The 63,296-nt window shown below is 45.9% G+C and overlaps 3 protein-coding genes across 9 annotated transcripts in view; all 3 read right to left on the bottom strand.

Annotated features, from left to right (window-relative positions):
- Positions 1-3,002: 3,002 nt before the first annotated feature.
- LOC144153351 (uncharacterized) lies at positions 3,003-28,518 on the bottom strand. 6 transcript variants are annotated; one of them, XM_077685005.1, is made up of 10 exons: positions 28,362-28,518; positions 27,993-28,185; positions 26,932-27,000; positions 16,022-16,173; positions 14,430-14,490; positions 12,596-12,650; positions 12,292-12,389; positions 8,282-8,544; positions 5,783-5,905; positions 3,003-4,581 (listed from the first exon to the last, which is right to left on the bottom strand). In XM_077685005.1, the coding sequence occupies exons 2-10, from the start codon at positions 28,167-28,169 to the stop codon at positions 4,101-4,103; spliced, it is 1,479 nt and encodes a 492-aa protein (XP_077541131.1). In that variant the 5' UTR covers positions 28,170-28,185; positions 28,362-28,518; the 3' UTR covers positions 3,003-4,100. The 6 variants fall into 6 exon arrangements, 5 of the variants coding, with proteins under 5 accessions (XP_077541131.1, XP_077541137.1, XP_077541157.1 ...); XM_077685011.1 differs by having other exon boundaries at positions 28,430-28,517; XM_077685031.1 differs by having other exon boundaries at positions 28,358-28,495.
- Positions 28,519-31,957: 3,439 nt separating this feature from the next.
- LOC144153386 (uncharacterized) lies at positions 31,958-44,937 on the bottom strand. The gene is made up of 4 exons (XM_077685040.1): positions 44,658-44,937; positions 40,898-40,966; positions 35,142-35,259; positions 31,958-33,199 (listed from the first exon to the last, which is right to left on the bottom strand). The coding sequence occupies exons 1-4, from the start codon at positions 44,812-44,814 to the stop codon at positions 33,103-33,105; spliced, it is 441 nt and encodes a 146-aa protein (XP_077541166.1). The 5' UTR covers positions 44,815-44,937; the 3' UTR covers positions 31,958-33,102.
- A 7,426-nt stretch (positions 44,938-52,363) lies between these two features.
- Positions 52,364-63,296, bottom strand: part of LOC144153317 (uncharacterized) — a 59,395-nt gene continuing 48,462 nt past the window's right edge. For both annotated transcript variants that reach the window (XM_077684991.1, XM_077684995.1), the window contains one exon: positions 52,364-53,105. In XM_077684991.1, coding sequence (XP_077541117.1) covers positions 53,094-53,105 — 12 coding nt within the window. In that variant the 3' untranslated portion in view covers positions 52,364-53,093. The remainder of the gene's footprint in view (positions 53,106-63,296) is intronic.

Below are 63,296 nucleotides of genomic sequence, written 5' to 3'. Positions count from 1 at the left end.
CACTGCTGTGGCGTGTCCGGTCGGTTCTTATGAGTCACTTGGAGCACGAGTTGGTAGCTCTAGCCGAAAAAGCCTTTCTTTTGCACTGGTTCACGCACTTTATAGTGGTCAGGAATAACAATCTGAGCATTTCTCTAGTGCCATATTGAGTTCAGTATAGTTTCTGAACTCCTTTTTTGACGGTTTGAACACTTGTGAACTTTCTGTGAATTGATTCTGTAGTAGCTTGTTGCCTACCCCAAACAAGCTATGGGGTGGGGTGCATGGGATGGGCAGCACCCTCAATGTATGGTGTATGTGATGGACAACACCCTCAACACTCAATGTATGGGATGGGCTACACCCCATACGTTGGGTGCTGAATGGCGGGGTTACTGGATATTTCTGGTTTATAATAAATTCTCTTTTCATTCCCGGAATGTTGCCTGTTAAAACGACGCGGCAGGAGTCTAAGGGCTTCTTTATATGACTCAGACGTTTCAGTTTGACACCACACCCAGCACAGTGCGATGCGAGCTGGAGGTGGTACTGCTGGCGGCGAACCACACCGAAGAGCGCTACCAGGTGGAGGAACACCGGGGCCAGACGTTTACTATATAATACTGACAGTAGAGAGGCAGTGGCAAGACTCAGTGGCACCCCAGTCATCGGATCCACAAGCCACCTCATCAAGACGATTGCGAAGAGACTTCGCACAACGAAGTACATTGCCGTGCAGGTGGCCTGGGTGCCGGGACATGCAGGTGGCGTCAGGAACGAGGCCACCCACGCATGGGTGAGTGACGAAGCAAGTCTGCTCCAAGCCATCACACGCTGTTCCCCCGGCACGGCCCGACCCAGACCCTGCGGACGACAGAGCCGCAGTCAAGCAAGAGAGCAGGGCGAAGCTCCGTGCCGCTACACCCCATCACCCACGACCACTGCCAGGAGGACTTCCTGGGGGGCCCATGTTCTGGTACACAAATACGAGCCGGGGCTGCTCTTACGGAGGACGTGCTTGCAAAGTGGCGGGCATACGTTCCCCGATGCTCAAGACACCCGAGAGAACCCCCACCAGAGAACTCCAGGGAGACTACCATCGTGACCTGCTCCTCGTGTCACACGCCAACAAGGCCCACAATGCAGCACATGCTGTGGGAGTGCTTGGGGCTTACGGCGGAGAGAAGAGCCCATCTTCCGCCATACATCAAGACCCTCCAGGAGTGGGAATCACCTCCTCTGGACCGGGCTCACCCAAAAGAGACTGTTATGTCCCTGTGGACTTTCGTTAGTACCACGGGGATGCACAAGAGGACGTGGACGCTCTCACCTTCTTTACCGCCTCCCCCTCCCTGACTAGTCCTCGAGTCCCCCCCTTCCGAATAAAGAATAATAATATGCCTTACGGTGTGAAACAAACTAAAACGGACATCCAGTGGAATGGCAAAGCCAGAAATATATTTCAGGGGGTGTTGCACGCCACCGGGGGGGGAAGAGAGGCTTTGGATACCTGAACAATATACGTATGTGATTGTTTTGCATGCATAAATTTCAGTGAGTGTTCTGACACCAAAACTATCCCTATTATTATGTCAGCACCTTATCACGGTGTTAACTGGAGAAACTGGCTCACGTAAGAAGTGGGTGGCAGTGCAAGCATCCCGGCACCCCCTGCTAGGCTGTTTCAACGAGCATGACACACTCCCGACCATATACCTGCTTGCCTCTATGCACCACCAGCCAGTGAAAGCACGTGCGTAGTGCAACAGCAGGCCATTTACAAGTCAGATCGGCAAATGTGACAAAGACCAGCACTTGCGTTGTGCCCAACAAAGTTGCGGTCACTAGAACAGCCAGACAGGCGACACTAGTCCTGCTTGCACTTTTTATCAGCACGCCTTTCTTGCAGCTGCACTGTTTAACCTTAAGATAAAGTGCCGGCATACTAGTCGTTCCAACATCAGTGTGACATTACAAATTTAGGAAGCTAGACATAACTCGAATCTACCATCTTAAAATGTGAATCCTACCATCTGGTGGCTTGGTATTAGGAACTCAGACAGAAAAAAGAGCAATGACAGTGTCCGAACACAATAATCCTTGTGTGCTGTTTCACCAGTAGTGCACGGCTTATGTAGCCAGTAGTGTTGCATCATACTCATCATCACCAATTTTAATTATCTATGCTCCGCAAACAATGTGTCCCAAGCAATAAAGATAACACATCCTAGTGAAATAAGATGAAGATAAGACTGTACTTCATAGTAAGCACAGTCATTTACTGTAGTTATGATGAAGCAACTCAACGGCATTTTTTTCAGCAGCACAGGAGGAAATGCCATGTAATAAAAAACCAAATCAGTCACCGCATCCACATTTTCACGCGAGATGGGAGTACGTACGCAACTGTGCTTCCGGCAAATAGCAAGAAAATAGGCTCTAGACTAAGTCAGGACTTCCGACCGCTGTGGGGCAACTGTTGTTGCTGCTACTAACAAGTAACCTTAAATTACGCAGGTAGGCAATTCCCCTGCCTCCAGTAGCACTTGTAGGCCACCGCTGTGACATTATAGTACAGCCTCGTGTGCTCAAACTGCTTCTCAAAAAGGTATGGAGCTTGGGGATGAAAAAAAATTAAACACCACATTTTCAACAAGGCCCTATGAACTTGCGTGATTTTGGGGAACTCTACCCTATTGCACACACACACAAAAAAAACCTTTCCAAGTTATCACTTCACGGAGGGGGTTGCAAAATGAGGTAGCCACGAAGTGAAAAGCGGCTGCCAAAAAATTGTCCCAGCAGGGCTCTGGTCGTCAATAGCGTTTCTGCGTCGCTTCTTTCATAAATAATAATAAAGAAACCGTATTTAGTACATTAGCCACTACCGCAGCAACGTCTCAAAGCTAAAAGGGATTAGCACACCTCAGCAAGAATTATCGCACCCCACCCTTGCCTCACCAAGTTGTGGCTTGTTCACTCGCGTGACGCCACAAAAACAGAACAAGTGCTCCAGCAGCAACTTCTGAAACTTAGTGATGTTTTATTTTGGAAATGTTACCAGATATCACACTCGTAGAGAGCAGGATGGGCTACAAAGCATTGCAAATTTCTCCCCGCTTTGCACAGACTGCCTTCTCTGAAGACAGTAGTACGTACATACATTTTTTTCAGCAGCCTCATGTCCGACACTGGATTAGGACGATGCACATACTTTGAGAATGGACCGAGTGGGTGCGCGAGGTCACTCACTACACATGTATGTCACAGTACAAAAATTATGTTACAGGAGAAAAATCCATACCTCAGAGACAGAACTGTTTTCCCGATGGTTATAAGAACATTAGGTACAAGTGCAGCCAATCCACTTCAGACCCGAGGCAATAATGTAAAAACAAAACAAAAGGCAAAAAAAGAGAGAGAGACTGGAGTAAGGGAGACTAATTCTGCCCTGAGCACAGACTTTCAAGTTTAAAAGAACAGGGAAAGGAAGAAACAGATTGTAAGTCTGGCAAGGTGCTAACAGCAAGTAGGCAATTCAAGAAAATATTTTATTATGTCAGTGAAAAGCTATGACCTTATGGTGACAACAAAACTTGTGCCTTTTTGTGCAATCACAGCACCCATGGCAACAAAATGAACATTATAATGTATATAAATTTTTGTGAAAACAATGGTCTGATGAATATGCCTAACATTTTGTTGCAAATATATGAACAGGTAACATTGCTTTACACAGCAGCAAGTCAACCAATGATGAGACAGTTCTACAAGAACAACAGCCCACGAGAACACAAGTCGAAATCAATATGAGCAGTGATGGGGAACCTCCTCCTTTCTCAACAAGTATTACAGTTACACATGCAAAAAGCTACAATCTTTATTTGCTTCTACTTTTTGTTCAATCCCAACATCATGAAAGATGAAAAGATGAGAGTGCAACAATGGGTTCGATTGCTTTCTCCTCTCATTTCATAGCATTTGAGAGCACACCGAAATCCGATGACGGGGCAAAAGCATAACAAGCAAGTTGGATGAAGATGTCCGAGTTTTCCCTCCCCCCTCCCCCACCCCCCCTCTCCTTGAGGTGTAAAAAAGGCTTCTGAAAGTGGAGCGACCATTTATCTGTGGTGGTTCCTAGCAACGGGCGAGTAGGAACGTTCCTTCCGCGACGAACCCCGGTAGTCATACATGGAGCTCTCTCCAGACCTTTCCCTGTGCCTGCTACGCTCGGGGCTGCCTCGATGACGGTGACTTCCACTTTCGTATCGGTCAGGCTCGCGTGGTTTCTCAGCCCGTATCCGATCATCACGCGAGCGGTCACCACGCAACTTGTCGTCACGTGAACGGTCTTCACGTGAACGTTCGTCCCTTGGGCGGTCGTTTCGTGAGCGGTCATCCCGTGAGCGGTCATGTGAGCGGTCATCCCGTGGGCGATCGTCCCGTGAGCGGTCGTCCCGCAGCCTCTCGTCCCGTGGTCGTTCGTCCCGGGACCTGTCATCCCGCACTCTTTCTTCACGCGAGTGCCCTTCACGCCCTCTCTCATCACGCGGTGGCCGATCATGGGTACGGTGCAATCGCCCATCCCGTGGGCTCCGGCTCCTGGAATAGTCAGGGAAAAAAAAAAAAAAGAACACTATGAATACATATTTACAACACAGGAACGCTTGCTTGTTACTAAGCCACTGCAAGATGCAACAATAATACTGAGGTATTACTCATTTCAAAAGGTGAAAATGGGCATCAGAAATGATGACACCCTGGTACACACACCATTAGTCAGCACTACTGGCTGTTAGAGGTAACAAAGAACCATAAACTACCTGATTCACACACTCATAAATCGTTTTCTCCATTTAAGATGGCAGCATTGCACTTTTCAACCTGCGGTAATGCCGTTGCCCTTTGCCCCAGTCTGTTGCAAAGAATTAGCATCCTTGTCTTTGTACATGCACGATTGGTCAAGAAGCTAAATCATCATTGTTTCCATCTTTGCCGATGTAGAATGGGGCAAGAAGCTAAATGGGTCTTTTGCAACTCAGCTGACGTCTGTGTCGTTTACAGCTCAGCTCAGATGACTATGGGGTCGCTGGTAAATGTATTTTTTTCCTAAACAACTTCAGTGCATTGGTTAAGTTTAGTTCTGTTGGTGTCTTTGAGAACATATGTCGAATCTACAAAGTTGCAGCAAATCATTCCACCACAATAGAAAGACGGAAACACTTGTTGTGTTCCATACAAGAACCAGAATTCCATGCAACAAGCGTTCAGTGCTTTCAACTGATGCACTTGTTACCTGAATGAGTTTTTTCTCATCAGCGTGCAAACTAACCTACTCTTCAGGCACACAGTGGCGTAACAGGCACACCTGACTCAAGTAGGAGGGAGTGTGACAGCAGCAAAGTCAGCATTGTGCAGTAGGTGCCTCCGTCTTGTGCAGAAATTTGGAAGCTGTGGCCCTTACACAGCCACAGCTTCCAAATTTTGCCCACCCCACATGAAAACCTTTACAGTTTTTTTTTTTTCTGCCACAGCAATTGGGTGCTGGTTCCTACCAGGGGTGTGCTAAAATAAATTCAGAGCGCTATATCATAAACAAAAACCTCATTCTTGTTTGCTGGTCACTGAGAGTCGAGCACTCATTACGAACTCCGGACATAACAAAAGCCACACAACTGCCATCGGGATCCCTGCAAGCGAGCTCGGCCGCAGGTGATGCCGTTCTGCGCTGGAGGCCCAGATGGCAGCCATCCATGTGCACAATCACGGGCTAGCACTCAGTGTTGAGGGCAGACGGGACAACCTGTGATGATGCTCCCGGTGGCGCTCTCGGCTTCTGCTCCGGCGAGCTCTCTGGCGATCACGGTCCCAGCTTGAGTCTCTCGGCGTGTCACGGCCACTACTGGGATCCCGCGCGTATGGGCTCCTGCAATGCAAGTCACGCAGAGCTACAACACACTGCTTCACAGCAATTACACAGCATGTCTCTTCAAAACTTCCTAGCCCTACTTGATGGTACCTTACTAGGCAGATGCCAGATTGTTTCTATTGAAAGATCTTCCCAGCAACATTTCTTTAAGTCCAATGTACTCCAAGGGTACACTGGACTATATAGAGTGGTCACTGAGCCTAAAAGGCTGTTATTCAGCCTGTGTATTAATGACCTCGCCTCTGCCGTATCTTTCATATTTCAATATACCAATGACACCCTTATTGCTTCCTATGCTCCCAACTATTCCAATGTCACAATTGGCCTCAAGCCAACACTTTATTAAAACGGGCTCAAAAACTGAAACCCTTCCTGTTCCACCGAGGTATAACGGGTAAATTAAAAAATTGAAAATGGATGTATGGATTAAAAAAAAAAAAAAACGTAAAAAGGTGGGTTATTCCACGAGAACGAACATGCGTGGACACGCGCATTTTTTGTTTTTCCTATTTATGAGTTATGCGTGGCTGAATGCTGAAGAAGGCTGAATGCATGGCCAGTCAGTTAGAGCTTTGTATTTGTTTCGTTCGATAGAATTACACGAACAGTTCCCAGACCACGAAGACCTACATGCTTTGCTGTGGTGGAAGGGTGGAACGTAACAGGCACTCGCGTTATGGCTCTCAGAACGAGGATGAGAAGCAGCTTGTAGGTGGGTGTTTAGAGGAAGCGGTGAAGTACTTTGTCGCGCATGTGTGGCGGATATGGCTTGTGTATACATATATTCATTGGCTTTCAATAAATATCACTTCGTACTGGCGCTGTGTCATATAACGCTGCTTTTTAGCTACTTGTGAACGTTTTAATCAGTAGCTTTCACAGCTTAAGAGATGGCACTAGGGTAGAACCACTCAGTTTGTCCTCGATCAACGCTCTGTGCCGGTGCGCACCGTCATGGGGCACTGTGCACCGCACCGGTTTTGGGGGCAACCCCAGTGTGTGTTTATCGAGGATGCTATCAGTTGGCCACACTGAGATAATGTTTAAAAATACATATACAATTTAAACTTATACAAATACTTGCGTTCAAAGGTTTTCAATAAGTAAATAAACATTTCAGCAGTTACCGTAGCTGCTACCGTAGCTGCTACCGTAGCTGCTAGGTTTGCAGGTCACATGACCGGGACACATATTGTAGTGTCAAGTTTCGACACTATGAACCGCCACCCTTCCGATTTCAGAAAGTTTGCTGCCAAATTAAAATTATTTCCGGCAATTTGTTCATAAATTGCTTGTGGTCACCTGGCTATATAAAACGCTGGCTTTCATATGAGCTAGAGAACATATACGTGACAAAAATCGTTTGTTCGTCCCTTAAAAAAGCGCAACTTTATATAATAATAATAATAATAATAAAAAAAAAAAAACGGTCTCGATTTTTTTCAAAGTTGGGGAAGAAGAGACTCCTCAAGAGGGTAAACAATACTGCTGAAAAACACGTTGCATCCTTTTGTTTGTATCGAAGTTATAAGCAGCTGAAATCACGTGTTCAAGACGCGTGTCCGTGCGATGAGCTCTGCAACTGCTGCTACTTCTTTGCCTTCGCGCTCGATAAAAAAGTGTCTGTTCGCATTCTGCGGCTACACCAAATACTTCTAAACCTTTGACGTCCTTCTTAAGAGAAATTCACGATTTTAATCTTTTATATTTGCGATGTTTCACTGAATAAGTGCTAGCAAGCTGCACCAGAGGCATGGACTGGCCAAAAAGCACACCTTTGTGGACGCAAAGTTTTTTTATCAAAAAACAAAGAGCCGGGTAACAAAACAGTTTTCTTGTTGTGACAACTGCCGTACCTGACCCCGTGCCGGCCACTTGTTAAAAAGGGGGCACTTGAGTACAGTCCACTGTATACAATGCACTTTTGCTGGGGAATTGTTCAAATTCACACCATTGCGAAAGCTGTATCATCCGTGATCATATCATTGAGATCTACTGTATTCCAATTACCATTGACAAGACTGCAAGAGCCCATGACCTTTCTGCTCGCTTTCCACCTTAAAATTTAGTACCAAAACCCAACCTGTTCATTCTACACATTGTATTTCATCACTAGGTTCTGCTGCTGCTGACTGCTCAAATACACTCAACATATTAGAAGCAAGAAAAAGGAAAAGAAAAGTGATGTGAAGGTAAATTACTCCATGGGTAGCCTGGCAGCTACACCAATGTAAACCGAATACTTGCCAGATTCTACTTTCACTGGTCTTGGGTATTTTGGGCTGCTACAGAGCTCTGGCAAAGACTACCCTGCCACTGCATGTTTCCATGGCGCCCAGCAACGAGCTCCTCAGGCAACCCGTCCCAACGCACCTCCTACGCCTGGGCTCGGGGGACAGTGCCCTGCCATCCGCAGCAGCCGCGGTGCTGGCTGCTGGTCCAGCCTCTGGCTCTGCCTCCTGGACGGCCGCGGCCACCTTGGGCGGGTGCATGGCCAGCCGGCGCTCAATCTCCTTCTGAATGGGCACCGGGATGCGGGGAAACAGTGTGGCAAACCACTCCAGCTTGGTGAGCAGGTGGCGCAGCATGTCGCCAATGCGCAGCATTTGGCCACCCCCAGCCTTCACGTCCAGCTCCTGCGGGGCAAGCGGGAGGGGCGAGGGGGCACCGACATCATCAATCCCCCACGCCCGACCGAAACAAAGGCAGGCACTGCTCGGCAATGGCAGAAAGATTGTGGCATGCACGGGGCACAGTGTGTGGCTTGGGCACAGGGGAGCACATCCTTATACAAGAGTCGGAAGTATGCATTTTGGGTTGCCCTGCAGGCTGCCCGACATTTGGCAGCAAGGGCGAGTATGCGAACGTCAAGACTCATGTGCAGTCAGGGGTGAAGAAGCAAGCGCAGCGAATTGCTAGCTAATACTAGGTCAACAGTTCACTACTAAATTAAACCGTCCCCAGCAGGAGTAACGCAAATGAGCTGCTTACTGCACAAGGACATCATCCTCATGGAGAGTTAGCCAACAAGACGAAAGATCCACAAAACGTAGCTTTTAAATACTGCGGCATACATCAAAGTGTACGAAAATTACTAAAAAGAGAAGCTCAACCAACCCCTTCACTAAAAGCACATCAAAACGAGGGGGGGAAACACCACCGCCAACGTGTGGAGCACCGCTTTTGGGCATGTTTTGGTAAATAGCTTTATCCTTACCTAGAGGGAAACCTGTTGCTAGCGTCTACATGAGTCAAGGGCTCTGTGCAGCTATGTGAATCATGGGTAGTGTGTACTCGGCAGGGGGCTGGCAATGTGGCCTTGCAGCTATGAAGATAAAGTTTCTTTTTGTTTTTATATTATGCTACTAAAAAACTTACAGAAGACACCTTAGACATAAAATTAATTGCCAAGTAGACTGTTTTCTTGCTATATGCAATAACACGACGAAATAATTATCTGGACTACATCAACAGTCATTACTGCAAATATGCTTTATATATATACTGGGGTACACACTGGAGCATAGGTGGAGCGTTTTCATTTTTTGGGAAACGAAAATGGAGCCCCGCTAAGGGAAACACCGGAGGGGGCTTGGGCCCCCAAGCCCCCTCTGTGTACTGGAGTCACAGCTTATGCAATGCTAGGCAGTACTCCCATGTCGACAAAGACTATGGCAACAATTATGATGGCTCGCTGGGCCTGCGCGCTTTCCCTGCAAAATGCAAGTTGTTGCGTCTGCTAGCACCAGCTTTAACGGTGGCAGATCCCATGTCTCTTTACGCAAACCAGGAGACAAAATGCCCTATCCTTAAAAAGCAGCTGAATACATGCACGAATGGATTGAGCAACTCTTTGCATGGTTCCACTATCGGTGTACCACAGACACACTGCATACGCTGTCAAATGGTGCATCATCACTCACGTTGAGAGGTGCACACACAAATGGCCAGTTCAGCAGCTAAGTTGCAAAGATGCAGAAGGCACTAAAATTAAGCCACCATCTGACTGAAGGGGGAAACAGGCTGAAAAACATACTACAGCATCAACAACTCCAATCACTAGCACAAGCCACTAGCTGTCAATCCAATTCACACACTACCCAGTTTCCAGGCTGGCATACCATTCCAGCACCAGATTTCACTTTAGTACAAACTGCGCAAAACTGTGTTTAGGCACTCACAGGCCATGAGTTACAATCGTCAAACAACTCTATTCATGCTCATGCTGCTGCTCAAAGTCAATCAAAAGTAACCTTATCACCTTATCAGTTTCATGGACCACTGCATTAACAAGCAAGTACAGCAGACTGGGTGCCCTATGTGACGGTGTGTTTTCAATACAACGAACGGGAAAATTAAACAGCAAAAGAAAAAAGAAACCCATTCTTCTCCTTTTTTCCTTTACTCATTTTTCATAGTTTTTTTTAAGGAGCAGCTGAACACTCATGTCCCATTCTATATTTGCAGCCACTTTTTTTTCTCCCCTACTTAAATTTACTTCCGCCTAAAAATTTCAAAATTCCCACAAGCCTAATATACAGTGAAACTATTAAAATGAACTTAGACACAATGAACATCCGGCCATATAATCTCCAGTTTTGTTTGGAACAGGTTCATTTAAAATATAATGCAACTTAACATTAACGAACCTAGTTACATAAAATAAGACCAGCAAAAGGCTGATCCAGAATTTTTGCAACAAGCTTTCAGGAACCAAACAAGCGTAGAAACAACTGCCAGCACTGCGGCAAAACAACCATAAAGCCAGCTTAGTACAATACGTTTTCAGGGGGATGCAAGTGCCTGAAAAGGCCACGTTGGGACACCATTCTACAAGCACAAGTCTAGCTACTGTGGTTTGGAAGACAACAGAAATTCCGCAAATTCACGTTCAGACACTAGCACCTTCTAAAGGCTACTTAAAGCGTACTATTAATGCAGAATACTCGACTAAGAAAGCCTTGCTAAGCTGGTTAACACAAAATCACGTGAACTCCTTTCTGTTGCCTGCTCAGCATTGTGTTTGATGGACAAGCAATCACCTTTCTGCTTACTTAGAATAACAGGTTCTTCAGTTTTCATGTGCGGCATGGACCATAACCTGCTAGTGGTGTTAATTGCAACCTCTGAATACTTTTAAAGTGCAATCACTTTAGCAGCTGTTAACATTAACTGGGAACCTGTATATTACAGCCCAGGAATAAATAGAGTAATTTAAATTTTCTTTCAGTCTTAGAGGACTGAGGAATTTTCTGTTGACACTAAAGTTGTAAAGCCAAAGTAATACACCACCGTGTGCAAGCTTCCTCTAAGGCATGGTTTCTCAAAGTGGGTTCCGCGGAACCTAGGGGTTCCGCAGGCCCCTCCTCAGGGTTCCGCGAGCCACTGATAAATTTTCCCTGGTGCCGCAGTCGCGAAGTCTTATATGGTGAACTTGAGGTACGATCGATCTAATGAACCTCCATTACTCACGCCCGAGTGTCAGTAAGCACATCTCGGCGCATAACAGAATCGCGCGAGCTGCGCAATAAATCTCGCCAGCAGCTTGTAGCCAGCCAGACTCCGAAAACGGGCCACGTGGTTAAACTATTGCACTTGAATCCCGGCCTTATATTACCCCCATGCGCATTTCTCCTGTTTGGAGATAGGTGCCGCTAGCGTACGCATTCGCGTAAAGTCGACGGCAAAAAAAACGATACCCTTGCTTGCTTTTGAATTTATTGCACGTTAATGTAGCATGAACGGAATGAAAAATGGCGGGAGGGGGGGGGGGGGGGTTCCTTGGCACTTAACGGAACTTAGCAGGGTTCCCTGGGACCAAAATGCTTGAGAACCCCTGCTCTAAGGGGTGCATAAAAAAATAAAAAAGAAAGATCAGGCAACCTATGCAAGTCTAATTTCACTATAAAAACAATGTTCCCATTCTACATAGATTAGGAGCAAACATTCTGCTTGCTTTACACTGCAGCATAAAACCAAACATATTTAGCACACCTTACCCTATTTCAGAAAATTTTGAGTGCCCTTCAGTGGTAAAAGTGTTTATTACTAGAAGTAGGTTTCATCCCAGGTAAAAAAGTTCATGCCAAAATTCTTCCCATACCATTTTCCTTTTGCAACACAATAAATACCTGTTCAGTCCAGAACACTGCAAGCCTTAAACCACACACTCTAGCACACAAAAAAGGGGGGTGCTTCCTCTCTCCGCGACCCAATCAATGGGCTGATGTTGGCAGCAAACACTAAACGGGAGGCTAAAAATATTGCCAGCCTTACCACAATGGATGTTAAGAACTAGAAAGGAAATTAAAGCTCATTCTTGTAGGCTCACTCAGCCTATCGCAACACAGCAAAGCGGCGCTGAAATTTCCGAATCAAGTCACCTTGCAAAGGGTGGGGACGAGAGGTAGAACCGCCCCGTGTGCATCCACAATCTTTCTTGCCATGCCTTCACACACAGAGCGGATCAAGCTAGCCGAACCTGCAACAACAACACCACTGGCTACCGCAGGGTTCCCAACTTCCCGCCCTCAGAGAGCCTTCCTTCCACAGTCATGCACCCCTTTCCGAAAAGCCCACCACAAAACCAGCCCCGCCTCGCTCCTGCCGGGAGGCCCGGTGGCCTCGCTGACAGGCCCGGCGTGAAAACGGCGCACCGCTGTGTTGCCTGCCACCAAGTGTACTTGCCCGATTTCGAGCGCAAGGCACGTGTGGGTGTGCGGGCGCAGCCAGCCCGGAACCACTGGAAAAAGAGGCAGAGGCACATCAAGAGTAGCAGCTACACTCTCCCCACAGGAGCAGTGTTACTTTTGCTGCAGAGCTGCCTCCCTTGGCCGACGCCGCCACCGCCATCCGACTGGGCTGGCCTCCTTCCCTGCTTGATCAAGGGGGTGGTGATCACTTCAGACCACCGCCTGCCTCGGTCGATCCTAAGAGCACACGCGCACACTGTTGCCAACTGGGGCACCACGTGGGCCTCGCCTGCTCCGCTCACTCTCAGCAACCCCTCCTTGGCACGTCAGGGCAGCAAACGCACTGGGACTGCCAGAGGGAACCCGCCCACAGGCACCCAAGCAAACATTGCCAGCATTCAACACGTGTCAGGCTTTGCAGTACAGCCCGTTCATAACGAAGGATTTGGAAAGCTTGTTACATCTCGTTTTGGCTATACCAGAGAGTTTAAACATAACCACCTTTCCTCCTGAAGTGCAATTCTAGATCACTGCCATCTGCCTTCGGAAACAAGCAATGACCCCGAATTTCAAGGCTTCAGCGTAGCAGTGCTCTGATACAGGACAGCAAGTTTATTCACCAGCCGGTGCCACCTATGCACCACTTTTTGCAGGCACCCCCCCACCGTGGCTGGGTTCAACCCCAGCTGTGGTTGCAGTTTTTCTGGAGACCCTTTTGTTGGTGGTGTTAAAATAAACTTAGACCTCCCGGTATACAAGATGGAAAGAGATAATTTAAATTTGTAAGCTATAACTGGCGCTTCACTACAACTGGGTGTTATATAAGCAGGCCGTACTGTACAGTAAAGATCTTGAAAACCCAGCCCAGGTAAAGAAAGAACTTACTCCACTAAGAACACAGCCCATAAATTGTAAAACAAAGAAAAAACATTATCCGAAAAGCCAAGCAAATAAGGCTGACTGCCGATGAGCAGCAACGGTACAAAAGCCAAAAAAAAAAAAAAAAAGCAAGGCTTTAGTTTTCACAAGCTATTTTTCCATAAACCCCCAATATTCTCAAAAAAGAGCAGCTTAGCTATATCAGAATGGGCAAGGAACTTAGTGATCAGTAGCACGAGTTCAATGCCACTAAGTACAGTTGAAGCATTCGAACAAAGTCTACCAAAAAAAATGTCGCCACATTTATGGGAAAAGCTAACGTCCCGCCGAGAATGGCCCTTTTCATATGTAAGCCCAAACACACAATCCCGTGCATTTGCTGCCCCTGCATGCCAAGGCACAGGGCAAGGACATGCTGTTGGCAGCATTTAACTGCAGTGAAAATAAGCTTGGTTTATGCAAATGGTAATCCAAAAAAACATCCACAAACGGCATCATCAGCATCAAACACAAGTAGCAACGACGGAGGGTGGAGGATGAGAACTGTGTGAAATGCTAAGCAGCAAAGCAGCTTTCAATTAAAAGGAGGAAGAACCACCTGGGGGAGCAGGCTTCCCGATTTTGTCGACAGCGCGAGCTGCCGTTCCAGCCGGCTGCTAGGAATTCCCTTGCAAAAAGTGGAAGGTGAAGCACACGGAAACTTGTGTGCGGACAACTACGCAGCAAGCTGCCCCACTCCGAATTGGTGCTCTAATGACCCAGTGAAGCACGGAAAGCAGCTTCAGATTTCAGTTCGCAGCATCCTTCCCCAGGGAGTAGCGAGGGTGTTTTGTTGAGGCAGCTGAACAATTAATGAGAAATTCTGCTTGATGAAAGTCTTATGTACCTGTTTTCTCAACAATAAAAGCTTAAAAAATAGCAATGGTTATACTTATAAGACCTGTACATACCTCGTCATCATCAAGGTACGGTTCATACCAATCAACAAGGTCTGCAGGCGGTTGTGTGAACCTGAAAATGGACAGACTGCTGTGGTGAGGTGGACAAAGGGGATGGGGAAAGAACAGGTTGGACAATTTTTTTTTGTGTGACAACTGCAACAAACCATTTCTTTTAAGAGTGGAGTTATATTAGGCTAGGTTTCCCTACATTTTTGTATGTCCTAGCATCACGACACCCAAGGCACCATGTGCCTTTATAATGCGAGGCATTCCACAGCACAAGGCATTTTTAGCACACACTAACTCGGCAGTAGCTAAAGAGAACGAGCAGCGGTGCAATGTGTAGGAGACAGATCGAAGGCATTCGAAGGTGAAGCAAATCATTTGATTGATTGTGGGGTTTAACGTGCCAACGCTTTGCAGGCGATGAGGCGCGCCGTAGTGGAGGGCTGCGGATTAATTTTGACACCTGGGGCTCTTTCTCGTGTGCGGAAATATTATGTCAAGCGGCAAGAAAACAAAGCCCTTCAAGAATGCGGGTGGAAGCAAAGCATCTTGGTCATTCAACTGGACATTAATGCTTTTGTATTCAGAACTCACCCCGTGGGATAGTTGCAATGACACCACCTCTGTAGTTGTAGATGCATGTGCATAAACAGGCTCGTGATAAATTTTCCTCGGATTCCTAGGCACTTTATTTCACCCCTCGATCCAAGTTTATTATAAGTACGAACTAGAATTCCACAAGAGTGCATCTGGGGAACTTACCGCTGTAATGACAAATAATTATTCTGGATCAAGTTAACACGGAAATGCTAACGGCTTCTACACAACTATTCTATTGTTGTTAGCTATCACGTCATGTGCTAAGTGCATGACATGCCTTATCCGTTGTCACAGGAATTACGCCAAGTTTCAGCAGTGCTACTAACACAGCAATTGTTCAACCTGGCATGACAAAATCACTCAAGACATTTATGTTTTACACAGCTGCAGAAACCTGTATTTGCATATTAAAACGTTACCCACGCTCACTTGCAGAATAGTCTACACGTATACAGCATTGGAGAAATTCTGTCTAGAACGTTTTTCCCATGAGTCCTTTTAAATTACGCCGGAAAGTGGTACAATTTTACTTAGACACCAGGCTAAACAAAACCTCATTCCAACTCGTCTTTCCTGTACATGAAGGCCCATTGAAAGCTAGGTGAAAAACCGAATTAGGCAGAGGTCGAAGTAACGAAACAGCTATTTTCGATGACGAGACAGATCACGAACCCTGCAAGTTTGCAACTTTCGGCAGCATTGCCACCTAGAAATTAAGTTTACATAGCAGAATTGGCACAGTTCCCTCGCCAAAATGCACCGTGGACGCGGGATAACTTTCAGGTGTTCACAATTCTTTTCCATTACAAAAACCGCAAGTCTCTTGGCCTACTCAATCAATGATGCAAAAACATCCCAGCATCTTGGAAAAGTGTGCCACAAGCTGTCACCAGGCAAGGACTCCATGTCTTGATTTGATTGTAGGGTTTAACACGCCGACGCAACGCAGGCGATGAGGCGCGCAAGGACTCCATGTCAACAAGGTAACAGCATACCTGATGTACATGAACCCAAGGGCCCGAATGTAAGGCGAGTCACAGTGGTTCATCAAGCCAAGCAGCTGTTTGCGGGTCAGCTTCAGTGTGAAGAGCTTGTACAGGATGCAAAAGGCAGTGGACACGATGCCACCGGCTCCGACTCCACGCACCTGCACAGAAAATACACTCAACACTTAAACGGGAGCGCATTGTTACAAGCACCTGCTGCAATACATGGTGGCAGACATGAAATGGAAGAAAACAAGTAGGCTCCTTCATACACATCTCTTGTAGCTATTTAGCGAATGAATGGACATGAAACAAAATCTGTAGGCTGCTCACCTCATGCACTTAAGAAATTTAAGTGGATACATCAAGAGAAATCAAGATTTCAATGTAACCATTCAAAATCAAGTGCTGATGGACACACTCAGACTCAATTAGAGTTCTTAAAGGAGTACTGACACGAAATTTCAAAGCTGAGATAACTATGTAAAACGCTTCCTTTTTATCAGGAGATATCTCCCAGCAAGTTTCAACAGCAACCGTTCAGCGAAACATATTTAAAATCCATTTTAATCTTCGCCCGCACGAGAATGCCCAGAGCGGGCCGACGTGACATCTGCTACGTGCCCCAAACTGCCGACGTCGGGGCTCCCGTGACGAAGCCGACGCGCTGGCTGTGGTTGGCGTGCGCTGCTCGGGCGTGTGTACACGTCATGGTTTTGGGACTGACGTCATGCTGCCCGGGCCTGTGGGGACGGCGAAGACCTCGGCCGGTCTGGGCGCGCGCGTGCGCTCGCTCCCGTGCGCTTCGAGAGAGGCAGCGATACGGCAAGAATGGTGACGCCATGTTATACATGCTGTCATGGCGGCCGCTCGGCGTTTTTTTGTCGAAACCGAAACTGGCACGAATAAACGACGCCGTAAATGAATGTTTACGCTGCGCTCGACCGTCTAATCTGTCATTCTATGATTAGTGGGCTGGTAGGCATGCATAGCAGCGAAAAAAACGTAACATAAAAATTTCGTGTCAGTACTCCTTTAACTCCCTGTGCAAACCTCATAAATGCCCAGTGGTCACAACTTATGGGGTTCGCAGTTATGTATTTCAAACTGAACCAGCAATACTGAGTAAAAGCAACGCCTATAGCTGACTTCACTGCACATTACAGGAGGACCACAGTTTGGGCAATGAGGTGTGAAAGGAGTGGCGACTGCCGTCTTGACTCGCAAATGGCCACAGACCCCCAGGTCCATGCCTCATACAATTTCCAGAGACCACATAGTACCCTAGGTCAGCACTGCGTAAAAGAAAATGCTGCTAAGCACTTTCTTTTACGCAGTTGCCCGAGCCTGTCGAAGTCCCACTGTCACATTGTATGCTACAGTCTGCTACAGAGTGCCTACCGTAAAAACCCGCGTATAATACGAGGTTTTTTTCCGAATTTTACTATGTAAACTTTGTGCCTCGTATTATATGTGGATCCCAAAGTTTTCAGCCGAAAATTCGCACTTTCGGTTTCGGTTTCAGCGGAGGGTGCGCCATCTTGCGGTGGCGTTAGCTGGCTGCTGCTTCGCATTCATGCTGCTTCGCTCAGGCGGCGCCATTTTGATTGTTTTGACTGCGCTAAGGATCGGCACGTTCACCGCAAGTCTATCACGATGTCGGGTGCACGAAGGCAGTATTCGGCTGCGATTAAAAGAAAAGTTATTTTATGTGCCGAGACCATCATGAATTGAGCAGCAGAACGGCACTTCGGCGTCACGGAAGGCAGCATTCGCGGGTGGAGAAAGCAACTGGTGCTTGACTGGAAAAGTCTGTGTGGTGTCGGCCGCCTGGAGCACTGTTTGGGGTTCCCGTCAGTACTCGTGCTGGACGCCTTTCGCTGCCACCTGGCCGATTCCGTGAAGAAGTTGTTGCGCGAACCCCGCACCGAACTCATTGTCATTCCAGGGGCGGTATTCTCGTAACTGTCCCTTTTGAAAACGTTCCTTTTGCGTCCCTTTCATCGTGACGTACTTCCGGTTAAGCAGTGGGCGTTGGCAGCATGGAGAAAAATTGGCAGTAGGTTTGCCGCGCTTGCGTTACGTCACTTCTGGTTGTTTGCTTTTAGCCAATCAGGGCTCGCCAAAAGGGACAATTTTGAAAGGGACGCAAAAGGGACAAAACTCGAGAATACCGCCCCAGGAGGAATGACATCCCAGCTGCAACCGCTACACGTTTGTATCAACAGGCCTTTCAAAGACTGCATCAGGTCCTGCTAATAAGAGTGGATGAGGTCAGGAGACCCGGAAGTGACAGCTACCGGATGGCTGACGCGGGCTTCTCCAGCGGTGCTTTGTGACTGGATCGCGGATGCGTAGGCCAGCATCTCAGCGGAGCTCGTCAGGCGCTCTTTTAAAAAATGCAGCATCTCGAACGCCCTTGATTGCGCTGAGGACCACTTTCTGTGGGAAGACATTTCCGACAAGGCAGTCGACTTCAGGAGACAGCGGCAGCGAACCTGCCGATGACTGAACGGACGTCGGCAGACAGTGCCAGCGAAAACTGACAATGACTGAACGCTAACTGCAGTGCAAATAAATGTTTTCTGTGCTCTTTACCTCGCATTATATGCGGATGAAAACTTTTTTTTCGATTTTGCTGTCCCCGAATTACACCTCGTATTATACGCGGGTTTTTACGGTAATTAATTTGGATTTTTCGTGCCATCAAAACTGATGATTATTTGCTAGCTGCTGGTTCATGTCTCTTCCCGATAAGTCCATTAATGGCTAGGCCCCGCGTACGTCTGCCAATGCCTTTGCTTAAATGCGTTGATGAATGGCAGGATGGCAACATGAAGTGCTATTCCTTTCCTAACTCGGGCCTAGTCGTTGCTGTCTGCTTAGGGTATGGCATATGAATACAGATTATGCGCAGAACGTTTTAAAGGGAACAGCAATGTGTGCTATGCTGAGAACTTGGACTGAATTTCGGTGGTCCTGCCTTTCACTTCAGTGGTCCCCAATATGGCTGTAGCAATCTATGTATTAATCAGTGGAGCCAACACTCAAAATTTATGATGTGGGTCGCAAATACGCAGAGTAAAAATGAAGGCAACAAACAGCAGTAGTTGTTATTTGTAAATATGCTTTTGTAATAGTTCTTTTGCCCTCAAGGGGAAGTAAAACAACAAATTGGTTAAAACTCAGTTTCATCAGACGCTTTTGTACGTACACTGCTAGACAAGATGTTTTGACATGCCCATCTGTGGCCCACGTAGAAACCTGCAGCAGCCTCCACAATCTCCCTTCAGAGGACAGGGCGTGTGTGCTTATTGCAACAAGGTGCACGATAAGATAAATTGAAGATACATTTAAGAAAAGGCCAGCACTGCAGTGCGATATGGGCAACACTCGTGTCTCCATTGGCAGGGAGCAGACACTGCAAAAAGTTTGCTTGCCACTACCATACGTGCACAAAAAAGCTGACAAATAAGAGGGCATTTGCTTTACAACACTCTTAAACATGGCCCAAAGAATGGTGGGGATTCAAAATACGCTCAGAGACAAACTTTGCCAGTGACAAACTTTGCATCACAAATAAGAGCTTGCTAGCGTTCATAAAAAAAAAAGCATTCAGCTTAGATGTCTTCTGTTCAAAACAACGAGTTTCAGGCTGCCTTTAACTAAACATATTATAGGCACCCATAACTTTACGGCTTAAAAAAAAAGTTCAACACATGGATTACATCAGATCACACACCAGAAGTCATTGCACTGATTTTTTATTTTAATTTTGGACCTACTAGTACCAGACCTGCTGAACGTGGGAAAATAACTGCTATCAGCATTTTGTGACACATATTGGGTAGAATGTAATTTCAAAACTAAGTAAGTTTGCACGATAAGCTAACCCTTGCCTTTTTGCACATGCAGCGTAGACAATGCTGCCGTTATAGTGCAGCCCGAGTTGGGAAGATAACCCAACACATGACATTTCCCACCACCCAGTATATGTTGCAACATTTGAGTGCCTCCCTAGCACCAATCAAATTGAAAATTGCTCAGTACAAGTATTTGTAGTTGGCCATATGACGTGCCGTAACAACGGAAACTGCACTACACAAGCTTTAACTATGTATGCAAGCAACTTCGTGATCTCAAACAAGAACAGCCACATCAAATTCTGCATGAAGCCAAGCAAATATAAAGCGGAGACCTTTGAAATCACTTGCCAGGTTTAAGGCATAAAGGCCACGTGCCACACAACGTGTTTGGAGCAGGTGTTTTGTGCAAGGGACACTGAAGTGAGTTGTAAACATTGTCTATTAGATCAACAAATCAAATTCAAGAATGCAAAAGCAATTTTCAGTTTTGTAGGGCAATCGACATGCAGTTCTAAACAATGAAAGTATCCTTGGGGCAGTGCAAAAAAAAAAAAAAAAACGCAGGCAAAACGAACAAGACCAGGTGCTGCCCTGTTCATGTCTTGTCTGCATCTTTTTTTTCGCGCTGTCCCAAGGATGATTTACCAACAAGCTTGCACCCAAGAAAAGTGTGTTTGCACTGTGTCTCTCCCAATTTGCTGACGTCAGCTATGGCAACACAGTGGCAAAGGCAGGCTAAATTTAGCGGGCTGCCAGCATGTTTGCCTCTGAAACCTGTGCTTGAACAAACAAAAAGTTGATCAGAACCATGACAAGAATGTGAATGTAAATTTTGAATGCTCAGATAGCATGGAGACGTTGCACACCAGCTCGATGCCATTGCGGTAGTTGATGCAGCAGCCAAAAACAATGCATGGTGTTTTCTCATCTGGCCCCCATTAAAGACAAAGACAAGGCAACAGTTCTCACAATGGAAGCACTGCTTCCTCACTGCACCACAGGGAATGTGGTGCAGTGTGGGAGCAGCAACAGGCAATCAATCTGAGATCGAGCTTTGAACGCCAATAAAAATTTAATTAGTTCAAGCACTCACTTTAACACTTCTGCATTCTTGAGCCACTATATTCCGAACAAATAGCACTGGGTCACGTTATCACTAACCTAAAGTGGTGGTTCAGTGGGCAAGGCACTGCGCTACCGAGCATGACGTTGCGGGCTCAATTCCAAGCCACAGCAGCTGTTTTTCTAACGGAAGCGAAGACCAAAAACACGTGTGTGTCAAGAAATTCAGTGCACACTGAGGATCCCTTAGTGGCCAAAATTAATTCAGAGCCCTTTACTATTGCATGCCTCACAGGCCAAGTGAAGCATTGGCAAGTAAAACTCAATTTGAATCCCAAACCTTCATTCTAAATACAGAAAATTAAAAAAAAAATTCAAATTTTGGTGAGCTAAACGCACTGAAGCTAAACCTGGGCTATATACCTTATGCAAAAGTGCCACCATCTACCAGAAGAAAAACGAAACGAGCACACGACGCCATGTTGGGGGATGGCGGTCACGGGATTGCTTGGCACAAAGCATGCGACGGGCTTTCTCGGCTTGGCGATTCTTTTATATTCAGATTTACGCGCAGCAAAATGAGCGACGAGTGATCTGTGGACCTTTCTCCGTTGCCCACATTTGCAGGCGACTTCGTAAATACGCCTTATGCGTCGAAAAAGCAGTCAGGGAGGCACCGGCAGGGAAGCTGTTGGATGCTGTCGTGTTTCTTCTTTTTTCTTTTTTAGGCTTTGAGAACGCAAACATTGAAAGTACATCCGTGTTGGTTCGCATCCTGCGGGTTTCTCAGGAGGTCATTCCTCAAACGCTTCGAAACTTGCGGGCTGTCCTGAGGTTGAAATGGGGGAGGGGGGCACTCGCGATATAGCTATACGCTAAGGATCCTCTGGGACGCAGAGGAAACCTGCAAAATAAACAAAAACTAAACAAACAAACAAACAAACAAAAAATAAATTGCATACCTTCCATTTTTTAACAGCGGAGCTGTTGTAGCTGGCCGTAATGTGTAGCACGTAACGTGTGTGGCGTGTAACGCGTTAAACATTGCCAATAAATAAATTACCAATCAATTGCCAATGAATAATAAATTACCAATAAATTGCCGAGCGCTGGTGAGCGCGTTCCTCGCAGCGACGGCCGAGCGTCCCCAGCACACGCAAAGCCTTTAACAAAAAACTGTGAGAACCTTAAAGAGCGAGAAAATGCCGAGCGCTCGTGAGCGCGTGCCTCGCAACGACCGCTCAGCGTCCTTTGCTCGCCCCTTGGACAAAAAAACTGGGTGCACACTACCGCTTAGAAAATTCCGCTCGAAAAATTTGATCTCGGGAAAATAGGCTACGGTCGAACAGGAGGCGACGAGCGGTAAATGACCGATACACTGAATTACTACGTACGTTACTCGCGCGACTCATGGCGCCACGTGAAGGTTGCAACTCTTGCGGATTCCTTATTTCCTGTAACGTTTGGCAAACGAAAGAATGTGTCGTACTTCCATAAAAGCTTACCGAACGTCCAGAATAAAAAGAAAACGCGAGCGCGCAAAGCACGAACGGCAGACTTAAAACTCTACCCGCGCGATAAAGTACGAGCTGACCGATGCAGTGCGCCTTAACTACAAGCAGGCAGGAGTGCTCGGCGGCAAATACAGGGCTAGAAAATAGTTCACTTTGGAACCATTTTAGTCCTGCACATATTATTCGTTTCGTGACTATGCGTGCGATCTAGCTATAATATTACTGCGCGAAGGGAAGTCGACACCTGCAAGCGACTTCACGCAGGGCTCGAGTCATGCTTCCGTTGAAAAATTAAATGCCGACGTGCGCGTCGCTAACCCCGGGCTATCATGTACACAGCGGTATCCGGAGATCCGGGAATCCCCCAACATGGCGGAAGCGCACGCGGTTCCCGCAAGAGGGTGCCACTTTTAGCATAAGGTCTATAGGGCAACAATAGTGGAGAGCTAAAGATTAATTTAGACCAGACAGGTCTTTAATGTGCAGCAAAACCTTGACACAAGGGTGTTTTCACAGTTTGCTTCCATTATGGCCACCATGCCCGGTACCAAACCCATGTCCTTGAGTTGAACAATCATTGAAAGCTTTAATACCACTGTTTATTCAGAGCTTGAATTTAATGACCATGCTACTAAGAACAGCAGAGCCAAGAATGCCAAAACGAGCAAGAAAGATGAGTAGCACTATAACAAGGAATCCAGGTGTCAATGCACACTACGATTGTCCACACTATACACCATTTTCCTTGCTAGAGGTGGGCGCCGCCATTTGCTTTTTCTGACCGGACGCTAGCGCCGTCTATGAAGCGACCGCCGAAACCTCCGCGCTGGGCTGTTAACTGCTCCATTCTTTCCGTGCGTCTGCTCGGTATCCGTGCATTACCGAGTGAACCGTAGTGGTTTGGCGTTAAGTTAGCGGTTGCGGTGCTTGTGTGTGTGTGTTCTGTTTTGTTTTCATCATCTGCGGACGGATTTTAGGTCCTAATTTGCTGCCAGAGCGGAAAATGCCGACCCCGGCTGTTGCGAGCAGCAGTAGCAGTGTGGTGGTGGTGCCGGTGCTGCTCCGCAGTTCTGTGATGCGAACGTACCGGTATGGCACCGACTGACATAGAAATCGATATCGGGGAGTAAATACGTGTTTTCAATGCCACCGTGCTTGTTATGTTCACCGATTAGTCATGCTTACGGAAGCGCGGACGTCAAATGCGGAGCGCGCACAGCATATGTGGGTCACGGTGATCCGTGCTCGCGATGGACTTTCGACGAGGCGATTGCTACGCTGTTGACATTGCAATGCAATATAATCTTTCTTAACTAGACTTATGACGGTTACTGATGAAACGAAATTACCTGGGCGGAAAAATAACGCGACCGCACAACCAGACAAATTACTATTCGAAGGTTGAGCAGAAGGGTCGCCGTTCGGGCGAGTTAATATTGGTTGATCATAATCGTGATCATGATTGACCTAACTCTGCGCAGCGCATGTGGGCTGTCGCTCGGAGTCCACCTTTGTGAAACCGCTGCTTGCACCACAAATGCTTTACGCGACCAGCAGTAACTGTTTTGTAAGTGTAATACTTTAGATTCCGTGACAACGCAAAAGGATTAGAAGCTTTTCCTTTGACCGCGCTGTGAACAGGTTGAGCTATTTTCCAAATGCAGCGTTCACGCGTATCTCGAGCTGCCTTTCCACAATTGGGCTGCCTGCTTATCCTGCTATCGACCAGCAGTGTGCGACGGAAAAAGTTATCCTTTCATATCGTTTGGCAGTGTAATGCCTTGGCTTCAAAAAAAGTAAACAAAACGCTGTGATTTTAAAGGTTACATTAGATGAAAAGGGGATTGTTTAATGCCAATCGGCTGTAATGACCAAACAGTACATGGTATTTTAAATTGACTACAAGGAACCAGAGGTTATGGTAATGTTGTATTGTATCGGCGCTTGTGAAAGATCCCCAGGCGGTCAAAATTAACCCGGAGCCCTCCACTACGCCGCCCCTCATCACCCATGAAGCGTCGGGGCGTTAAACACCATAATGAATGAATGAATCAATCAACCAACCAACCAACCAATCAATGCTGTATTGTAAAGGATAAAGTTGCTTCTAACATTTCAGGGGGTTCCGTTCCCTGACGCAGCTTTGTGTGTGATAAATGGATTTTGCTCCGTCTGCTTGCCGTCCAAGTGCACCCAACAAACCCTGGAGTTGGTCGTTGGTACAAAGTCGTTGCGATTTATCAACGGCATCCACCGATATCTCAACTCGGTGTGCGCTGGGAAGCGATGCAGCAAAAGCACGCCGCAACCGCACTGCATTTTCTCCAGGCAGTGTCGTGCACATGCGCGATGTGAGCGACTGTTTCTCGGTTTCTCTGGTTGTTCAATAATCCAACACCGCGCAGTGCTGACCAAGCGACGTTTGCGCCTTGAACGGCATCGCAGCATTGGCTAAAACAGTTGAAAGTTCCGCAAAAACTAAGCACACGGTGCGAAATACTCCTGAACTACGCAGCGGAGCACACCGCGCCGAGCGATTTTAGCAGCCCAGCGCGCACAGGCAACGCTGTTCGGCCGCCGAGAGAACTGGTTTGAGAGAATTTTCCTCCTTTCCCGGCTGCTTATGGAAAATGGTGTATAGACTGCTGTATGCGTAAGTGTGTGTGCATGCATGTGCGTGCGCACACGCTTCATGGTGAAAAAATCTGCCATGGTTGAACTCAGTTAAAGGAGCCATGAAGAGAAAATGCAAGTTGGTTTTATTCGAAAGATTTCGTGTTTTATAGTGCCCCCAGCGCTTGTCCGGATACAAACGGTGCTTTATTCACTGAGAAATTAAACAATTGAGGTTAAAATTTTGATTTTCCCGCTCAATCGTGCGTTTTCGTGGTCCCAAATGACATCACAGGAACCTACCGCTCTGCAGCCTAGAGTACCTTCATTCAGGCATCCGCCGTACAGGGTAGAGACACGTATACGCTGGCGCCGCCATTTTCGGTTGCTCGCTCGCCGCCGAAGCAAGTCATTGTGTCAAAACCGCGCTAAAATTATCGCCGCAACGCGGTTTACTGAAGAAGTTTGAATCATATTGTCTGTTTCGCGTTGCTAGGTCTCGTGGGAAACGAAAAGAATAACGCGTTGAGCCCGTTGGCCCAATTGCGGTGGCACGGGACCGTTCAAAGGTTGTCTCCACCCTGTACAGCGGTGTTGGTTTGTTCCCGCGTTTCTTTACGTTCCGTAACCTAGATGGCGCCACCATACCGTGGCAAGCGTTTGGTTTGTTTTTGCCCCCATTTAAACCTGGCTTGTTTTTGTTCTGGGAGAAAATATTCGTTCCCTGAAACAGTGCTCGCTCGACAAATGGGGTCACGTAAGACACCGTTGCTTGCGTCAATTGGCCAGTGTCGTCTGAGACAACCCCAAGCCCCGTAGTGCTGTGCAGCTAAAACAAGCATGCTGTGCGCAGTACGAACAGCAGAACGCATCAGTACTTCTATGTTTGCATGTGCTTTCGTAACTTCCACTGTTTGTCCCATCATTCTTATTTGCTTTGTAAAGAATGTGCCCTAAATTTAAGCGCAACTCGCTCGTTCGTCTAGTTTGTAAGCTCTACCTAATTTGCGTCTGCTTCTGCCAGCCTCCGCCAATCGCAGAGCTTAGCTCATGTGACATCATAGGTTGTGTTGCGGGAAATGAGCTGGTGGGTCGCATGACCATTCCCGTTTTTCCTAATTATGTAGCTTATTTGAGCGAAGTTTACGTTAAAAGTGGTGTCAGTATGATTCTAACGAGACAATCTTTTGAATGAACCAAACTTGTGTTTTCTCTTCATGGCTCCTTTAAACCATGAGAGCGTGCAGTGAATGTGCACAAAATTACATTACACCAGAGCTTCAGCAAGAAAACTAAAAAGCTATACGGCAGGCTCTTGTTTAAGGAACAGTAAAGTGAATTTTTCAAGCTTTTATTTGCATGTGTAATGTGCAGTTCAACTTAAGCAATCTCTTATTTGTCTATTTAGTGGAAATTTAGTGCCTTAGTTTATCTGTAATCATTGAGAGAAAGGGAAACCCCACATGCCCATTGCGGCTGCCTCACCAAATGCCACAATGGTGTCAGAGTTGCTTGCCATGCATTTTGATGCCATCCCAGAGTTCGAAATTTCAGCTTTCACCTAGTTTACAGTTGATATCAACTCCCCGTAAATTCACGCCCAGTTCACAATGGTTAAACGCATTCGCTGTCAACGAAATTACAGCCCACACGCTTGAAAGTTCCAAAACAGGAGGGTCATCTCTTCAGAAAGTCATCTCAAGTAGACACTTTCTGCACTGTTTGGTTAGAGAAACACATTAGCGGATCTTAACTGAGTTTGCCATAGCTGGGTCTGCCTGTTCATTTGAGTGAGCATGAGCAGTACAAGCATTAGGGTTCCTGCAACTAATCAGGTCAGCTGTAACAAACTATTTGCGCTCACCCCTCCGCACATGCCGGTCTGGCCAGATGTCTTGCGGCTTCCTTTCTCCCATGGCTCTAAGTGCTGAACCTAAGTGGAAATTACACAAAAAGCAGCTGTGAGTCACACATTCATGTTCCAAAAACATCAAAACACAGCAGCAGACCTATTAACCCCACAGCCTTCATGCACACCTGCCTGCCATCCTACATAAACCGATACTACTTTCTGTTTTGACTGTAGCAGGAAAACGGTGATCACAGCATCAAAAAGTTTTCAAGATGATTACATGCACACATTTGTGTCATTAAACCTTGTTCATGTTCACTTCATACGGGCAAGAAATGGTGCCATGGCAGATGTTCAACAAGTAAAGCAGCACAGCACAAGGGTGACGCGAATGAGAAGGGGTATGTACCCAAGATTTCAAAGGAAGCACAGTAAACATCCCAACTAAGAGAAAAAAAAAAAAATCTTTCGAAAGAGCTGGCAACATGCTAAGTTTGGAGTTTCAACGTACTAAAAAGTTCCAAGCCGCGCCATAGTGGAGGGCTACACAATAATTTCGGCCATCTAAAGATCGCGACACACGGATGTTTCTTTTTCGCCTCCATCAGAAATCGGAAGCGAGGCGAACTGTATTACCCAACTTCGCGCTCGCTATCACTAAAGTTAGTTACAAAGGCTTACAATTTATACGCGCACACCATTAACTGTAATGCTCGGCGAAAAAAAAAAAAAAAGACCAGTAAGGCGTTTGCGTCAGTATCCCTTCTTTATTTATTTATTTATTTATTTATTTTCTTGTCTCGCGTCAAGTGCCGTGCTACTTTACTATCAAGCCATTCAATGACACTAGGCATGAGTCACTGAACTTTAAAGCAGCCGTTCGCTACTGAATAGTTCAATGACGATCAGCTCAATCTTGACTGAAGCCGCACTTGCAAATAAGGCAAAACAGGTGATCGAATGTGATCTTAGCGCACGAAACAAGCAAACAAAAGGTGGCTAACAAAATAGTGTACAATTATAACGCAGCACCAATTTCATTAAAGCGCAAGCGTTAAAAAATAACGGCTTACATTGTAATAAATTTCGTCAACAACTTCATGATATGTCTTCAGCTTGTAGAGATTTACTTTGAAATAGGGCGACGACAGTATGTTCGTGAGGATCAAGTTGTTGAGGTTCATCGTTTTCTCGTTGCCCCATAACGGAAGGACGTTATTCTTTTTATCCGCAGGACCTCCGGGAGCCATGCTGAGCAATCTGAACCTGAAGAAGTAGAAACAAGGGAGAAAAAACACTCGGTTGCACCGCGAACGTTTGATGTGAAACACGTTTAGGGCTAGCAAGAGTAGCGACGTAATCGGAACCCGACCGTCACAAACACTTCGGTTCTTGTGTCTACATGTGACATGCTTACACGCAAAAAAAATATACATACGCACCGCACTGGGCGGACAATGCTCTGACAGCCTGTTTACGACGCCACAATCGTGAAATCAAACCAACGTACACTAATCGCACAGCCACAGAATATCGCGTCTCAGAACGAACCAGAGCAACCAACCGGATGTTGACACAATACTCTCTTCCTGACACAACGTTGCTGTTTTGTAGGGGAAGAATTCAGCCAAAACCAGACCTTCAGCATTTCAAAGCAAGGTCGTTCCATTGATTACGTTCGTAAAGAACAAACTCCAATACGGAGCAGAGGCCATTGAAAATTGTGTTTTAAAACACGAAGCAGGCAGGCTCGTATGCAATTTAATTATATGAATATTTATTAGGCAGCCCCTGCGGTGGTATACTCGATGCGCCAAATTCAAATCTTTTAGGTTCATTAGTGGGGATTTTCTGCTGTCAATTGGGCTCTTATCTCTTATCAGTCTCGTACTTACTGGGTACATCTCAAGAAGCAATCCGGCATTGGGCATCTTCGGATTACAATACGTACAGCGGCGAGTCCGAGACGCGGAACCATTTCCTCCATGCGCGGAACGTAGACCGGGGCCTCTCCTTTGTAAGCTAAGCTAAGGGAAGAGGGGGAGAAAAGGGCCTGAAAAACCACTGACACTGCCTGGCGTGGGTGCCGACACCTTATCAGGCCCGGCCTCTCCTTGCCATAGTAGAAGCGGGTCGTTCAGGAGCGAGCCGTGAACGAATGTGCCGTGGTGTTAACGTCCAGTAAAAGTGCGGGGCGTTTTTTTTTTTTTTTAGATGGGAAGACAAAACAAACAGACGTGCGGCGCCGTTCCGTCACAGCCGTATCTTCTGCTGGGTGCGAGAGAGCAACCGTCTTCCCTGCCTCGTAGGAGTCGCAGCCACATTGTGGACGGCTCAAGTTCATTTCTAATTATTAATTTGAACTATATCTTCCATCCGAATTCCCTGATCCAACACACTTGTCTCCTGTCTCCTAGCATTATTCTTATCACCAATCGTTCCCCTGGTCGCTCTACGACTTACTAAACATTTGCAAAGAAAAGAAATTTTATTGTCAGCCATGAGCCATGCCATGCATATTAATACTGTTATTCTACGCATATATCGTTTTCAAATATAAATAACGAGGCTCTGCATAACACGGGTTACCGATTCAAGTGAACCACTGAGACGTACAAAAAAAGAAAAACGGTTCATTCTAGTGAGCCGAGCCGTTCCGAGCCGAAAACTATCGTCTGCAGGGAGTAAGCCACATGGTGGGCGCTATTGAAGCAGGCAACCGTACAATATGAACAACAAAGTTAGTACATTGAAAGAGTTTGAAAACTGCGCACATACTCTACCCATATGATGTGATTTTTTTCTCTCGAAATTTCTTTTCCCCGAAATTTGTGTCACCATGAATGGTTTGCCTGGCTGTGGATACAAAATACAACCTTCCTTTATTTGAAAGAACTACTGTCCGGTACTCAACTTTGTTCCCGCCCTGAAAGACGTTTCCAAACACACAAAAAAAGCAATGAAATAGTTGGGAAAAAAATTTTGTGCTACATGTCAGCGGCAACGTAATACGCGAAACACAGCACTGAAGTGGTATACGGAACTAGAGGCAGCACTGCAATCGGAGTCATGCTCCTAGTCGGTGGTTTAGCAGGCAGCCGCCAATCACGCAAACAAGTCCCTGTGGAGGGTTGGGCTAAAGAATAGCTGGCAAGTTGCCAGTGCATCTGCTTTCCTTATTATATAGACTAATTGTTTGAAGTTTCCATTAAATTCGTATAATTGTAATTGGGGCAAAGCAGTGCAATAACTTTTTTTGTCTTCATGGCCCCTGTATGGGTCACGTACCTTGTGCCTTCATCAGACTATGAAAAGCAGCTTGCCATACCCATGTACATTGGCTTTGAAGCCACATTCGAGCATTTAATTCTGGAACAGTTCAACCTTTATTATGCCATGACTGCTTTATAAGCAAGACCAGTGCAGTCCTGGGGCTGAACAGTGGATGACTGGCCAAGCCGTAGAGTAAAAACCGTTTCATCGGCTTGGAAGCATGCCCTCGTACTGGCCAGCATGTGGTGCTAAGCAGGCTACTAGTTGCTTGAATGTTAATATCCCAAACTCATAATGTGCACTTTTCAAGGTTCCTTGTCTAGCTCCTTTTGCAGCTTCTGAAACAGAAGGTCAGCAGCGAACAATTTGTTGCCATGAGAATGCACTGCTGGGGGCATGGCATAGCTGAGCAAATGCACCCAAGAGTGCAGCTTGGTCACAAATAGTGGAACGGGGGGTTTGACATTTGTCTCAACATGGAATTTAGGGTCAAGCGGATGCTTGAAGAGGTGTTCGCACATTTAAGCGATGGGTAACACTTTCTTATGAAATAAGGTGTACCGTTGCTCAATGCCAAAGAACAAGTGCGATGCTTAAAAATTATTGCACCCAGGTGATTACATGCATCAACAGCATCAACAGACTATGCAACTGTGAGGCATTGCTGTGGCTAAGAATGGCACTGAGGCTTCAATTCAAGTGAAGCAGCACTGTATTCTTGCCATTGTGCATCACGATGCACCAAGCCCTTCCATTGTTTTGCTGTATCAGCTAGGCTGGGAAGGAGGAGCTGCGTCGATTAGTTCATGAAAAGGAAACAGAAACTGCGCTCGGGACAGGACTAAGGAGGCTACAGCACTGTGTGCGTGTCCTGTCCCAAACGCTGTTTTTGTTCCTTTGTTAGGTTGTTTGAAGAACCAACCAGCATGAATTACACTTTTCGCTGGTTTTAAGTGCCTAAGACGCTCGAGCTTGTCCTGACAAACAGTGTACTTGTTGACATTGAGCACTGATGCAAGCCATTGAACATCCATTGTTCTCCGTTAGGTGATATCGTCCTGCAGACATGCCAAATGTTCAAGCCCAAAAAGAGTTTTTTCGAGTGCACAATGGATGGCGCAACCCCTTTGTGTACATATGGTGCAAATAGAAACGTTATCTACAAGTAGTTTGTGGATGTGATGACTCTTTACTAAGGGGTGAAGCATTGGGGCTTGACTTCCGCATGGGTGATTACAGTGTAAACCTTGACTTCGCCTGGGCCCACCATACCAAGACTACACCCTGAAAGTCCTTTTATTCATTGTCAGGGCAGACACTGAAAGCCAATCAGAACGGGCTTTCAGGAAGATGACGATCAGGTATAGTCAAGAATAGCAGGAGCCGTTCTTCACATTCAACTAATGGGTACACGCACTCAAACAGGTTCCCAGATACGCCCCCAAATCTAAACCACAGAGCTCCACACAATGCGTATCACGTCTCTGGATGGAAAGCATATTTGTATGCCATTGGTATGTCACTGGCTGGCAGTGCTGTCATCAAGAGACTTGTACTGCCAGCCCAGTCCAATGACTTTCATTCAGGAAGGAAAGGGGGAAAAAAATTAAGGAATAAGGGTTTCCTGTGCTGAGGGTTGATATGTCTGATTGCACTGCCACATGGTAAAGAAGTATGCAAGTTGGAAGACAAATGTAGATGCAGCATACTACAAACAGTGCCACCTTCACAGGCACAGCAAGGAATACCCGAATGAAATGCACAGTGACACAGCCAGGTACGTTTATTAACACCAATACATTTTATCAGGACCTGTATGAAGTGAAAATGGGCAATGCGTGTATTCTAGTGTTTCACAAAGTATCATGCATACAAGGGAAAAGGGGCCCTATTTCAGGTCAATGCATCGTAACAATGCACCTTTACACTTACAAGTCAACTATGCTACAACACGCTGTCCTTGGCACTCAGCTACCTTTAGGGGCACCTTTATTCAGCCACAAGTGACCGGAGGCTGAAATGATTCCTCTATGACACGGAGGAAGAGCATTTAGGAGAAGAAACTAAATTTTCTACAACTACGAGTAGCACTACAAGCTCTCAGAGCCAGCATTATGCTGACAACATCTGCTGGTTCAAGAGCAAACTGTTTTGCCAATACATTTGCTCAGGTTCACTCCCCTCTTACACCATTTCCTCACATGCACAGAACTCTGCAGATGCACACAAAAACAGGCTGCACTACACCAATGCATAGTTCCTTTTGCACTGGTCACATGGTGCACTGACACTGCTTTGCCTCAACCAGGGCACAAAAGAAGACATTAATTCCCAACAGTTGCCAGGCGGCACATGCCCATTCATGTTGCAAGAGAAAACACGAGAACAAAGACATTTAGTAGAAACAGTACTTTTGACCGCTGCTAGCACTACAGCGCCATTAGAGTCCTGGAGCACAGGTGTATGCAAAGGTACACTGTACCTACGAGATCCCACAAATCCTTGACGAGCAACAAAAATATCTCCTTTGGCCTCAGAAGTATCAATGAGGCTGGTGCCATACTTCACCATTGTGTGTCACTTATGTGTGTCGAAGTGCAGATAATACAATCACCGGGTTGTTATTTTTCCAACAACAGAGTAAAACTGCTTGTATTACATACCACACGGTGCTACCACTGCGTTTTTTGGCATCGTTGCCGATGACTTGCACAGTTCCTCAGTGGTGAATATTTTCCCTCCATTTTAACTACATAGAAGGGTTATGCACTTGTTTCAAAGTGAAGTATTAAATTATTTCTTAGGCATGACTTAAGCAGCTACTGCCATGCAATATACACAGAAACCAAAGAGTAGCATGCTTGCAAGACCAGTTTGGCATAATGACTAATGCGTCTGTAGTGATGAAATCTACGTCACAATGTAGGGCATGAAGTTCCAGACGAAGGTGAGCAGTCCCACGAGAGGGCACATTGCGTATGACACAGTCACGATGCTGCCCTTTGCGCTGAAATTCGGAGAGAGGGAGAAAAGAAGGCAGCGAGTTAGATGAGAAAAAAAGAGATAAGGCCACATCATACACAAAGTATCATATCAGATATGGCCAAAACTGTAGCAACCATATTGTTGCTGCATTTTACTCTGCTTTTACAATGCTGCAAAGCTACAAAGCCCGGAGGGAGATATGCTTGCACAAATATACAAAAAAAAAAAAGGAGAAAGAGCAAAGCACAGACATGTCAATTTAAAATAGCTTTTGCACACATTTTTAAAATGATGCAAATTTTAGCTTTTGAACACTACTACTACACTACCACTACAATCACTGGCAAGCCTTACTTCAGTTTTGATTTTAGTTAAATGTTTTGCCCTGTTGTACAAGTGCAGTAAAATGATTCATGTGCATAAATGGAGAGTCCCCTTTTACTGTCAGTGTTTATATAGATGCCAACCAGTGGTAAAATTCAAAGATTTAAAGGGCAATCAGTTCACTCCAGCCATAAGCATTACAGATCACAATGCTGCGAAATTGTGTGGGTATTGACTATATCTTTGCCTACATCCATGGCAGCACCACCCTGGTTTTGCAGCTTTGTAAACGATGATCCCTCAGCAAGATTTTTGATGTGCTATTTTGTGTCATGGCCAATGTAATAGAGGAAAGAGAAATACTAGCTTCATTTATTTACTTCTAAACAAACAAACTGTCATTCATCATCGAGCAACAGCCATAACAGCTTTAGAGAAGAAAAACAAACAAAAACCGTTGAGCCTTTAGTGCCCCTGAAGCTACCATGTTTCCAATAACTTGCCTTAACTGTGTGCGCAAAACAATGTGCTGCTTGTGCCCTCCTTCGGGCCCAGAACAGGGGGATGTGTTGTGCGATTTCTACAGTTTCTCAGCCACCCGCAGGACTCCCATACAGAGGAATACATGCATTTGCACTTCCAATGCACTTGAAATGACGGCTATCGTTGCAGAAAATTCGACCCCTTGGTTACAAAGTGGGCTGTAGGGAAAGGGCTAATTTGGCCACCCGGACATCTGTAATGTGTGTTAAAATCTCGCGCATCTGGGCGTTTTAACTTTTCGTCACTGCCAAAAAAACTGTGGCCAAAATAGAATCTGCAACCTCCTGTGCAGCAGCACATTGCTGTATCTCGAGGCAAGGTGGCTTCCAACCATTTCCCCTGCACCCCTGTAAAGGTCACAGTAAGAAGAATTTTTTTTTTCGCGGTTGTTCACAAGAAGACAGCCTAAGATTCCGGACTTGCAGGATTGAGCCTGCTTTATAGATTACCCACTCGCAGCATAAATTCCATGCCTGCTGTTTGTGGGCTTCTCATAGAACGAGTTTAGCAGAGCCAGCAAAAATGTAGCAACTTGCCATTTTTGAAACTCTAACTAGAGTGAGAAATGTAAGGTAAGATAACGCCAGCAATCTAAAGACAATGTACATTGGTATACTCGGTTACAACTCAAGAACGGCACCACCTCATGTAGTATATCACTCTGCCAAAGCGCCGGACCCGTGACGTCAGTGCGCGCGCGTTTTGAAAGGGGTTTGCTATGAATGCGCGATATCGCATGCGCGATATCGCGTGATATCGCTTTGTCTCACGCAGTTTGTTTGTCGTCACTGGAGTCGTTTATAAGCATATTAAGTCCAAAAAATCACGGGAGCGGCTCACGCCATGTTCAAAATATTCCCAGTAACGCCCTACTCTCGCCGCGCCGAGAAACATCCTGCTACGATAATAAGGCACAGCGGCAACTTCCGGTGCTGTTCTTAAGTTGTCACCAAGTATAGAGTACACAACAAGCAATACAGGGAGGGCGGTGCCATGGTACAGAAAGCGGTGCACACCTGTGTCACAGGAGCATGAAATATTGAACCGATAAGGACCATTAGCGGTATCGGAAGTGCATTGCACAACACAGCACTTACCTATCCCATGGCAGCGGTGGCTCAACTCCAGGAATGGTGCTGTTGCAGTACACCGTCATAAACGTGGCCAGAAACATGCAGATGCCCGAGAGTAAGGCCGCCCAAAACTTGTCTGCAACTTTGGGTCACAACAGCAAAGACAAGAAATTTACCACCACATGGTAAAACACCCTCTTCTTTCTTTAGACTGTGATACAGCCTTCTCAAACACTGCCAGGCAACCTGATTGCATAAACTAAACGCGCACATACACGTACACAGAGTCCCATGAAATGGACTAAGCTTGATAAACCACATGATAAAGCTATACGGAGCAAGATTAACTGCGTTTTTAGATCTGCACTGTGAAAGTTTCACTATATTTTAAATTGGCCCGTTAGATCAGACTTGGTCGCATATTTAAAGATAGAATTCAAGTGAACGGTGTTGATGGGAAGGTTAACACGGTAAAGCGCCCGATTCAGTTGCATCCAGCATGCTGCCACCTGTAACACAAGTTTTTTTTTTTAAAGGAGCAGCAATCAGCAATACAGAAATACAACAAAAGTTTCATGCACTCACTGGGAAGCCAAGTGCCTTCATTGTAACATTGACCACACGTTGGGCCAAACAAGCAGCACTTTGTAATTCCATACAAACAGGTAGACTAACAGGTACATACTTCTGCCGATGGTGGATGTGGCATTTGATTATTATAGCAACGTGCCGTGCATAACCGCAGAACGTGAACGAATTTCTATTCCACAATCATAACCATACATCAGCAAGCCCATGACCTCTGATCAGCAGTGTTGGCTCGGGCAGTTTCCTTGGAATGAGAATGTTCTACAGGTGCTCCATGATCAAGAAAACAACTAAAGGGCTCTGGTCAGTGACACTCAAGGATTCAAAACAGGAAAAAGAAAATTGCCTTTTCTTTTTCCATTGGGGTTGCAGGTTTGTAGTGCTGGAAGCTACTTATCAAAAAGTTGTGGCCAGTGTTTGTCTTCTCACATAAGCATCAGAATCATGATCCTGTTATCGTGGAATGCGTCAGTAATATGAGAGTAGGATAAATGCCTGTAACCAGTTTCTTGTGCGACTCCTCATTGAAGCGAGTGACAGGATGAAAGCGGCTATAATACCACTTCTCACCCTATCCTGACATCAGTGAGCTGCGGAAATAAATGCCAATGCCCTTCACATAAAAAAGCAATCCTTCCAGTGCCCCCTCTATTTGCAATACTCCCAGCATTGCACAGCTATACCGCTCAAAAGGATGCAAACACCTAATTTTTTTTGTTTTGTTTCTTGAGGTTTCGTGCTAACAGACACACCCTGCATGCAAATGAGTGCAGCGTTTGAAATGCTTTTTCCCCTGCAAGCGACAAAAGGTTCACCCTTTGCAGTCCGCTGCCAGGGTACACCTGACTTGGGTGTCCAAGGTTACATTTCGTGGTTTTTCTCACTTTTTCTCACAAGTGGGTGAAAGGTCTGGACCGGAAAGAGTTAAGCAAGGGTTGGAGCAATGCGAATTTGCTCCCATTTTCTTCCCACTCTACACTTTACGATTAAGATCGGATGTTGAATCATTTACTGTGCCAACAATTAAAAAAAAAGAAAAAGCTCCCACTGACAGGAAACACTACACACAAACAAAAAAACATCTGGACGAACACAGTCTGCCTGGAGCATTGCAAAGCAACCATGTCAAACGCAGGCCGCAAACAGGTTACAAGTATACTTAAAGTGGTGAACCTGAGGCTGCAAAGTTGGCTAACCAAGAACTGCGAGGGATTATTGTCCTCTTTTGTTTCAAATGACTGTCACTATAAAATATATCAAAGTTTATTGCCTGAATGTGTACACTCAGCTTAAATAATAAAAAAGGGGCCACTTTCCCGTACATGGTTCCCATAATGCGAACGTTCATCTATAATGAAGCAAATAATTGGGAGAGCTGGGTTCCATTTTTGGCAAAGGAAGGGGGGATAAATAAATTACAATGCTAAACTGACGCTGACATCATAAGGTCTGCTTGCTGACCGCTACTGTGTTATGCTTTTGTAATTATACTTTTTCTTTTCCCCGAACTGAGCATACACCTCTTCTGATAACATTCTGGCACAGGCTGCTGCTGATGTTGATTTCTGCTGATGTTGAAATTCTGACAGGCTGCTGCTGATGATGACCTTGAAGCAGGGGTGCTCGAATACTTACATTTTCTAATCAAACTGAATATGAATATTTGGAAGAAAATGTATAAAATAAAATTAATGAATATTTTATTGCTGTATTCTTGCATTAAAAAAAAAATACATGCAACACTACTCACGCATTGCATTTTCGGCCCACATTAAACATGAACAAGGAACTAGAAGAGATATTTGCATTTGCAACATTTCCCAATGCCCCAACCTTGAGCGTGGCCTTCATTCACAGGCACTGAACTTGTTTGGGGCCACAACATGTTTAGCAGATGATACCAGCCTCGATATTGATAATACATCAACATATCTGCCAAAAAATGCATTTGTGGAGATATCAAGTATTAAAGCTATGAATTAAAACTATAAATTGAGCCCATATTATCCAACCTCTACTTGAAATTTGCACTATTCATACACCTCTACATCTACGCAATCCCACGCTCTGACATCCGTCTATACTTTATTTTTATTTATTTATTCAGCTTACTACGTTCGCCCAGAGGGCATTGTTGTAGGAGATACATAAAAAGTGTTCAGTGCAGAAATGGAATCATGAATCTCGTAATATACAAAAATAAAAATCAACAGAGGCATCTTTCAAAAGCTTGCAGCAAAGAGCAGTGTACAACATCAAACGACAACAAAGTCGAAGGGGGAAAAAAAAAAAAGAAGAAAAAAGAAAAAAAGACAGAAGACGAAATAAAAAAATAAAATCGACATTCTATTGACATTCTATAAAACGAGTCACAGTGGTCATCAAACATTGCAGTGGGCAGCAACACGCAGCAGCAGTTATGAATAAAAAAAAAACGAACAAATAATTGACAGGAACAAGGTCACGGCAATTCAGGAAACACCGTTTTCACTGTGTCACCACGCAGATAACACTTTCGCGCGGTGTAAAATCTAACGCCAGATTCGGAAACGACGTTTTCCAGAAGCTTATTTCAAGCGCCAATTGTGCATGGAAAAAAAGATGATTTAAAAAGCGAGATGTGGCAATGAATTTCTCTGATCCTTTTGCTATTGTCTCTCCTTTTTGATACGCAAGCAGGCGGTTTTAAATAAGTCTGGCGGTTAATACCTGTTTTTTCGTTAGTTATCTGGTTGAGGAATAGTAGGCGACATACTGTGCGGCGAGTTTGTAAACAGTCCCAAGACAGTGCCTTTTTTATAGCGGAAACACTGGTATTCTTACCGAACGAACCAGTGACAAAGCGGGCAGCACGGTTTTGAATAGCTTCTAGTTTGTTAATGAGTACCTTGGTGTCCGGATCCCACGCAGCAGCAGTGTATTCTAGTATTGGGCGCACAGTAGTTATGTACAAAGTCTCCTTTACGTCCTGTGGCGCATTTATGAAATTTCTTCTAATAAAATTAAGAACACGGCCAGCCTTCATTGCTATGGTTTCAGTGTGTTTGGTCCAGGTTAGCTTTGATGAGAATGTGAGGCCCAGGTACTTAACATGATCTGAAAATGCAATGCTGTCCGTCTTTAAAAAGTAAGTAGTTATTGTATTTGACCGTTTTCGACTGAAACGCATGCAGTTGCATTTTGAGACGTTCAGTTTCATATTCTATTGATCACACCAGTTAACAATACTGCTTAGGCAATACACAATCATCAGTGTATAGCCGTAGTTTAGATAAAACGTTTACACCTATATCATTATTAAAAATTAAGAACAACAGGGGGCTGAGGCCGGACCCCTGCGGGACTCCTGAGGTGACGGGGACGGGTTCGGATTCAAAGCCATTAATGAGAACCTTTTGGGAACGATTCGAAAGATACGTGCGCACCCAACCAAGTTTATTGGCGGAGAGACCAACATAAGATAATTTATGAAGCAAGTGAGAGTGAGACACTACATCAAATGCCTTTCGGAGGTCTAAAAATAGTCTTACTCGAGTGCCTGAATCAAATGAAGAAAAAATGTCATGACAGAATTCTACTAATGGGGTTGTGCATGAATGCCCAGCTCGGAAAACCATGCTAGTAGTTCATAAAGAAATTATTTACCTGCAATGATGGAATATGTTCGAGTAAATAATGTGCTCAAGGATTTTGCAACACAGGCTCGTCAACGATATGGGTCTGTAATTGGGCGCCTGGCAACGGGGTCCGTTTTTATGAATAGGTACGACGTTAGCAGATTTCCACTGTAAGGGCAACTGACATGTAGACATAGATAATGTGAATATCACGACAAGAAATTTAGACACCGTGGCTGCGCAGTTTTTCAAAACTATACAGGGTATCGCGTCAGGACCGGGGGCAGAATGAGGTTTCAGTTCTTCAAGAAGTTTTAATACTCCATTATATGTTACATCTATATCTGGCATGGCCGGTAGATGGCACTGGGAACTTCCTGCACTTGGTGCACCCATTAGGGGGGTAGAAAAAACGGATTGAAAGTATTTGTTAAAGTGATTAACTTTATTGACGTCATTAGTTATAAATCCTTGATCGGTAGACAACGGGGAAATAGTTTCTTCCTTCTTTCTGCTTTGTTTTACCAACTTCCATAGTTCCTTAGGACTGCGTTCAAGTTTTTCGCTTAGGGAAGAATAAAATTTATCTTTGGAACACTTCATTTTTTTCGTAATTTCGTAGGAAAGGATTCAAGGCTTTTGAAAATTTCTTCGTTCCTGTTGCTGACGTATCTCTTGAAGATACGCGTTTTATTGTTCAGCAGAAGCTTAATCTCACGCGTGAACCAGGGTTTATTTTTACGTTGTGTACCAGACAAAATTTTTGATGGAATGTGTTCGTCTATCTATAAGTGATAGGAATCTAGTTCTGAACCGCTCCCATAGTTCCTCTGCGCTAAAAGTTTATGAGGCTTCAATGAAATCATCGTACTGCTCATCTGAGCTATGATTAATCATACTGTAATCGCCCTTCTCAAAACTGTACACTTTGCGCGGCTGAGATATGGTTGAGATAAGTATTTTTCCCCCCCTACAACGTGGCACAGCAGTGACGCTCGGCTACACAAACACCTTGAAGGGAAAGATGTATCCATTGTCTTCTTCTTCTTTTTTTTTTTTTTTGCAACAGTAAGCTATTTCACCCTTACAACTCCGCCACAACCTCGCATTGCATTTGGGTAAAATTTTGCTTCTCTCACCTCGCCACTGTTTGAAACAAGTGAGGTCAGTTTGGGTAAAAGTGAAGCAAAACTGAGGGTTGCACATGGTAATACATGTTCATTTATAGCAGTGTGGAAGGACAAGGAACAAGAACCTTAGCGCTCATGTTGTCTACATTATCCTTATCCTGTTTTACATTATGAATGTGTAGGTCGGGTTTTTCATGGCTAGTGATGTGGGCCTTCCAGGCTAAGAACCCCAGACTTTTAGGTAATACTCAACCCCCCCCCCCCCACACACCCTCCAACTACTTTGCAGATATTGAACCCTGCTTTTGTAAAAATGCACAAGTATAGAAGTTAGCATATTTGAACATTAAACAATTATTAGAGCCTGCACAGAATGTCATAATGAAAGATATGGTTACTTTGTTCACTTTATCTAACATAATGTACAGGGCACGGTAATGCTCACCTGCATATATAAATGCATTGATGAGTTCTTCCAAGTATGACGATGGCCTGAAGTTTCGAAGATAATTCTCTGAAATAACACAAAGGAGATTCAATAGAAAGAGGAGCATGCACTGCTAAGTGTGCATATGTGTATATACACGCCCACCCACCCACATGTAATTTGTGTGCATGTGTGTGCACACGTGCATACATTTGTATCTGTGTGTATGCGTGCATATGCCTTACTCTTGACCCATTGGTTGTGCAGTATGGCAACATTTTGAGAACACTTAGTAACAGGGAGCAATTCATATTTTTTGCTACGTCAGCCCGAGTCTTTTCAAGCTGACTCATGAACTTCCACAATGAAAATTTATGAAGTATCTGGACACACGGCTACTGTTTATAAACATGTTTGTTGGTTTGCGAGCCATGTGCCAGCAAATTACTGTTACCTTTTTTGTTTGGCCACTGTAGATTGTTTAGAAGGGGTGCAGCAAAAATGTGGCTCACACAAATGTCCAGCAAAGGTTCTGTTGGCCCAAGCTTAAAGAGAGCCTTCGTAAGCAGATGGCAGGCTCCCGCAGGCACTTACGACCTCCACTGTGGAATACCCACTCAAATACCTAAAGCACCCCAGGTGAGAAACGGGCATGCAACTGTGGTTAGGAACGAAGCTGCCAGCTAAAGAAAACAGGGGACAGTGCCAAGATAAAAGCTGTTTTCTTTTGCTCTGAGGAAATCTATAAGCCTGCGCATATTAAAGGAGCACTGACACCAATTTTCGGCGTTAATATTATTTCACAGTTCGCTTCCTTCACTCAACAGAATACCCTGGCTGAAATATGAGCGGCCTGCGACACGAAGAACAAAGTTCAATTGGATCTCATTTATCACGCCGACGGAGCAGTGCGCGGAGCGGCACTCAGCAAATGGACATCAGCATGACATCACCCCGTGAAGCCAAAAGAAGTGGCGCAACAGTGCTCGTCAAAAACTCGTGATGTCACTTCATGCGCTCGGCTCTACGAGCGGCGAGCGGGCGCCGGTGACGCCTGCACAAAGCGGTGAGGTCAGGCCGGGATTCTGTCATATGTGCCTTTCGGGATGAAAGCGCAGGAATTTGAAACAAACGATTTTCAGGCCGTTCAATGTAATTAACAATCGCGCGCTGAAGTATTTGAAGTGCTGTTTCAGGTTCGCCAGACCAATAAGCATCGATAAAAGCAATAAAAGTGTAACAAAATTTTCGTGTCAGTGCCATTTTAAGAAAAGTTCAAATACAAGTTGCTCTAGACCGACAGATTAGCTCACCAAAAACATGAATATACCATTGTTACGCGTAGATTTCTTTAAAATAAGGTAGAAAATAGTGAAAATGTGAAGACAGGTGCCACTGCACTGGCTGCGCAACATCTTTCCTGGCTTTCAAAGGCAAGTTGAAGTATTGGCCACTTCAGCTAGCGTTCTGACATTGTCATGAGTTGCCTGGGACGTTATTTTAAACCTTTGCCATTTTCCTCTGTACCTATCCGTATTGTCAAACTAAAGGTGAACGCCAAACTGCCTTGTGGTGACATTATTCCAAACACAAACATTGCTACACACCTGCATGGAAATGTTTTATACTGACAAGGTCACACAAGGCCTTAAAAAAAGAACAAAATGATGCCCCCCCCCCCATACGTAGAGACACACTTAAAAAATCTCAAGAAAAAACTACCGCTATGGTGAACACATGAGTGCGAAGACCACGCTGTGATGACAGGGTATGGGAAAAGTTGAGCACCCAACGCAGGTCAACTGTACAGTCATGGACAATTCAAATACGAATCGCGTAGTGCACGGCCTAAGATACTGGTGCCGTCACCTGGCAGCGGCCGTCAAAAATGCACGGACATGCGCAGTTGAGATGTCGGGTGCAAGGGTGCTTGTCCCACTGCAATATGTCGCCCTCTCCTCGCTCACATGCTCGCCCTGTCGCCATGCCGCAAGAGCGCTGCAAGCACTGAAAGTACCAGCGCCTGCAGCTGAAGGTGTTGGTCGAGTTGAGAGCAATGCGGCGCGTAATTCCTAGTCGCCCATTATGCGCCTTTGTTTGGCGGAGTCATGGCTGAGGCAATGCGCGAATTCGGTGCAGCAAACAATAGATATTCCACCAGAATTAGTCTCCAAAGATATACATTAACTGCGAGGATTGTGTGGGTTGGGCAAATTACAGGCAGAATTCTAATATTCACAAAAATTAAGAAGATAGGCAGGGCCAGCCATTCTATAGACCAGTTGCCCTTGCACAACAATTTTTGGCGGCCTGATTTTTTGAATTTTTTTTCTTTTGGCAGCCACCTCAGTGCTTCTAGAAATCTGCGGAGCAGGCACCACTGATCATGGTTTGGGCGCGACACAAGTGTTCATCGTTATTTGCTCAACTTACTGCATTCCATGTGCAAAGATATATGTCTGCAATATCATGCCGGCACACACGGGGAGCAGGTGCTAGTGTGAGCCGAGCACGCAGTGGCCGCAGATACTATCTCGCGCTGCATCGCCAACAATTGTTTTCAGCGCTTTTGCAGCATGGCGACAAGTCAAATATGCGAGCGAGCAGAGGCCAACATATCGCAGTGGGACGCGCAGCCTCGCAACTGACATCTCAACTGCGCATGTCCATGTGTTTTCCCCGGTCGCTGCCAGGTGACGGCATCGGTATCTTCGGCCGTGCGCTCCGCGGTTCGTATTTTAATTGTCCATGACTGTACTTGGTTCGTGCAGTGTCAAGGCTCGTCACAATAAAAGTTTGCTGTACAAACTAAAAACAAAACAAAAAAAAACATTTGAAAAAAGCTGTGTCAATTAAAATGAACAGATCCAGTGCAAACATGTCCAAATACTTTTTTAAAAAACTTCAGCATACTTTGTTTTATTAATTCAGAGACTACTGAGAAAAAAAACAAAAACATCTCTGGGTCATGCGGGCACAAGCAAACCTTGGGTAGTTTTTTTTAGATTTAAAAGAAGTAAACAAGGCTACTCTTCACTCTAGAATGGTGGCGGGCCAGCTAGCACACAAAGCAGAGCTTTTAATGATTTTGCGAACTAAGTGTGCGATACAACCACAGTACGCCCTGAGCAAGGTGAAATCGACAAAAATTTCCTCGTTATTTACGGGGTGTTGCTGAGGCTCAAGAAACAAACACGGCTTCATAACGCACTCTAAAGCACGTGCACCGCTTCTACAAATGTGCGTGCGGCACCTTTCAGGGCCCTCTCCCTGAAAACAGATAAAAAAAATTAAAAACAGCTTTAACGCGCACAAACTACACCTGGGCTACGAGGCGCGCCGTAATGGAGGGCTCCGGGTTAATTTTGAACCCCTGGGGATCTTTAACTTGCGCCAAAATTGGACACACGTGCGTTTTCGCTTTTCGCCTCCATCAAAAAAGAGGCCGCCGCGGCCGGGATTGAACTTGCGTCCTTGGGCTCATCAGCCCAACGCCCAAACAAACAGGGACGATAATTTCTTCGGCGTAACGAGAAATTGCGCTGGTTAAACTTACAGTTAAAATAACACAAAGTCGCAAAACTTCACATGTGCATGACATTTCAGTGCGAATGGGTGAACATTTCAGGGCAAAAATTCTGCCAGGCCATTTATGAAGGAGAGCTTTACAATGCTGATGCGTCAGAAAAAGTGTACGCCAAGGAACCTGCGTTTACAACCGTCGACGCTTCCACCAGTACAACAAAAAGACAATACTGTGACACAGGGTGACAATTACCTTTCTTGAAAACGATCACAACGTGCGCCAGAAAGATCAGAGCTGGCACCGCCAACGACAAAATTGCGGCATAGCGACCGGCTGATGCTTCAGGCAAACTTGAGAAGTTACCAGCCTCCTGGCTGCGACGCGATTTCAGTGATTTATTAGCTGACATTCTGTGCGAATGCTTCAGGAAAAAACCGCTCACTGCCACTTGTCAGCGACGATTAGTTCGTTATCATCACATATTCCCACTCAACGCACTCAACCATCACAGCGCCACACGCCTCGCCAACGTACGAACAGTGTTGCCAGATGGCATAATGGGGCGCAGCCAAAATTTAAAAAATATGTAGCCCAGAAATAGCCACCCATGCAATCGGGCGCAAGTAGCCCAATGTAGCCAAGATTGGTGTACAAAAACCATGCACTGCAAAGTGGTGCAAACAGTTTTTTATTAGCAAGAATTACTGTGACAGAGAAAAACAAGGCTTTCACGCCTATACAAATAAATTGAGAAACAGCAAGGTACTCTTCATCTATCAATGACAAAAAAGACACTTAGTGAATTTCTTCTAAACACACATCCGTGGAGATACAGCAAGAATGAAAACACACACCTCGCAGCCCAAGACTTTTTGCCAAATTGATAACAATGAGAGAAGAAAATACTATCTAACTTTCGTGTAAATGCGACTTACTCAAGACATGCAAGAAAGCACAGCAAACCTCGCCGTAGTACATACAACTTGCTGCCGTATTGATAACAGTGAGACCAAAAAACACTGGCCGACTTCCTTGTGATTACAAGTAAACTGATGTAAAGCAAGACTAGAAAAATATTGCACATTGTCGCACACCACTCGATGCTCTAGGAACATATTACACCTCATACATGGCAGCACTGTTAAATTTCTCCAAAAAGCGCTCGCTTGGCTTAAAATTGTTACGGCAGCCCAAAATTGTCTTTCAAGCTACGTTACAGTCACGAGACTGAACACTCTCTCTACAGCGGCGTTCGACGCAGGTAAGAAAAGAAGTGCAATCACCATCACTGACAAGTTAAGAAAAAGAGCTTCACCCACACTGTTAGTAGCTTTCGCGACAGCCCTCCAGAATTCGCTAACATTGTCGCTCAATGCAAGAGAAGTGTGCATTGCCTGCAACGCCACATACTCACACTCAAGGATTGATGTGCCGCATGGTGCTGTGACCATAGAAATGACCTTCTGAAAGGTGGTAAAAGGTGTGTCGCGAACATAGCAGGGCCTTAAAACACGCTTTTAGAACGGGATATCATTTGTGCAGATGTAGCCCAAAAACAGCCACATAGCCAAGTCGTCTAAAACAACGCCAGGGAAAAAAATAAGTCGCCCAATTTGGCTATAAATAGCCCAATCTGGCAACACTGCGTACGAACTCCATGATGAGGATATTAGCTTCATTTTCGGCAGATAAATAAGGGCTCATCAGCGCGCATTTTTCAAAAATAATAAGCCGTCATGAGAATAATATCAAGTCACAGGCACTAAAAAAATTAAAACGTGTTTCCTAAAAAAATAAAACACAAAAAGTTAAATCCACGTCTGCCACGCAGCCTTGAAAGGCTGTAGTGAAATCGTTAAAGGAGCTATGAAGAGAAAATACAAGTTTGTTTTATAGTGCCCCCAGCGCTTGTCCGGATACAACCGATATTCACTGAGAAATTGATCAATTTAAGTTCAAATTTCGATTTTCCCGCTAAATCGTTTGTTTTCGTGGTCTGCAATGACATCACAGGAACCGACCGCCATAGAGTTTCATAATATATTAGTATGAAACTCTATGCCGACCGCTCTGCAGCCTAGAATCCCTTGATTCACGCATCCGACGTACAGGGTAGAGACCGTAGAGACGTGTATACGCTGGCGCCGCCATTTTGGGTCGCTCGCTCGTCACCGAAGCAGGTCATTGTGTCAAAACCGCATCAAAATTATCGCCGCAACGCCGTTTACCGGCGAAGTTTGAATCATCTTATCTGTTTCGCGTTGCTAGGTACCGTGGGAAACGAAAAAAACAAAGCGTTTAGCGGCACGGGACCGTTCAAAGGGTGTCTCCACCCTGCAGGGTTGTTCTCTCCTCGAGGAACCCCGTTCGGAACCTAGATGGCGCCAGCATACCGTGGCAAGCCGTTTTCTGCCTTTGGATTGTTTTTGACCGTAATTAAACCTGACTTGTTTTTGTTCTGGGAGAAAATAATCGTTTCCTGAAACAATGCTCGCTCGACAAATATGGTCACGTAAGACACCGTTACTTGCGTCAATCGGCCAGTGTCGTCTGAGACAACCCCAAAGCCCCGCAGTGCTGTGCAGCTAAACCAAGCATAGTGCGCGCAGTACCAACAGCAGTACGCATCAGTACTTATACTGCTTATACGTTTACATGTGCTTTTGTAACTTCCACTGTTCGTCCCACCATTCTTATTGCTTTATAAAGAATGTGCCCTAAATTTAAGCGCAAATCGCTCGTTCGACTAGCTTATAAGCTCTACCTTATTTGCGTCTGCTTGTGCCGCCCTCCGCCAATCGCAGAGCTGGCTCGTGTGACATCATAGGTTCTGTTGCGGGGAATGAGCTGGTGGGTCGCATAGCCATTCCCTTTTTTCCCTAAATATGTAGCTTATTTGAGCGAAGTCTACGTTAAAAGTGGTGTCAGTATGATTCTAACGAGGCAATCTTTTGAATGGACCAAACTTGTGTTTTCTCTTCATGGCTCCTTTAAAGGCGCCATGAAGACGTGCAAGTTTGTTTCATGGAACACAATGGAACACAATGTCATGGAACACAATGTAGCGGGAGAATTAAAATTTTGGCTTAAATTATTAAATTTCTCAGTGAATAAACCATCATTTGCTGTTGGACAAGCGCTGAGGGTTCCATACCATTTTAATAAAACAGACTTGTATTTTCTCTGACTCGGAGGTTCTTAAACCCTGAGACCTCAGATTTTTTTTCTCCTAATGCTGTAAATTTTTTCTGCGTTCCGAACTCATTTCATTTTCTTCTCCCTCTTATTCGTTAATGCTTCTTCCCATATTCTTTTCTTTTTTCACCTCACTATGTTAATTACATCTGAAGTAGCAAGCCCCACCGCTTGTGGGGCTAACCTCTTCAGTATTCATTGAATTGTCCCTCCCTCTCATGGCCCCTTTAAGTCATGTGACATACATGTAGTCCATGCATACATGTTGGTTACAAATGCACAGTCAGGACATGCAGGCTATCATCCGGAGCAGAAGATTGCTTCAAAGTTTGTGGGGGCCAACCCCCATTGTTTGCACATGTGGAGGCTTCACCCGTCGTGGAGGTGGCCATATTGGCCAGTGGTGTGGTCACGTGCATGCTAGCTTCCTCGCTGGCCATAAGTGGCGCACCGTGCCCATATCATGTGACTTACGTACAAGGACGCCAGTGGACAGACCCTCAGTGGTCTCCCACCGACACCCTTTTTTCTAGAGGAAACCCCCTTTCCACCAAGCTGTGTTCGGACGGCGCGGATCCTGTATGATGACTCGTTAGGTTGGTCGTATCGGGAGTCCATACTCTCAAGGCCACAATGACTGAGAACCTGAAGCTTTGGCTGTGTGGACTCTGCTCTGAGATTACAATTTTGACCGGTCAGGAGGCCTTTCTTCTCGAGACCGTGAAGGCAGGTATCGGAGTTGGTCCCTGCGGCTTGTGCAAGCACAAGGAGCACACCTCCACGAGCGACAGTCATTTTGTCTTGTGTGCAGCCTGTATTTGCCAGGCAATCGAGCCTTAACTTTGATTGCTGGAGTCTGACTACCATGCGCGAGTACTCAAACCCATGCGCGAGTCATCAGATTCCGGGCTCGTGCTTTCTCTAGTGGAGCCAGCCAGTCCTCTGCAATTCCGTGCGTTAGCCCAGAAGTTACCTAGCTTCCAATCGCACCAAGTTAATGGCTTTACCACAATGCAATTCTGGCTCGACATTCCATTTTGAGACATGTGCAGGCCTGGCACTTCCTGTACCTAGTGCAATCTGCAGTTTGCTTAGAACACAACTATATTCTCTCAAGCAAGACCGCTGCTTGGCCTCCATCGTGTTGGGAGAACCATGGAATCTATAACGGCCTGGCTTTGAGCCCAGCAACACGAACAATTTTTTGCTAGGCACGTGATTTTTCTATTTCAAGAGTGTTCTCTCACAGTGAATAACGGTGGTTTGGTGCCTTTTGGGATAGTTTAGGTGTGGGGCGCATGTTCCCCCTTCTGCATCGTACTGGAAGTGCCAGGATTGTATGCTTACATTAGAAAAGAATATTATGATTCTGGCACATGCTAGTGCACAGCGAAATCCAATACAGCTTTCCATATAAAAATCCCTCACAGTAAATACATTCACTGTAATGTTTGCGTTTGATCCTCGGTGTTTGTAAGCAGCAGATTCTTAATGAAGCAAGCTTTTGATTGAACATATGCTTGGTATTCCTTAACATGGTACCAGAAGCCAGGGTGCCGGAACGAAACCGAAACTGAAAAAAGAAAAAGCTGGAATAAAAATTGAACTGAAACGTTTATTGTTTCATTCAAGAGCTAAATAAAAGAAATTCGCTTCGTTTTTTGGTTAGAGTGGACAGTTTAGGTCTTTCAGCATTCATTCCAGTTTCAATTCAGCGAGGTGGGACATTGTGGTGGCACAAAATTGCATTTCTTCTCAGTAGCGCCCTTCGTCGGCAGGCTTGCTGCCTGCTTCCATACTCTCTCGTCTGTCTCGATGGTCAGTGGTTAGCTCTCGTCGCAAGCAACACAAGCAGCTGGCTGCAAAGCAGACGTCGCAGCTGTGTTTATTTGTTTATTTTCTTAATTATTTATTAATATGCCTACACTCTTCCTAAGGCATTGTTGTAAGGGGTTGTTATAAATGAATAAACACGAAAATTCAGAAGCATTACATAATACTAAAAAAAAGAAAATACGTTTGGCGTGATCATACATAGGTTGCAGTGAGAACAGCATTTTACAGCGGAACACTCAATGAAAGCAGCTACAAGTCATGTTACGCTTGTACGCAAGTGCTCCCTGAGAGCAGCAGAAACTTCATTTCAGAAGGGGTTCCACTCTTTCCTAAATTTTGCAAAAAATTACGCTCAGAATGCGGATGTATGCGATGAATATTCAGTTTTCTTGCTGTTATCCTTTTGTCTGGATATATATGTGGAAGGCTGAAGGTACTGATGTCGAGCCGCTGCTACCGCCTCATATACCATCTGTATTAAGAATAAATTCCCCTGCAAGAGATGGGACAGAGTTTCAGAGTGTCCGCATCAGACAGAGCGTTTTAAACTTGTAATGCTAAAATTATAACTATGTGCGTTAGTAACAAAGTGCACAGCACTATTTTGAATTGCCTCCAATTTATTTGTAAGAATTTTAGTGTTCGGAATCCAGAGCAAGGCAGCCCCACTCTCTCTCTCTCTTTCTCTCTCAAGAATTAAGCGTACGCGCTAAGCACACTGGTTTTTCAGAGGCTTGTTTTCACTCAATAAGAGTACACCTCATCCCAATGGGGCACTCCAAAACAAATCGCTCTGCCAGATTTTTCAACTACGACAGTGTCTCAAAGAAGCCTACAAGCCAGATAGAATATTGTTGGCATGAAGTTTCTGGGGAGTAGGGTGGAAACTTGGAGCGTCATTTTCAGTGGCGCCATCAAGAGGTACACTACAAAGGGCGCTTTGGTGTCCTTAGGTTTTTCGTGTGCAGTAGATATATTAAACTGCCTACATTTTTACAAAAAAAGAGAAACATCACTTGATGTTTTTTAACACAATTTTGTAATCCTCATTTTTTTTGGCACGCAAACACAAATATTCCAATATCCTGCCAGCAGCCTTGTATCAAGCTTCATGGTCATCAAGCTGCTGCACTTTATGACCATGGCGAGCATGAATGGTGTTCTTTTTTTATTTACCCCAGGATTCATGGACCCAGGATATACTAAATGAAGCATGAAAAAAAGGCATAGGAGAAGCCACGATGTCATGTTTTGGTATGCCAGAAATGCCATCCCTCTGTTTCACACATTCAACACCTCCTGTTGTCTGCTCCTATCAACCATCGGATACAGGTCAGGCCACACCATGGTGGTAGACCAGCCTTTCGGTGTCATTGCCAAAATGCTGTTGCTATGATCCTCTGCTGGCCAACATGACACTCATGCCACGCTGCTTGCTATTCACAGGACAGCTAGGGGCTCAGCCAAGCTTTTCTTTCCCCCATGCGGCTGCATGCAGCCACCTTTGGCGTCCATGACTTCACACATATATACTCACCTCTGGTTCGTCCGCATTTTTTCCGGAGCTCAATCCCGATGCCATTTTTGTGTACGCCTACTGGACAGCGTCCAAAGGGTGCGATCCATTCCAAGGCAGGTACAAGCCATGCCTTTCCAGTGTGATGCAGAATGTTAACGTGTTCATATGCTGCACCCTGAAGAACATTTTACAGTAAAAAAAAGTTGTGCATTTTGGCAGAAAATTTTAGCTTTGCTGGGCTTGTTCCCAGGGCCATTCACCTCGAATCCCATGGCTGTATACCCTTCGACTACTGAGGCCGAACAGCAGGGTTCTTTTAGCAGTTGCCCAAGAGAATAGGAGTACTCCACGCGAACCATTACATGGCGCTAGATGCGTACAGGAAGTGGCAGGCTTGTACCTATCTGCGAATGGAATGACGCCGCATGGGCACTAAAGGTTGAATTTGTTTCGAACTAAAATTTTGTTTTGAACTAAAAAATCACACTATTCGAAGCTGTTTTGGCTTTTAACAAAACCGATGCTTTTTTGTTTCCAGATACTTAAAGCTGTCATTTCATTTTTGTTTCCCTTCTATTTTTACGTGTACAATTGTTACACGTTGTGAAGAGGGACCACCTATAAGGTCATTCAAGGCCTTTCCAGCAAGGAAGGTGCTGCCATAATACCATAAATCCAGCAAGCAACATTACATTTGCAACACATGCTTTCATGTTTTTTTCAGATAAGCACCGCTAATCCCAATTCAACGTTCACGGTTCAGTGTTTACTGCAGGAAAATGGAAGGGACAGCGAGACCCACTTTCATGCTTTTGGTATTTTATATATAAAGAAGGAACTGCTGTTGCCACAAGTAGTGTCCCTTTCATACACCCAAGGTCACAAGTTGGCAAGCAATACAGGTGGGAGCATACAGCGAATTACAATGTATTTCACCATCTTTAATTACTGCACTCTGCTGAAATTCACCGATGCTCTAGCAGCACAAACCTTGCTCAAACAAATCCTCGTTTTTGAGCAAAAACTTTTGTCGACGCCTAAAAGCAAGTCCCGACTAGCATTGAACTTTGCCAAACTAGCTTGCTATATACCATTTTGCATGCAGAACAAAATATAGAAAATGCCACACAACACCTTTCATTAAATTATGATTGGCAATCACAGCAGTACGTGACACTTGCAACTTGATTTGCACCAGTGTCATCACGACACGCTAAAACAATGTAAAACAGCACACAAAACCCAACAACATAGTTGCATTGTCAGCCCTGACCATGTCACAATTCCTTGGGATACATGTAGTCGACAATCAAGATACAGTCTGCTCCTATTTACAGGCACAAGCACTCGAACGTTCTGGCCAACTAGCTTGGCTCATTGCTTTGCAGGCTTAAAGAAACAAAAGAATGCAACAAAACCAGTTTTATTAATACAATTGATGATCACAGCAATGACTGCATACATTATATACAACTTTATTTGCCCCAGTGTTATACAGAATGTAAAACAATGTGAAAAAAGCACATAAAACCCAAAACCTATTTGGATTGTCGGTACAAGGCCCGATAATCCACTTTTCCATAACCTTTGGTGACATATCAAATGGAGGCAATAAAACCCATCTAAAACCTATGCGAGTCTCAGCCCCACACCCTTTTAGGACTTAGGTCTAGATTAAAAAAAACTGAACATAAATAGTAAACACAGCCCCTGGTGGTGATTGTATTAAAATGAAACAGCTACTAAAACATTCGACCAGATGAAAAAAAGTAAACAGCAAAGACAACAACTGCACATGTGATGACTGCATTAAAATGAGCAGCGACTGAGCCATTTGACCGGAATGTCATGACATGACATTTAATAATGCCTCATGACAGGAAGAGCTGAAATAGTCCACCACTGCACTTCGGTTCTTTTCCGCACAGCAACAAGATGGCTCCAAATGTGTGTCCAAATTAATCTGCCTCAGGAGCAGTGAGGGCGCGTCGGATGGCTTTAGTTGAATACTGGTGCCAGGAGACAATTTAGTCGAGGGGAAGAAGAAAAAAAAAAGAGAAAAAGAAAGTCCACTTTGCACAGTTCATTTATGCTCTTCCTCCAGGAACTGGTATGGGTATGGGATGTTCAGGCCATTCTCACTGACGTACCTAGGGCAGGGACAGAATGCTTAGATACAGTAAGACATGCATCAGTGGAACCAAAAATAGCCGCCTCTTTTTGGCTTTTATACTGTACCTTGCAATGTACGAGTGCTACGAAGGGCAAAAACCCCCCTGTGGGCTCATTCTGGGAAACTGAAGGGTGCAACACAAGATGGGCTCAACAACTCTCAAGAGCTATATGTTCTAGAAATAGTTATTCGTGAAGCAAGCTAGGCGCAGCGTTCTCTTAGCAAACACACGCAACATTCCCCAAAGTTAAGACCTAGATGCGACAACTTGACTAGATAGATTGATGGGTAAGAAGCACGCTGAAGGCTTGCCAAGCAGCATACAGTGCAGGTACACTTTACAGGCCTATCGATTGGATTTTACAGTATTTACAGTACTTTACAGGCTTTTTATGGATATTTTTTAGCATTTTTCAGTATTTAAAGTATTTACAATTTTGCAGGATTGGATTTTATGGTATTCACCGATATGCACCGAAAAGGGTGCAGCGATTTCAATATATTTTTTTGGCGGGAAGGGGGCTACCATGCTGAAGCTACACTTGGGCTATGAGGTGCACCACAGTGGAGGGGGGCTCCGGATTAACTTTGACAATCAATATTTAGAATCTGGTTTCTACGGTACAGATTATACGGTACAAAAAAGACAAAAAAGACCGCCTCAAGACCCTCACTCCAACCGGCTTTTTATCTGCTCTACCACCGCTCCCAAGATCAGCCGAAATTTTTATAAACAAATATTTTACAAATGCTAGCTTAACCCCAGAGACATTCCGTAAATGGCACACCCCATCCCTGCCGCCTCGATGTCCCTTCTGCGCCTCCCTCACACCCGCCAATCTGGAGCACCTAATTTGGCACTGTCCGAAATTCGCGCGCTGCAGAACCTTCAACCCTCCTCCAAATGCCTCTTCCCCATACATTGACCCTCATACACCGGAACCCTCTACGCTGACTTCAATTGCGCACTACTCCCTAGAAAGCGGTCTAGCGCGAGAAGTTTAGAGCCGTGAGCCTGCTCTCCTCACCCCACGTGGCCTCTTCCGCCTTCGTAAGGAGCCAACCAGCTTCAACTTGAACGGTTTATTTTCAAGATGTCCCAAGCTACGAATATCCCACCCTCTACTCCCACTTCCCCCACTTGACTTAGCGTCTTCCTGATGTAATAAAGGCTATCTCCTCCTTATTATAGTACCTAGATTATATTATCATGACGACCTCTCGGTACAGTGTTCTCTCTCGGCAACTGCAAGTAGGACCGCTAAAGTGTTTAATTATTTTATGGTTTTACTTACAGCTGTCTGTATTTATTTCTTTATTTAATTTTGTTATACCAAATGCAAGGGCCCGATATATAAGTGACACTGGCACAATGAATAAATAGAAAGAACAAAATACAAGGCTTGAGATTCGATCATAGCACGATAATCGATAGAATTTAGACAGAAAGAAGGACAAGGCAATTAGACGGGACTAGCTCGTCTAGTCTCTACCAATTGTCCTTCGTTCTGCCCGCGCTTGCATTCATTGTGATTGCCATGTAACATGCTCAATAAACATTTCCGCTTCTGAAGTACAAGGTATTACAATTCATAGATAACATAGCACCAAGGGAAAGATTGACTTTACAGTTTGATATAAACTAAAACGAAGCCATGGCATGCAGGGTTGATTTTGTAGCGGTCACTTCTTCGTCAACCGCAAGCGCCCACCATCATCATCATGAACCACCGCCTTCATCGTCGGCACGTAAACCACGCGCCAGAGAACACAACGTACACAATAAAATGGACTCTTATTTTTCTTTAAACTTCTCGCATCGTGCGACCTTTTCTTCTACCAATCTTCATATTTGATTGTGCGCTTTTTCTTCGTCCAATTTTTTTGTTTCCAAATCATAGTTTTGTGGAGCGAGTACATTAGCCCCTCAAAGCTCCCAATCCTGGCCAATCCCTCAAGTTGGTATGTGTCAAAATAAAAGGAACAGCAACAACAACAACCACGGCTTAATTTGTACGGATGATATAGCCTTTTTCTTCTCTACAGCGCGTCCACGAGCTAGACTATTTGGATTCATCGAAAGGTATAAATCAGGCGTGAATTTGCCGATTAATGTTTCCAAGTGCGCAGTCCTGGCATTCCCGGTATCCGTTCCTGTTACCCTCTGCCTGGGAGAAAACTATCCCACAGGTGACATCACTAAAATTCTTGGGGATTTGATTGTAAGTTTGATTTCGGCCCTCGATCACAGTGCGACGAAATGGGAACGGGCCCTTGCTCTGTAGTGCAGAATTAGCAACAGGAATTTTGAAACTGTAAGGAACACATAACTGTTCATTTACAGCAGATGCGTGTATCTTGTTTTAAAATTTGGTTTCGCTCTTTTTTCGGGCTCACCAGTACACAAACTCAATCCGCTTGCTCTACTGGAGCGACATCAGGGCACGTACGTGCCCTGAGATTAATCTTGGAATTCCAAAAATTACCGGCGAATAATATCCTGTATTTAAAGTCCCGCTTGCCTGCTCTGGGGACTGGTTTAAGGTTTTTACAGTGCTGAATCTACACAGAACAGATCTTTATAGTTGACGGCGGCCCAGCCGGCATAACTTTTCAACGCATCGTGGCCTCGGCAGTATACCGCCCTCAGTGTGTTTATGTCCAGATCACACTTTTTTCTCTTAACAACATTCCATCGGTACTGCCGATGTCCCGAGAGGTCTTCCCTGTTTAACATTTGCTAATATATGTCCCAACAATGCTAAAGTGCTGTCTGTATACAATTATTAACGGGTTTGTTGAACGACCATTGTGCGGAGAGGGCGGGCGCGGGAATTTTCACCCCTCCCCTTAGCTAGTCGCTTTCGATTCGTTACCTGACTTCGCTCCTATTTTACAAGTTGAGTTCCTACCAATAGTCCTAGCATTGAAAATTTACCTCCTCAGTTACTAAATGTTGCTATTGCGTCCGATTCCTTATCTATTTGTACCGCTCTGGTGTCCCCACAAAATCCAGCGCTTCTTTGCACCTTCGGTTTTATGGCACATTCCAACTCATATGGTTCACTTGTCTTAAGGGTTTATGGCTGCATGAAATGGGTGGTTCTATGGCGCGATCATCGTTATATGGCTTTCGAATTGACTACTGCCCCTTTCCATGCATACTGTACGGAGCAAGGTTGCGTCAATATCAATGTGTGGCAAGGTTGTAGAAAGGTACGTTATCACCTCCTTAGAAGACTACGTACATTTAGTACATACGTGGAACTCCCGCTTCTGTAAATCTCGCCAAAGAGAGGTTACGTTAACCAGGTTTAATGATGTAGAGTTCTTCAGCTCAACTTTCACATGCACTGGGCTGGTTTCACCTCCTCCGATCTTTGTGTTCTTCGTGGTGAACACGAAACGATACAGCATTTTTTTTTACACTGTCGCGCTTTTTTTTTTGATGAGAAGACGGTACTTAGTACTTACCGATCCAATTAACCAAAGTGGAATTACCCTTTCAATGCTGGTCTCACCTTCGTTTGGTGCCATGTCGCTGGGATTCACTCACAAGGACGTGATTATACAACCGTCTACGCACACGTTTCTGAGACCAGGAGCTTAACTGTTGGGTGTTCCCTTCCCAAGTTTATTTGTGTTGTACAAAATATTTGACTTCTCTTTTTCTTCCAACTTCTCCCGTCGATTTACAAATTCTCATATTCTTTCAGCAGTTCCCATCCTTGGTTGCGCGCTCTTTTCTTCATCCACTTTTTTGTTTCGAAATCATAGTTTTGTGAAGCGAGTGCATTAGTCCAGCAGGTCTCCATAACCTGGCCATATTGGCACATACCTCAAGTGCGTATGTGCCAAAATAAAAGGACGAGACTGCATGCGGCATCTTGCGGCTACGGGCCTGCGCGTAGACGATGCATCCGCATACAACTCATGGATACATGGGCCCCATCATCGTTCCCTCCTAGACTTTATACGCGAAGCGAACATTTTCATGTTCATTTAATCACCTTGCGTCATCATCAACTCATACCCCCTTATCTATGCCCTGTGGCAAAATAAACGCTCTTAAAAAACAACAACAGAAACATCAACAACAACAACGACAACGGTTTCTGCGCTGCTCGGCCGCAACCTATGGGCGCTCCTTGGTGCGCGGGCTGCCGTTGCCGTTGAGACCCACGTGGAAATAAATGTAGGCCCTGCCGTACAACCACATTGGCCTACTACAATTTGGGCCGTTCCGGGTCGGTTATCTACACAATTAACGTGACCGGAAAGATTATTCCAAATGTTTTCCGAGGCTATGAAGAACGAATACGCGAATGTGGGGGATTTAGGGCGAGGGTAGGAAACTTGCACTGAATTACTGCGGCATAAAGTAGGCGCGCGGGGAGTAATGTACTTATTGGCGGAAAGAGAATGATGGTATCTGTGCACCAGGGCCATGTTGCCCAGTTTTCAGCGGTGACTGAGCAAAGGTGGGTTGGCGCGTTTCTTTATAGTGCTAGCACACTTGTGAAGGAAGAAAAGTCGGAATATGCAAATCTAACAGCGCGATTAATTCTGAATGGCTTGAAGGGGCTACAACGCGTTATTTTTAATGGATTTGAAGCTATACAACGCACTCAATTTCCTACACGAGCAACGCAAGTGCTGTGAGATATTGCCGATTGAATAGAAAAAAAATGTGTCAATGCGATTTTCAGAATAAAAATATTCTTGCGTTTTTTTAATTCGGGTTAAATTTCTACTTTCTTGAAACCATCCAGGTAATACTAATTTATACTCTATGCTTGAACCCACGATGGTACCTTCTGGTAAACTGTACATTCTCTATGCTGCAGCTTCGCCGAGTAATTAACCAACTATTAGAATGAAGTTAGGACCAACCATTTGAATTCAAACTGTTCGCTATTGTTTAGCAATAAAATAAACAACGTTCATTCACAGTGATGTAAACCATAGTGCCGAGGAGGTTGTGCCCTGCTTTTACATTTCGATCAATTAGTAAGATAACACCGTTAACTTTTTAACGAGATAATTTTAGAGCGTTAACCGTACGTACGATGTCATCCGTTCTTGGCGTCCGTAGTTGTCCGCATCGCTCGCAGGTGCGCCCTCTCGGCGCGATCGTGGCGTGATAAAGGCGGGTGTCGGCGAGGCTGGAACGCACTCATCACCGCGCTCTCTCGTCAGCCCCGCTCCTCCTCGCCTACTCTCCGCTCGCATCGCGCGCTCTCTCCACGGTCGGTTCGCGCCCAACAGGTGGGGACGCGCGCGTCGCGGGATCAACAACATCTGTGGCGTGATCGTGACGTCAGCATCGCGCGCGCGTGGCGCGATCGTGGCGTGATAAAGGCGGGTGTCGGCGAGGCTGGAACGCACTCATCCCCGCGCTCTGCATACAGCAATTTTTAGGAAATTTTATTTTCGCATAAAATTATACTTGTATTTACGTATAGATAGTATGCACTATAGACCTTCGACTGTGGGGGGGCATTGCGCCGACGCCGCTGTACAACGCCTCCGGCCATGTTTGTGGCATTGGCAGCAGACGGTAATGGTATAATATTGTGCCCCAGTCTGGGTGCTTGTCTGTGGTGTTTACGACAGTATTTAATCCAGATTTCCCAGACGCCTTCGGATATGCGCAGTTGAAATTTGCGTGAGAGCTGAAAAGTGCAGGTCGTTGCACGCCGAGCATGCGAGAAGCTTCCTGCCAGGCGTGGCAGCAGCCTGATAATTTTCTGGAGTTCTATATCGCACAACAAGCCTTATCACTGGGTGGGGTCACTTTTATCTTTAGGCAGCACGTGCAAATACAAAATGCGCTCTTTGGCAAACATCGCGAGCGAGAGAAATGCATGTGATGCACGCGATGTATACGCGTATGCATGCGATCGCATGCATTCATCTCGCTCGCGATGTAACACGTGTCATAATGTTTATATTCGCTTACTGACAGATCCACGCCTACAACGACGTGGCAGGGCAGGGACGCAGCTACGGCATCGCATTCACGAGTGGTTCAGGCCAGCGAGGGACAGACCAAGGCAATGACTATTGAGTCGAAGCGAAGTAGCCGAGGACTCAGCAATAGCCCGAGCAGGTGCTCGCACCGCGAGACAGCATTCTTTCACGGACATATACACTCACACCATGAAGGTCTGCACACGGCTGACACAATTAAGGCATAGGCGGGAACCGGCTTTGGAAGAACTGGGTATCGGGATACACAGGTTTGGTGGGCAACGAAAGAGCGTGCCTGCTCGCCCGCGAAGCGCTTTTCCGGACGCATACCAACGGTAGCCAAACACAGACTCGTACGATCTAGCCAAAACTACTTTTAAAGAATATACAGACCTCCGCACAAAAAACTACTCAGACAGCAGCAAACCACCTTATATGCGGCTGACGCGAACATGAACTCTACTAATACCCGGCGAAGCATATTGTTCAAAGGCCATATCAATGCTGCCCCTCCAGTGTAGGTTATGCCAAGTACCGTTAAATTAAGAGCACTTGTTATGGCTATACCACAGGGAAGCAATATCCGCTGGGAGTGGCTGTCTGAACCGGCCACGATGGCAGACTCTATCCAGAAAACCATTGACACCCCGTCAGCCCGGCCAACCCCTGGAAGACTCAGCAGTGAGGAAATCCAGTGAGCCTCCGGAATGAGGATGCCTGAGACAGCAGGGCAGGTAAGTTTCATTCTCTCTCTCTCTCTCTCTCTCTCTCTCTCTCTCTCTCTCTCTCTCTCTCTCTCTCTCTCTCTCTCTCTCTCTCTCTCTCTCTCTCTCTCTCTCTCTCTCTCTCTCTCTCTCTCTCTCTTTCTGGTGCCGAGAAGTATTACATTAACGTAGCCCGCTAACAACGTTGTTTTAAAACTCGCTTAAAAAGAAGTCCCATTCGCTTGCTGCTGTGCTGGGTCTTGGTCGAAGCACACGATACTTTTATTCACTAGCAATTCTTCGACGCGTACAGTTAAATACAATCCTTACCCCTGCTCGTTCCTTCCTCTACCGTATCCGACACTCACCAGCATGTCCCAATTGTCCCTAACCATACGCTAATTTAGAACACTGCATTTTCGCCTGCCCCATTGCAATTCAATCCCCACATTTTCCTTCAACGTGGCGGACTTGGCTAGCCTCGGACCAGCTGTCGGACCAGTTGGCGTTGGTGAACCTGGCCCGGGACATTCTCAACGCTTAATGTTGCGTTTGAATAAAGTTTTTTCCTCCTCCTCCTTTATTCACTAGTGGACTAGGCCTGGCATCAACTACGAGCCCCGCTCCATGCCAGAAATAAGTCACTCTGCGAGAAGGTGACGAAGGCGGGAGTGGCGCGCATCGCTGTGCACCAACATCCGCTAGGGTGCCTCGATGCGCGCCCGCTCAGCATCGAGGCACCCTAACAGTGCGACGACGACGAAGTTGGGTGGGGCACGTTTCCTAGAACCCTCTCCCCACCCCCCAGCTAGGCGCCACCGTCCACTGCGACTTCACTGGCTGCCATCGCACGTGGACATCATGGGCAACAAGGTTGCAGACGCCCTGGCCAAGGTTGCTGCTCGCCAGGCAGGGGTCCCAGCCTGCCGGGATGTGGTGTCATTCGACGCTGCAAGGACTATCCTTGCCCGGGTGGTGGAGGCCATGCATCCAGATGTCCGAGTGGTCAGTGGCCACGCCCCACGGGTCCTGCCCGGACGCGTCAGCAGAAACGCCCGGTCGCTCCTGCTTCGCCTGCGGCTTAATTGCTGCAACGTGGAAGCCCACCTGCACTAACAGCTAGGGCCGCCGGGCATGCCCCACATGCTCCGACTGCCCAGAGTCCGAGACGCTCGAGCACTTACTGTGCTCTTGCCGCCAGCACGACACCGTGAGAGAGGAACTCCGGGCCGAACTCCAGCGACTCAGTGCACCAAGTCACAAGCTGGAAGACTTTCTGTTCCCCACGGGACCGGACACCATCCGACGGGAGGTCTTCCGGCACCTACTCAACTTGCTGGTTGTGACAGGACTAGCGCAGCGTCTGTAGGCGTCGAACCATGAACGAGACGAACGCGACAGAGACTATCCCTCACTCTCCTCCTTCTCCACTCTCTTCCTACCCTTTGAAACCCCCACTCCCCTTCCCTGAACTGGGTTGTATGATGGTGAACTCCCCGTTGAGTTCAAAAATATCCCCAGTTCTTTTCTCTTCCCTCCTTTGCTAATAAATCACCACCCCCACCACCGTCCAGCTTCCATCTCGCCGACCAGCTCTTGCCAGCTGACCGAACTCACTGCAGCGTGGCGCGGGGCTCCCAGCGGGCGCCTCTTTCTATTAAGCTTTGGGTCAATGAAGTTTTTCTACCCCCACATTCACCTGCTGAACGAGAGAGGGCTTTAGCCAAGACGGCGCATAGATACCCGTGAAGAGGGCACGACTCCCACAAGAGCATTGCTCCAATAAAGTTTTTTAAATGCAGAGCATTTATTTAACTCACGATGTCACCCGTTCTTGGCGTCCGTAGTTGTCCGCATCGCTCGCAGGTGCGCCCTCTCGGCGCGATCGTGGCGTGATAAAGGCGGGTGTCGGCGAGGCTGGAACGCACTCATCGCCGCGCTTTCTCGTCAGCCCCGCTCCTCCTCGCCTACTCTCCGCTCGCATCGCGCGCTCTCTCCACGGTCGGTTCGCGCCCAACAGGTGGGGACGCGCGCGTCGCGGGATCAACAACATCTGTGGCGTGATCGTGACGTCAGCATCGCGCGCACGTGGCGCGATCGTGGCGTGATAAAGGCGGGTGTCGGCGAGGCTGGAACGCACTCATCGCCGCGCTCTCTCGTCAGCAGTTACCACAAGTGCAACAACATTAACGTAACGCAAACTACTTAACGTCATGCGCCCCCGGAAATGCTCTGCATTTGATCGTGCCCATCGCGAGGGGGTGTTTCTGCATCGCTCCCCCATGGACATCGTTTTTCTCTCACTTCCCTGGCTCGACCTTACACATGACCGCCTTGTACACGTTGCAAATACAGTGATCCCTTGTACACGTTGCAAATACAAGTCAGCGGGACGACGAAAATTTTCGTTATAAGTGGTATTTCGATATAAGCGACCACTCGTGAGCAATTAGCTTTAATTGCGCCACAACTGCGAGGATTAAAAAAACAATGTGTTCACTGAAACAAAACTTTATTCGAGTGGTAATAAGGCAGAGAGCTTTGGCTGTTTCAAGTTCTTGCGTGGAACGAGCAACCCCTGCTCCAATTTGACCGAGCATTGCATGAAGCTGTGGTCGCCGCACATGCATCCAACTTTATTTCGCAGCAGGTGTACGTACTCCCGCATCTGTACTATAGTTGGCACTTCACCTGGATCTTTGTCCGCCGGCTCTTCGTCCTCGTCGGGGCCACCAACAAGTGTCATTTATCTTCGCATTCATCGCTGAGGCGACCACGGGAGCGGCAGCGTCAGCCAACGCAAACTTCTCGAAGTCAGCTTCTACCTATTAGCCAGAAATTCTACCTCTTTGCCAGTCACGGAACGCTACGAGAATTTCGCGCTGGAAAGCGACGCAAATGCCGTGGCTCGAGTCTGAGGTTGCTTTTGTTGAGCTCAAAAACAATTAACCGCTCATTGTGGGTACGCAGCGCAATCACGAAAACTAACCGGGTTTGCACTAGGGGCTTTGCATGATTACTGGGCAATGAGTTCCCCAGGTGTGGAGCCTTGAAGTTTGCAAAACAAGAGTTTCTCGGCGCCCCGTTGTTAACGACACTGCTGAGTCTACTGTTCGAGTGTCCGTGTTTGTGCACTATCGCGACCACACCATTGTCCAATGCCTGAACAGAATTCAATGACCATACCACGCATTTATACCGTTCGTCTAAAGTCGGATGGCGCGAATCGAGCATGACCGTCTCGAGAAAATCACCGCGGAAACAGCAGTTTGCGTTGACCCGCCATGTTGACAGCCTGACTCGCGGCTGGGTCGCCGCCGCTCGGCGACACCTCCGCTCGCCACTTCGATCTAAGCGGGTGAAGCTCTTCGTGCGCTTCGAGTAATGCGGCCAAGAATGCAAGGGTTTGGCTTGGGACCAGAAGAAATGTCAAATAAAGCGATATTTAGAGTAAAGTGGTTTCGTTATAACGCGGGATTACTGTAGTTCTA

Source organism: Haemaphysalis longicornis, unplaced genomic scaffold (assembly GCF_048455015.1).
Source record: "Haemaphysalis longicornis isolate Haplotype H1 unplaced genomic scaffold, Haemaphysalis longicornis Haplotype H1 scaffold_1, whole genome shotgun sequence".
NCBI classification, from domain to species: Eukaryota; Metazoa; Arthropoda; class Arachnida; order Ixodida; family Ixodidae; genus Haemaphysalis; species Haemaphysalis longicornis.
This window is presented reverse-complemented; position numbering and strand designations above follow the sequence as displayed.

Bases quoted from the DNA above. Each gene is read 5' to 3' on its own strand.
- LOC144153351 (XM_077685005.1), bottom strand. From the start codon at position 28,169: ATGGCTCCCGGAGGTCCTGCGGATAAAAAGAATAACGTCCTTCCGTTA. The intron at 16,174-26,931 runs GTGAGCGCAAAT...TTTTCTGTGCAG, and splicing joins AGACCGGCATGTGCGGAGGG to GTGCGTGGAGTCGGAGCCGG. The intron at 12,390-12,595 runs GCAAGTACACTT...TTGTTGTTGCAG, and splicing joins TGCCTTGCGCTCGAAATCGG to GTTCGGCTAGCTTGATCCGC.
- LOC144153386 (XM_077685040.1), bottom strand. From the start codon at position 44,814: ATGTCAGCTAATAAATCACTGAAATCGCGTCGCAGCCAGGAGGCTGGT. The intron at 40,967-44,657 runs GTAATTGTCACC...GTGTTATTTCAG, and splicing joins TGTGATCGTTTTCAAGAAAG to AGAATTATCTTCGAAACTTC. The intron at 35,260-40,897 runs GTGAGCATTACC...TGTGACCCAAAG, and splicing joins CAATGCATTTATATATGCAG to TTGCAGACAAGTTTTGGGCG.